The 72,089-nt window shown below is 36.9% G+C and overlaps 1 protein-coding gene across 1 annotated transcript; it reads right to left on the minus strand.

Annotated features, from left to right (window-relative positions):
* Positions 1 to 19,128: 19,128 nt before the first annotated feature.
* On the minus strand, positions 19,129 to 51,896 carry SYT10 (synaptotagmin 10). The gene is made up of 7 exons (XM_052669406.1): positions 51,622 to 51,896; positions 39,514 to 39,871; positions 34,033 to 34,597; positions 22,682 to 22,802; positions 21,594 to 21,765; positions 20,082 to 20,211; positions 19,129 to 19,792 (listed from the first exon to the last, which is right to left on the minus strand). Exons 1-7 carry the CDS (start codon positions 51,770 to 51,772, stop codon positions 19,721 to 19,723), a joined length of 1,569 nt encoding a protein of 522 aa, XP_052525366.1. The 5' UTR covers positions 51,773 to 51,896; the 3' UTR covers positions 19,129 to 19,720.
* Positions 51,897 to 72,089: the final 20,193 nt, after the last annotated feature.

The following is a 72,089-nucleotide window of genomic DNA, read 5'->3' on the forward strand; positions in this document are numbered from 1 at the left end:
AAGTTCAAAATGATCTGGCCTATGTTTTAATTTGTATGTTATACATATAGGAAGCTTACATCAAGGTTAAAAGAAAGACCACAGTAAACATCAAAGAAAATAATCCAGTCTGTCACATTTTGAAAATTCTTTACAATGCATACAATAAACAGTATTGTATGCCAGTATAGCAGTGTTTCTCAGAAGCAGGAGCTGAACAATGTTAACTTGGCCTTACTCATCACACAGGGCAACAGGATTGTTCTGGAAAGAGGATTATGCACTGTTACAACTCTTCCTTCAAATTCTTTGCAAAAAGCAAGATCAGACCTCTTCTGGGAGAAAATGGGCTTTTGTATGTAAAGAGATTTTTTTTAATATATATCCTATTTGTTTCTCTGGAAGACACAGTTACCTGAATGAAAATGTTTGCAATTTGAATGTATGGTCTAAAATCAGAAGGGAAAACAGCGGCATTACTTTACTAAATGAAAATAACACAAAACGACAGTAAACACTCACAGTGATTTGTCTAACTTCTGTCACCAAGCAATGCCACGGAAGATGGATGATAAAACTCAATGAGTTTTTCTGTTTCCTAGGTAAACAGCCAAAGGAAACATGTTTGTCTTCCTCTATTCTTGCCCTAGGGTATTTTGATTAATATTGACATCATCAAGACCTATGCTAGTGGATCAGAAGAATAACATATTCTAGTGACTAATCTAATACTGACAGCAGCAGATAGCCTGAATTCAATATAGAAAAATATTTTTAGTGGATTTCTCCTGAGTCCAAAACTGAAGGCAGCACTTGGCAAGAGTCATTACTCACCATAAAATCAACTACATAACTCTGAAAACTTTTGAACAGATGTAACAATATATTCTTACTTCAGCATCTCACCATCAGTTTTAAAGATAGCTCCATTTTAAAATTCAACTTCTTTGGGCAAACTCATTCTTCAGAAATAGCCATCTGTCTGCCATATTAATTAAACAAAATCATATTAATAAAAGCAAGCAGCAATAGCTTTGGTACACTTACAGAATCCAAATCGCATGACTTTCACAACAGGAACTGAGTTCCAGTGAAATTTCTTTCTGCCGCCTTCCCGCCTTTTTTGGGGGCAACTCCTCATTCTTCTAGTTGTAGTGGAAGAGTTGTTTTACATCAACAGATACTGATGGGATAATCAAATATTCCCCTGCAGCTGAAAATTACATTAGCAGGAAACAGCATGTTTCTGTGCTGTGCTGAAGAGGCTCTGCTTTAGCATGGGATACAGGATAGGGTCTTGCTTATGCAGTGGAGAAAGATAGCATCCCATTTTATCTTCTACAACTTCTGTGCATTGTTACTGCAATCATTCAGAGGTTTGGGTCATATTCTTCCTTTCCATGCAGGTAGGAAGGCCAAGAACATAAGAGAAGGACCAACTTTTAGCTCTTTTCAAAGTATCATTTCAAATTGAAACGATCTGCATTGAGGAAAGAATAATTTGTTGTGAGGAAAGCCACCACACATGCTTTCTGTCCTGAATCAAAAAGAAAAGCATGAACTCAGTGAAATGTCACAGATTAGATTTACCTTCCCAGGCTGATCCTGAATTTTGTAAACCTCGTTCATGGGAAGAAAGGTGAGGCTCAATCTGGTCACCTAAATATCATCATTGAAGGGTGAAGGAACAGAGCTCATTAAATGATGCAGAGGAAAGGTTTTGGAGTGAATAAGTGACATGACTGAAAGGAAAAAATACAGTAGATCCTTTCAGTAAAAATCTCACAGTTTGATGTGTTAGGGTCTCTAGCTGAAACAGAAGTTCATTGGTAAATACGAAAGAATCTGGAAGTAAGATTCCTGTCCACATCCATTGTTCCTGAATTGGGAGAAAAAAAGATAAAGACTTTAACAGAATTTTGCAGTCAGCTTTTACAGTCATTCTTATAGCATGCATTTTTAAAACACTACTTTGAGCATTTCTATTAGATTTCTGGAAGCCATGCTCGATGTCATTTCACATGAGCATGCAGCCTGTATTTGCATAATACAGCATAGATATCCGAATTCAATCAAACTTAATGTAAACATTTCAATCCAGTTATTACTACCAAAGAAGCACACACATAAATATTTCCAGACAACAGTGTCATTCAAAATTACACATAATTCATTGCACTTGGAAGAAAATCTCAGTTTATATAAGCTCGTGAGTTCTTCATGCAATAAAGTGGATATCAACATTGGCTTGTATTAGCAAACTGTAGGCAAGTTATCATAATCAGCTGGCTAAGACCCCATGTGGCCACATGGACGGGTAATGTCAGACAGATGCCATTCTCTCATTTTAGAGAATTAAAAAACAAGGTCTACTTCTATTCAGATAAATGGCTCTATCTGCTTGACTGACATTTGCTATTCTGCTGCAGATATTTATTTAAAGTCACTTTAAAACCTGGGGGACCTAAGGGAAGCCAGCTGAGAGCAACTAAATATTTTCTAATTTGACAATACATTTTGTTTATTTTCTCTTATCCATCCTAGATTTCTTCCTTCTATCTCACTTGGTGACTGCCTCTGTGCAACATCCTGAACAGTGGTTAAATCTCTAGTTATGCTGATCTCATTAAAGAGCATTTTTACCATAGTCAAAATGTGTGGATCTGTCTCTGCTGCCAACCAAAATGTTTGAGAGACAGTGAGGATCATTTCTTTTTTTATTCCAGCGGATGACCATTTTGAATACATAAGTATTCAAGTGGTTCTATGCAGCTGAGGAAGAAAAGAATGTTTTTTTCTAATGCACGTCTCTGTTGTATGGTTGTACGATATGTTCACCTCCTGGACCTCAGTGAATAAATTCTATCAGGTTTTGGGAATCTCTCCTGATCTCTCATCAGAAAAGCATTTCCCAAAATATCTACATTTACCATTTACCCAGCAGCCACAAGCTCAAATCAAAGCCCCACTACTACTACTTCTTGTGAGACACCTCCGCTTTTATGTGTAGGCATGGGCAAATCTATCTAAGCTGCCAATTTCCTGATGCTAGTGAGCTATGTAGAGGTGATGCTCTTCAGCCAGGTGCTTCCCATGTATACCTCACTAGTTAGAAGACCTGACATTTGTAGCAAAAATCCTGATATATTTAAATCAGAAGCATAGTCTGCAAAGGAAAATCAGTGAATGGTTTGATGTTGTCTCTCTGGATAGATTCTTAGGTCAGAAGATTGACAGCTCTTGCATTAAAGATCTTTGGGCACAGATAATTTTCTGTTTGGCTGTAATTTTTTAATGATGAACATTACAGGAGACAACAACACCAGTCGAAATTACTTATAATTCACTGTACTTGGATGACAATCACTTTATATGGGCTTTATATGAGGTAGTGAATGACTAGCTAAGATGATTAATTTGCTTAATTCAAATTGTCTTGGTAGAAAACAGATTTTAACAGGATATTTCATGAATTTTAATAGAGTAATGTCTGAAAGTGATGTTTGTCTCTTTGTTTTAACAAGCTACCTTTAACAAACATATCTTAAAAAAACAAGTCTAAAAAGCAGAGAATCTTATTAGACATATTTCTTTACAGACTTAACGGACACAGAGCTCAGAAATGAAGAGCTCAAATGTCAACATTTCCCAAATGCAAATTCTAAGTAACATAAAATCTCAGAATAGGAAAGCCATCCTTCTGTTTTACTACTTTCATTTATATTTAAGTACAAAAACCATTAGTACATTCTAATATTTTAAGGAAAGGGCTGCTTTTTGTTTGTTTGTTTGCTTCATTTTTGTACTGTTGGCAAAAATTAGTGTATGAGTAAGTCAGGCAACTTTGCATAAAGCACACCAACCCAATCCCATTGCAAAGGATTTACTAACAGTTTAGTTTTATACAACCGCACCTATGGTATTTAATATGTAAAGTCCCAGGTTCTGACTTGATTCTTGAATCTCAGCAAGTGCTACATGATAGCCAAATGTACAAAAAATGTTCTTCAGACACTCCTTTTTATTTATTTATTTGAAAATTGATGGAGCCAACAAGTTCTTATGCTTCTCACCTATTCCTTTGAGTTTCTAAAGAAAGGTAACTTGGGACACATGAAAATTAGCCTTTAGAAAACTCTTTTTTTTTCCAACACAACCTCAAGTCAGAATAGAGCAGTATCTTTCCTCAGTATTTTCCTTGAGAAAAATTGAAAAATTTCACAGTGAAAATAATTTACCTCAAAAAGCTATGAAAAAAAATTGGAAACTAGCTGGTCAACTTATCTAGAAATGCAGAACTCCTTGGGATGTATGTCACTGACATAAAGAGAACTCTTGTTTTTGAAGAAGGTGTGTGGTGTGAAGGCTCAATAGATTAAAAAAGCACCTAAATGGGAGTGAATGTGCTCACCAATTCAGCAGCAGAATCTAGACTGTGATTGCTACATTTTACAGTTCCAAAGCGGAGAATAATTGGGCAATTTAAGCATAGTTTGCATGCTAGGCAAAATCAGTGAAAATCGGAGTATTTGTGTTTCTCCCAAAATACTGCCTTCAGAATACGCCAAATGATAAATATTTCTGCCTTTGTAGTGCCAGAGACTTAAAGCTTTTAAAACAACCTCTTTGATTTGAGTATAAGTAGCACCGTGATCAACTGAGCTGCAAAGAAGCAGCACAGAGAATGGAGCTCATGCAGGAACTTTTGTTCCAAAAACATATACATTTGTCATTTGACTTAAACAACAGACTCTGTTGTCTACAACAGTAGCAGCAGGAGGGCTTTTTTTCAACTTTCAGAATGACATAGTATGCAATATTGTGAGAAAGCAATATGTCTGTTTCTTTATCTGAACTAATGTGCTTTAGCAGGGTAAGAGGGCAATACACTCGCATGTATGAAGGCTGCTCTGAAGGTAATGCCTCCTATTTTAGGATGCTGGCCCATGACACTAGAGGCAGCTGTTGGTGGCTTGGCCATAGAAGTTGAACCTTCCTGACAGTAATTCATTACATTTTGTTGCTGTGTTACAGTTGGCAGCAGAGGGGCTGTCTCACACAGTGGTGACCGACATAAAAGGGCAGGTGAAGCCCTTCATCCCAGGTGAAGGTGTGTGTCTATTTTTCAGTGACTTACAGAACTAGAGTGTGAACATTCACAAGAGCCATTTCTCTCTCCTTAAGTCAATAGAATGTAATTGCTTCAGTGTATTTATGAGGGAAGCTGGAGGAGTCAAAACCACCAAAAGTAGTGAGAGTTTTCTCCAATCCTTAGCGTTTGAAAATGCATGAATGCATGGAAAATTCACTGTGCACCATGATATCTTCCATTTGGATGTATAGGTGCAGTCCTGCCCTGAAAAGCTGAGGGAAAAAGAAGCCTCTCACTTTGCAGAATGGCCTAAGATTTGTGTGACCCTGTGGAGTGGGGAGAGATCTGTGACTGTCAGCAGGACAGCCCGCCCTGTGCCCACATCTGCTCAGGCACTCCAGAGAAGCTATAGCACTTGTGCATGCTTGCTTCTTGTTCCTTGAGTGAAGCAGAACTGGTAAAGGCTGAATATCTCAAGGGTTTATCTGCCATCCCATCCTCCACTTCTACCAACAAATCTGCTCCTGATTTCTTCTCTAGTTCTTCCTCTGTTTTAAGCTGCATGCTCTGTAGCACCACTGTGGGCTAGTAAATCTGGTTATTATAAGGAATGCAGAAACACTCTAGAGTGATTCAAGTGCAAGGATTAGGAATTTAAGAGGAAATTATATTGCACAGGTTACAATTAAATCTTACAGAGGGTGACTTTGCTTCTACATGAATTGCACCTGAATTTTTCAAAATAAACTATGCTACTAAGAACATCAGAATATATCTCTCCAATGAAAATGAGTACTTTATACATGAAAGAGGGAATATTAAGATTAAAGGTAATGGCAAATGAGAATGACATTACTCCTGCTAGATAACAGCAAGCAGTTCTTCAAAGAAAACCAAATCTTTCAATCACAGATGCAAACCAAGCCCCTGAATTGAAGCTGAGAACTGGATTGCATTTAGTATCATAAGCAGACATCTGAATCAGGATAGATTAATGTTCTGCCAGCAGATATCAGAAACTGGATTGGAACCTTGATACCACAAATCTAATTTCACTTCAACAGAATTACAAAAGCATGCCAATTGGCAATTACTTCTATGTTGAACTTGGATACTATTTTTCTTCAGTCTATATTCTCCATTGCTGCAGAAATAACATAATGGTGATTTTTTCCCCCCCTGCATTTTATCAGACGGTATTTAACAACAAACGAAACAGGAAAAAAAAAAAAAAAAAGATCTCACTCAACTAAATAATTGCAATTTAGATTTCCTCTTTACAGAGTACTTTAATGCTAAAAAGTAACAGAATATCTGGCAGACTTGAACCTGTCTACCCTGGATCGTCATCGCTACATAACGTTGTCATTAACACCAGTTCACTTTAAGTGCTAACTAAGCCCTGATTACACCTGTTCTTCTCCTTTGTATCATGGTAAAGAAAGTTATCATCTGTTTGATTTAAAGAATTAGGCAAGTATGTGCAAGGCAGCTGAAAATTTGGCCTGTGTTTCTAAGTGAGATACTTAAATAAACTTAATAATCTTAAATTGAGTAACTCATTACTTAAAACATGCTCTAATGACTTTAAAGATTACAGTAAATAATATCATAGCAAGATATGGGAGATAGTGTGAAAAACATTACACAAAGCATCAGTTAATATACTGGAGCTGTTTGGTTTAACTGAACCTACATTCAGACATATTCTGTCTTCAGTACTGCAGAACTGGTGGCAAAAATGTCACTTAATGTTATAGGATTTTAAACTAACTGATTCATTAGAAGAAAGCACTTTGTAATAATACTTTGGCATAAGCAGAGTTGTCAATATGGAATCAAAATGTTACAAAGGCTGCTCTTCCCTGCCATGGAAATGAAAATGAGTTGATTTTTTGGGTTTAGGGTTAATCTTAAGGTATCGAGCCCCTGGACATATATTGCAGGAACACAAGAAATTCTGGCATGGAAGAGAGAAAGAACAAATGAGAAAAGATGGTCTGTACATCTTTTTACTTATAGCTCCAATTGTAGAGCAGGCAGCAATTTTTTTCCCAGCGTAGTCCATTGTTTTCTTGTAAATTAAAATGCAATTAACAATTGTAACCCACTGAACTCTATTTACTTTTGAACAGCTTGCTTTTGTATGAAAGACAAAAGAAGAATAATTTTAATCACTTTATTTCTTGTTCAAAATACATATGAAACAATTAGAATAAAATTCTTTCAAATATGTTCTTTTTATTTTCTTTTTTTTAAATATAAAATTATCACAAACTGTACACTTCATAACATCTTTTGAGGTTTCATTGTTACATAATTTTTTCAGAACTGACAAATAATTTCACACTTTCTAGAGAATACATTGTAAAAATACTGAAATGTGTTACAGTTATTAAAGTCTAGTGCAAAAAATGACATTTACTATCAGTAGTACAATTATATGCTGTCAAGTTTCACAAGTGGCCATTTAGCGCATACAAAAAGCCAGTAACACAAGTCTGGAAAGTTGTTGTATTTTTTTTTTCTTCTTGTCTCTATAATGCAGAAGCCAAGGATATTGACTTGAACAATGGCTAAGTATCAAATCACAGACTTCATTTTAAAAGTCACATCATGAACACTGAATAAAGGGTACTAAAACAGTCAGGTATTTAATATTAGGTCTTGGTCAGCCAACATCACATAGCAAGAAGAGACAAAATCTTAGAAGAACTCTGCAGCTACATAGACTTGGCAACATTTCTGATCTAATCATAGAGATTATTTTAAAGGTAGGGAGTTCTCTTAGAGTTTGGGCCAGTTGGGACCTAATCTCAATGTACCCACAATGTCACAGCAAAGATGCTTATTTTGATGGGCATTATATTAGGTGCTTCCTTTTCATATTTTAAAATATTTAGCATTTCAATATTGAGTAATACTGAATACTTATTAACATTTCCTATGGCCAGGACTCCAATTTAACTTCCTACCTTTTGTAGCATACACTCTGGAGAATGCCTTCCCCACAAATAAGCATGTACTAGAAGAACATAATGATCTCTGCTGAAGGAAAGATGTGGCTAACTTCTGTATTCCACACCCTCCACTTTAGTTCCCATGATTAGTACACTGAAGCCAGTTGGCTTAAACACAGAGTGACCTGCAAGTTCGGGGAAGAAAACAGAGGTTACTTGGGCTTCCTTTGAAGTGATTTGAAGGGCATCTGGCTGGCAAACAGAGGAGCCAGTGCTGCATATCTTCTGTACAAGGTGATGAGGACTGGACAGGGCAGGAAAATGAGGAAATGCAACTTGGCTTTGCCCTTCCCTGTCCCACCTAGTACAGCTACTCTGGCATGGAGGGTGCAGAGATGTGCTCGTAGCACAGACTAGCCATGAAATTCCCTAATTAGTCCGTTCCTAGACAGCAAAGAATCTGAGCAGGTGCTCAGATCAGAGTGCAAGCCCAAGCCAGAGTGACTTCAGCTAGCAGCTCTCCTTCAAAAAAAAAATCCAGTTTGCTGGAAAATGGCTCTCATTGTGATCTCCGCCACAAGGGAGAGACAGCACATAAAACAATTCAGAAGTGCCTCTTCAAATCAGAACACAAACAGTGCTTACTTGTAGGGTAGAGAACTAGCTATATGCTGTCCACAGTGCATTTAAATCTAATGTACCCTATTGAGGCTACTTATGGGAATAAAGAGTTGGGAAGAATTTAGACTCACACTTTGAAGAAAAAGAAACAAGAAACAATATGAAATATATATCCATACTTTATACTTTCTTAAGAAATAGTTTTCTGTTTATTTAACAAAAGTAAATTTTGCTTTTTTTTTTTTTTTTTTTTTCCATAGAAATATAGAGCAAAAAGAATTGCTAAATGTGCAACAGGACTGTCTAAATGTTACATACTAAATATTTTTACCTATGGAGACACTCTCTAATCTTCAAAAGCACAATGGTATAATGTGGAAAACTATAAGCCACTATTAAAAAGGAAAAATTCAGTAAAAATATATCTGATCTCTGTGCCTGACTACAGAGACTAGACATTTTTATTTAGGAAATCAGGCAGCTGAGGCTCATATTTCTTACCAGTATTAGTAAAATCAGCATTTGCAATCGTAGTTCATACCCGAGGGATACACTAAAGACTTTTAGCATAATCTGAATTGTCAGCAAGCCACAAACAGCCATGGTGGATACAGGAAAATTCATTCTGCCTGTCTTGAGATTTCTAGCTGAGTTCACTTCTTTAGTTGCTATCATATATCATCACATGCAACATGAGGCAAAGGCATCTGAAATCAACAGTGGTGTTGATGCTTGATTTCAGTGGGGTACTGGGCAAGTATGTAATACTGTGCTTCAGAATGCAATGACCTACAGAATTAAAAATGCCTATAGAACAACTTTGCTGGACTTATTTACTGATCTATTGTCATAATCTGATCTATTGTAATAATATTAAAAAACAAAGGCAATCATTTAAATTAACACAAAAAACAACTGCTGTATAAAACAGCAATAATAGAACTAAAAGAAAGATAGTTTTGAAAGTATATCACACCTTGTACACTAGAAATAGATTAGTAATGAATGGGTTTGGTAAATCCTTTATTAATGCAAAATGTACAAATGTTAAAATTTGTATCGTTAAAATTGCACCTTAAGAGGCTAAACTGAATCACTTTTTGTGCTATTTATTTCAATAAATACTAAAGCTACAGTAGATACTTCTGCTACTTTTTGGGTGTTTTTTTTTTTTTTTTGGGGATAGCTCAAAGAAGGGGATGGAGTATTCTATTTTAAAAAGGAAAAAAAAATCACACACAGAAAATACTTTTTTTTTTTTCTTTTCCTCAGCATCTTTACATTTTGCTGCCACAGGTATTTTTGCTCAAAAGGCTTTTTAATTTTTTTTTTTTGCATCAATATTATTTTCAGTGCATGAGTAAATTGGTACTAAATTATCACTCTTTGCCCTGCTGAACTGTGAAGTCTTGTTTTAAGAAAAGGTTTATATTTAGCAACAGTACAGAAAACAAGGCAAACGTTTTTAGAAGATGCCTTAGAATTATTTGAATGAAATCTCTTTCCTCAGCACGGACTTCTCATTATCCAGCTCTCTTTAGGACTGCTTGCCAATTTTATGGGTTCCCCAGTTTCTGGAGGATTTGCAGAACCAAGTCCAAAATTTTAGAAGCTGATCCTCAGAGCCTGTTTGAAACCTAGCTATGTCCTACAGGTTTGTAGTTAAAGTGCAATAGTGCCAGAATTCCTTTCACAATAACATGAAATCAGGTGTTCAGATTCAGTTGCTGGCTAAGATAGCACTATATTTTGTAGTTATTGATCTTGATTCTGTGGCCCAAATTTACCTCTGTAAAAGATAAAGCATGATTTAGTGGGCCCAGAAGTGGAAAGGCTGTATATTTAAATAAATGTATTAAGTTAATGTGTTGTAAGGATAATTAAGATCATTAAGGAATGAAAGGAATAAATGTAGTGCAAACTGTCCTTTTGAGAGTCTAATAAATCTTACTTTTTCATTTTCTGTGGTAGCCAAATCTCCACTTACATAAGGAAGAAAGACACACCCACTTAGCAAGAATAATTACAACTGGCAATTTTATGTATTGTCCAGCTAGGCAGTTCTCTCCCTCTTAACTATTATTATGCAATTAAGCCTCAGAAAAGCATGATGAGGGAGGTAATGGTCATGTATTGATCACTCTGACTTTCAGCAAGAGGCAACCACTCCCAGAGTGGAGAAATCACAATGCACCCAGTACTGTGTGACAATTTAGGACAAAGGAATAAGAATTCACTATTCAACTGAACCTGCATGAAAAGAAAAAAAAGGAGGAGACGAGATTTGTCTGGAACAATTGTGCAAGTATCCTATTCATGCATAAAGACCTGTGATATATTAACTGAGAAATCCACCATAAGTACAATTTTGGTTTTGTGAGTCATCAGGGAATTAGCACCTGCAACAGCCCAGTGGCTCTTCCACTATTGTGTGACATTAGTCTAGTCCTGACTCAAAACCAAAGTCAGTACCTTTTGTACCACAGTAGCATTTTCAAAGGTGTATTGGTTTTTAATTCAAGTATTGATTGTCTGAAGCTTTGAAAATGCGAACATTATATAAAATGATTTTTTGTCTTTCAGAAATTTTCCATTGTATGTCATGTGCCAAAGAACAGGAGGCCATTATAGAGAGGAATGCGTCTGAGCACACCTTGGTGATATCTCATTTTTTGTCTCATTAATGCTGCAAGAGATGGACCAGAAATGGATTACGTGCTATGTGCCACTACCAGCAGCCTTTGCACTGTGACTCCTCTAGGATCAGAATCTGTGGGGTGGAGAGCTATTTTTATTTTAAGAACAAACCCAGTGTCTGTAACAAGGCTCCCACTACCCCTGTGAGCTCACAGGCTTTTGTATAAGAGAAAAAGTAGGGAAACTACATCAGAAATCTCTTTTTTCTTTTTCCTGTTTGCTGCATGCGTATTTTTGCCTATGGAAAATGCTCTCAATTCACCTCCTTTCTGAATTATCCACATTAACATCTTTTTTTTCTTTTCTTTTATTCTTGAAAGCTCTTGACATGCTCAACAGGAATTTTCTGCTCCTCTCTTCTCTCAAATACAACCAAAGATCATCTTGTTCAGTACTCTTCACAGTCTCAAACCATAGCATGTTAAACAAACCAGTTCCACCCTGTATCTTTTTCTTCTTGGAGACTCTATTTCTATAGGCAGATCTGCTTCATAAAGCTGGCAAATAGCTGTTTACCAGCAAACCAAAATTTATCTGCAGAATATTCCAAAATGCAGATTCCTTTTCGGTGGTGGCGGTCATGTTAAATATCTAAAATGTCTGTTACACTGGCAAGCTTCTGTTAGAACTTCACTGATGTTAAGAATTGCAAATGATTACACAAGTAGGAATTTTGCACTTACAGAAGCCTGTTTTATGCCGAGAAGTGCAGCCTTTCCCTTTAATACTAACAGATCTCCAACTATCTGGTCTGAAAACCATGCCACTTTTTTACAAAGGAAATCAACTCCAGGCACTTTCTAGAACTTAACTGATTTTTATTTTCAGTTTGATATTCTCACTCTTTTTTTTTTTTTCTTCTTCTTCTTTTTTTTTCTTTTAAAACAAATACATATTTGTTTTACTTCAAGAATTTGAATTTCCAAAGCACAAGAAGATCCCAAACCATTTTTAAAAAGTAACCTCTCCAAAACATTTTTCTGCTTGCATTTTGAGGAACAGTAAAATCGTATATACAGGGCAGGTTGCTGTCATTCTATTGCTGTGCTCTGTGTAATGAGTGAGTGGCAAATTTATGGGAGCTGTGAGGATGCCATGAAACAGCTGTATCCCCACACTTTCCTTTGTCTCCCTTCCGATATCTTTTTAAGTCAGGCTTCCTGACTTTACCTCTCCAAGGGAGAAGCAGTATTTCACAATTCTCCTTCAATTTTACTGGGCTCCGGGACACTGTCTCTATAGTAACTGTGCTAACCTGGACAGTCTGAATGGATTTGCAGCTTTTCTTTCAGAGAGGTAATGAATACTCCACTTAATTAAAAATTGAATGTTATTTAAATATTTAAGTACTCAATTTTTAATATTTCAAACAAAGGAATTTGAAAAGAATAGTCTTATGGACTGTAATCTAGCCAAATTTAACTTGAGCAATATCTTCCAACAGCCTACTCAGACATAATTTTTGACTATTCTGAAATAGATCTCTTAATTTTTCCTGTGTTCTTTTATTTGTTTGTTTGTTAATTTCTTCCTCTGCCTGCTTGAACTTCCACCATTTTATGTGAGTTGCATTTCTAGACTGAGTAGGGCATCAAATGAATCTCCCAGGCCATCACGACAGATATTAACTGTTTCAAAATCCCACATTCTTCTAAGAAGCACCCCACTGACAAATATTCTCTGTCTTTTCCTCTCTTTTTTTTTTTTTTTTTTTCCTGAATCCTACCTGATAAACTCACTTATTTGGAAACCAATAGCCAAGCCAACATACTGTATTCATAAATTATTACAGAGAACTCCACTTTCATCACAGCAGCTGTGGGATGTCCTACAGACCCAGCTTCGAGAGCACAGTTATGAATTATGCATTAGAGAATCTTTACGTCTGCCCCTCTAGACAGTGCTTTGGGGTTCTGATAACCTATTTAACCTGTATTTATATTCGTTAGTTGTATTTTGCCAGTGTTGATACTGAGGGTCATCAACTGTGCTAATATGAGTCACCAGCACAGGCTTAGGTCTACAGAGCACTCAAGGAAATGCTCTCTTGGATCAGTGAGGCACCAAAGCTTGTTGCCACTATCATCAAACCGAGTTGTCCTCGTGATGGTACAGTCTTAATTGATTTTTCATGTTTTGTAAATTTAACATGCTTTGTGATTTTCTGGAAGAATGAATCCCATTTTACAGAAGATTCGTTGTCTATTCTGGAGAAGAAAAATTTTACATGGCAATAGAAGAGGCATTCTCTTTGAGTTTCCCAGCAACAGTAACATTGTAGAGGTGCTATCAGATAAAATATAAAATCACAGACCTGAGCACTTGCTATCATCAACCATCCCCTTGCACTTAGCACAAGATTGAAGGTGTTAGTTCCATTTTCCTGGCCAGATTCCCCTGTGATATTTAAATGCCACATACAGCTTCATCCTTTCTTAGAGTTCCAGCTCCTGGATTGCTAGTTTCCAACCTGGACTATGGAAAAGTGAAATTGTGCTTGAGATATTTATTCATCTGGACTAGTAAACAAAAGACAATCTTGAAGTTAAGGTATTGTGATGCTCTGGACATCACAAATGGCTGTGATAATTCCTCATTTAATTCCTATCCTTAAAGCTAGCTCTTCTTCATGCATCTCCCTTTTCTTGCTTGCTTAACTGTACATAAAGAAAGAATAGGTTATATGAATACTGGAATAATTATCAGTTTCCAAGGGAAGATTTTCGTTTTGGAGAGTTTGCAGTTGCACTGAATAACTGCATGTCTGCTGACACATTTTCCTTTGTCTTTCTCAGCTCTTCAGTCTGCTCTCTGGCACAATCTGTTTTTTGACACCAGATAGCTCAGTTTAGACTGACAAGCCTCAGAAGCCATGTGAAAGCGAATTCTGAGCAGAGGCTTAAACTGAGTCTCAGCTGTGGTGTGAATGAGAGAGAACATTTTCTATCAAAACTTGCATCAATATTCTTGTCATACATACTGTATTTTATCTGCATTTTGGATAGTCTGACAGATATTATATGAACTTTGTCTAAAAGTTACCTCACTGTTTAATTAACACTTATGTCATATTTTAACACCTACAGATACTTCAAGCATATTCATTTGTAGAAATAAGTCATATGAACTTCTCAGATCAAGGAATTGTGTCATTACAGCTGTGACCGGTATGTATTATGAATTGAAATCCATTCTGATTAGGTGTGGGTGTTCTGTTTTGATAGAAGTGCTGAACAGTACAAATTTCACATTTTTGCAAGTGCAAATGCTTGTATGTGCAAATTAAGTTTTTGTGTTCTCTAGTAAAAGCTTTACAAATTTTGCAGGCACAATTAATGGATCTCTTAAAAATCTCTTAAAATTTTTTTTCTCAGCAGGAGAACTCTGTTACCGAGTTCTAAAATAGGTACTTCTATTTAAAACTCTTACATGCTTAAAATATAGTCAAATGGTTTCAGAAGTCAGTGTACAAATTTTGTGAGGCCACTAATCAAATTAACATGATGGCGTGCAAAAAAATCAGCACATATAAAAGTTCATTGGATGTAATCAGTTAACTGATTAAAAAAACATAGCAAAATAATCTAGTAATTAGAGCATCATGTATAATCTGTGCAACATCATGTTAAAATCTTTCAAAATGATTAAATAGAAGCCAGTAAAAACCCCTGAAAATTAGGTGAAATTGATGGATTGATTATGTGTTTTTTGGAAAATTAGTTCTCCTACTATTGCTCAAAAAATGCGTCAATAGAAAGAAGATCAGAAAAAATTGTTTTTTGTCTTTGAAAAAAATAACCTAATGAAAAAACTTTTGTGCTTGCTCAAAATAATGAAGAAGGTTGTGATTCTTTAAAGAAAAAGTTTTGTTACTTAAAAATGGTGAGTGAAAACATTTCCATATACCGAAAAAGAAATGCTCCAGGGGAAGTTTTGTCTTGACATACTAAATTTTGTTTTCTTATTGGCCCTGGCCACTTTCTTTGTACATGTCCCTGAAACATGTATATTGCCCTCAGTGCTTCCTAGAAGCCAAAAACCAGCCAGTGTTACTGATTCCATAACCTCTGGCAATCATAAAGAACTGTGGAGGAGGAAAGTTCTTTGACAGCTCTTCATAGAAAGACAATGAGAAATATAGTAATCCTACACCTTTTGGTCAGGACCCCACAGGTTTCATATTACTGCATTTTAAGTCCAGGAATCATCTTTCGGCAATGCAGACAAAATTAAGGGTCAAGAATCTACTGCTTGAACATATACAAGCCAGTCTATATTGAAGCCCAAGATAGAAAGAGAGATAATAGGAAAACAGTCAGTTAGTGCTAAGTGTGTGATGGTAAAAGTTTCATTGTCAGATGGATACTACGCAGCCAAACAAAGTTGAGAACATAGAGCGTAGTCTATCCTATGCTACTGTCTGCAGTGCCAGTGGAACTCTAAATCTACCTGTGTTCTATGGTCCTAGTTAACATTTTGCATAGACCTAATAATAATTTTATGGTTGCTCAGAGCAAATCTAATGGTCCCTGAAAACTTATTTAATATTAGGAAGGGAAGCAATTGTTTGAAAACAGTATTTACCCAAAAGACTAGAATGACTCATTAGATACATTTGTATGTGGGCTTTTTTTCACTTTACAGTGCATTATTGAAAATAAATATAAAATTTAACAGCTCTCCTGAAACCACTTAATCCATCATATACTTTCTCTGTACAGTTCTGTGGTTTACTGTTGTGAAAGCACAAAAAAAAGCTCTGCAGAGCAAAATACAATTCTTATTAACTACAGTTACTGTTTCCAGTAAAACATATTGATAAAAATATCGCAGGCTTTTGAGTTAGCTTCAGGATTATGAGTTTTTCAAACTCTTTTAAAATTACTGCTATATATTTTATACCAACCATTTGCTGAATTTGATTTCTCTCAAATCAGACCAATGTTTGTGATATAGCAGAAATGTGAAGAAGTAAAAAATGTATATTCAGTACAGGAGTAGGAAGTTTACAACACTTTTGCAAATTAAACCCTTTTATATCTCCTCATAAAGAGTTAGATAAGGCAATATATTAATTGTCTAACTGTTCTAAGCTTCTATTAAGAGGATACTTCTATGAGTGAACTCACAGAATAACTTGTGCACTGGGCTCTAAAGCCAATGGGCTGGTTCTGCTAAATATATACTCTACCTTGAGATAACTAAGAAAGCAGTAAAAAAAAAAAAAAAAAAGTAAAGTTATAATATTTTGCATTATTTATATTTATCACAGACGAGCAACTAATTAATCAGGGGATCATTTTTGAAATTAGATATTTTGATAATTTTGCAACCTGATTTTTCATAAATGCAGAGCATCCATAAATTTAGTATAGACACAGTAGTCATACAACATTGTTATTAGCCATTAGAAAACAAAACAATAACACAACAACAACGAAACAATAAAAAACTCTCTGAACCACCCTGTCTCCCTCGCCCCCCCCCCCCAAAAAAAAAAAAAACAAGCACCCAAAAGCAAGCAAACAAACAAACAAAAAAGAACAGGGAAAAAAATGGGCAATTATTCCTTTGGTGTTTGACAATAATTTAAATTTAAGGAAATGAAAATTGAAATATCTAACTACTTAGGATGAAACATACAGGATACTCATAGATAACAATGAAATACTTAAGATGTTGCTCACTGCTGAACACTTATGCTACATTTCATTGTGAAATTGTTAGCTTTTTGGATATTAGGTGCAAGAAAGTGCAAAGAATTCAGTCAACTGTTACAGTACCACATTACAAAAAGTATTTTCTAGGCCACAAAGGCCACAGCTGATATAATTTGTATTAAGATAAATGTATACACAAAATAGCTTTTCAATCTCCATATACATATCTACGTATATATATCAGCATCACAAAACCACTGGGAAAATGATCTAGGCCATAAATCTTGTATTTTAAATATTAGACATCTAGAGAGAATAGGGAAATGAAATTCTGCAAGGTAGCTCTGTATGTATGGTGATGAAAATACAACCTTGAACAGGAAGGATCAGTGTTTAGCAACCAACCCTCCCTGGGAAATGCATTTCTCTCTAGAGGACATGGATAGCAACTTTGAACAGATGTTTGAAACTTTGAAAAAACTTCAGTTGGAGCCATTATTGTCAGTGCTTTTAATAAAAATAAGGAATACCTGAAAGCTCTATTTGTTTATTTGGCTTTCTTTTTTACGTGTATGAAATCATTTTGAATTACTCCTTTTTGTTGCCTTAAAAAAATAAATCTAAAATGTTAAGAACACCCTTCTCAGCATCTCCAGAGCAGTCAAAATGTTTCAAGGCATAACTGACTGTTGTAGGGATCAGTTAAAGGAATGGAGGTAGCCGGATCTTTATTAATTCATTTTGTGTCAATCAGGTCAAACTAACCAACGCCAAGGTGTTCTTTGCTCCAAAGACCCTGCTCCCTTCATAATCAGATTAATTTCCACAAACTTTTCCATTCTCATAAAAAAATCTTTCATTTTTCTCATGTATGACAGTTCCATAAAAATGCTGATTTGCAAAAATACTATCCTCACATGTATCTCTAAATCTTACAAAGAAAAAATCACTACTCCAACATTTTTCTAGTTGCAGTTCAGCTTTCAAAATCTAAGGTCCAACCAAGCAGTCGTTTCTATGCTCTTAATAATAAATAAGCAAATAAGTAAATAAATAAATAAATATATAAGTAGACTGAAGTTAGAATGTTAAAAAAAGTTAAATCTACAAATTAATATTCAGTTCTCTTCAAGTTTTTATATCAGCTCACTCAGCTGATGACTTCATGTAGTTTCTTTCCATATGTATTCCAATAAATGAATTGCATTGTTTATGAAATTATTACATTTCAATTACTTTTTCCACATATTTATACAAAGCACAACTCAAATTCATTTTGGACATCTAATTTGAGGTAACAAGTGAGGGACCAGAGACACGAACTATGTATTCAGTTAAAAGTACTTCAAACAAATCTCACACTGTCATACTAAATCAAGAAACATAAAGAAGTTTTTTTGTAACCACAGCTTTTGTTTATGTTTTTGAATGCCTAAAATTCATAAAGTAGTTTATGTTACATCCGAGCATATATTCACACCTACAGTTTGGCCTGATTAAAGACTGAATATGGGATGCAAAATGCACACAGCAAACAGGCTCTACTGAAGTGCCAGATACATCGGCTTGGGAGACCCTTACATTTCTGTGGCGCTACAGCGACCTCCACAGAAGTCCACATAGACACATTTACTGTCCATAATGACACACCCACATCTGTTGTTCAGTGTCACGCAGAGATAGTGACACTGAAGAAAAACTGCTATCAAATACATCTGCTGGCCTTGGTGCACATGGTAGCTATGCCAGACAGTTTAATGAGTTCCTGTAGGTGCAGCAGGCATCCTGATTGCTGGAATATTATAACTGCATAGATCCAGTCACGGGACCTCTTCCATAAAGGCTGAACTAAGACCCAGTGAAGCCTGTAAGGTCCTACTCAGCCAATGTGGCTTCAGAGGATATTTGATCAGTGTTTCCACTTTGTTCAAAGAAAGAACTTCAAATAGTCAAAATGTGACAGTAATTACTGCTGTTTTCTTTTTCTTTTTCTTTTTCTTTTTCTTTTTCTTTTTCTTTTTCTTTTTCTTTTTCTTTTTCTTTTTCTTTTTCTTTTTCTTTTTCTTTTTCTTTTTCTTTTTCTTTTTCTTTTCTTTTCCTTTTCCTTTTCCTTTTTCTTTTCCTTTTTCTTTTTCCTCTTTTTCTTCTTTTTCTTCTTCTCCTTCTTCTGCTTCTTCTTCTTCTTCTGCTCCTTATTATTTCTTTGTTTCTATCTCCTTCTCTATTTCTCTCTCACTTCCTTTCTTTCTTTATTTCTTTCTTTCTCATGCAGTGTTCAGCTTGAAGTGTTATCTTGAGAAGCCATATAAAATTTAGTTCAATTTAGATGAGATTTACAAGAGCCATATATGACTATTTGCTCTCTCTCAGAAGAATTAAGCATCCAAATCTGCAGTGGTTTTGAATTGCTTTAGGGAGTGTTCTTTTTGATTTCTATATCTATTCAAATATATTGGATCTGATACTGGGTATGTACCAGAGAGAAAACAGGTGAGTGAATTTTTTGAGAAAGGATTATATTTGGCTCAAGTCAACTTCATTCACAAGGTAAGAAATTATTATAAATTGTAATATAGGACTTAGAATAGGAAAAAATGCATTTTAATACAAAAATATGGATGCAGTTCATCTGTGGAATCCAAACCTGTTTATGTAGATGTGAGTTACATGGGAGCACTGGATACTGAACCTGATGAATCCGCTCTTGTTCCCTAGGGTGTAAGTGGTGGTTTTGGTGATGAACAAGATCCCTGGCTATCAAAACTGGTTGCTCGGCCAGGTAACTGCAAGAAAAACAGTTTGCAGATGTAAGATCAAAATCTAAGGAATTTTAAAGGTTTTAATGTTACAGTGCTGTAACATGCCGTATCCTCATGAAAATGTTTGATATGGCAGATATAATAAGCAACAAACCTAAGCAACCAGACATACGTTGTGCAGAGGGTATTATAGCAGTGTGATACAACAATGATGTGCTGATCTTCATGATTCATAGAAGCACATAAATGGGAGAGAGAAAATAACCCTAAACATGCAATACACTCCGGAGGAGAAAATTGTGCTACTTCTTACCTCTACCAAAGGATGCCAGTGAGTTATTGGTTTACGTGGGTAAGCCAACATTTCGTTCCAGTGATCTCTTCCAAGCCCTTCAGCATCTATTCCTGTCCGGCATACTCCAATGACCTCATTGTGCCCTACGCTGAGAATTGTAAAGAAAGATAATTATTTTTGAATGCAGTTTTAATAACATTTGATGTATAATTCAGGTTAGTAGTTTCATGCAACATAGAATATATGTCCAAGATTTTCCTGGTATTTATTACAGATATTAGTTTTAGTGGATTTGTGGCAATAAGAAATTCTATAATACCATCCAAAACCTTCAGCCACTCCCAGACTATTTCTAGGAACTATAAAAACAGTGATGAAGACTTAACCTTTGCCATTACAATTTTACAGACCAAAACACTCAAGGAGAGCACGCTCAAGTTTTATTGTACAGGAAGGTGATGGAAGATGCCAGAGAATAAATTCTTACTCCAGATGTTTCAGATGTAATTCACACTACATATCCTAGATCTAATTAATATCATTGGAATTTCTGCTAAAAATGTGAAAGACAAGGTGTTATAGCAGTGAAGGGTTTACCTTAGTATTTCAGAATTCCCAGCAGTGTCATAGACTTGCTGAAGGAACCCAGAAAGTCCTTTTCCTTACCTCCCTACAAGTACCTGAGACTAACATTTCCTACTTTCCATTTAGTCAACGTTTTGAAGGGAGCAGATGGAGAATACTGGAGGAGCACAAGTTGCTCTACATTTCTCCCCCAGTGGTGTTGCAGTATCCCTTTCACATCTGAACCTCTTCCTAACAGAATTTATAGAAGCAGAATCAAATCTGATGGTGAGCAAAGATAATCTGACGTTTTGTATAAGTAAACTGGACTTTCACTGTTTATTTGCCCTGCAATCTCAAGAGCTCATTATTAATAGCCCTGGAAGGAAGCAGACTTGGATCAGACACAGTACTGTCAGTTACAGTCTAGTTTACTTTGCAATATTTGAGCTGCTTTGAGTAGGAGTCTCCTCAATTCTCAGTAAGGATACAGATTAGTTGAAGCTAAGATATGTAATCAGTGAGGGATGAACTAAAGGATTCATCCAAATAATTAATTGTGGCTTAATTCAATGAGGTAATTAGGTACCTAACTCTTTCTTAGGCATCTAAACTTCCATTGATTTTAGATACCTGGCATTTAAATAGAAACTGGAGGCACAAGTGTCTTTTAAACCAGGAGCCACAACTGACAAACTTTTACATTGTATAGCATCTAGACGGGGACAGAAATGCATGTCACTGCTAGAGGCAGGCAAGGAGTTCTGTCCAAGCTTCTTCCTTACCACAGACTTCATGGACTGAGTTCTAAAAGTAGTGGAAGCTTAAAACCTCTTCAGGAAAGGCACAAATTATTTTTTGTGACACTGACTTACTCGAAAGTTCAGGGAGGTAGAAATCAGTTGCTTGCAATGATCAGATAATGTCTAACTGAAGATTAACGTTTGGAGAGAAAACATTGCTTACCGATCGTAATCCATCACTGCAATTGAGAGGCTGACCTGGTCCACATTCTCTGGAGGGATATCAAAGATGATGGCCTCGTTATAAACGGGATTGAGTGTATTCTTCTTTGTGGTTGTTTTCCGCTTTTTCAGTCTTCGACCCTCACACATCAGTGACACCTTGACATATGGATCTAAGTAACAGACAATAAGTTGTGTGTACTTGGACTCAAAGCCATTCATACATGTAGCATATATACAATATTTCTGTAGGTATGTCATACTTATAAGACATAAAATGCAATATCTTTAGTGACCTTGGGAATCCATGCTTCCAATGCTCTGTCAATGCGATGGAAAGGTATAAACTTTCTGAATGGATGTGCCAAACACTACACCAAAGATAGCAGATATGAAGGCTGCCCCAAAAGTAATTTCTCCTATTTTATTATGTTGGGCCTTGATGTCAGAGACAGACGTTGGTGGTATGGCAGCAGAGATTGAACCTTCCTGACAATATCCTACTACATTTTATTGCTCTGCAACAGATAGCAGCAGAGAGGAAGGCTGGCAAAATGGCATCTGACATGGAAGTGTGTAAGAAACAACGGTGCTTTATTGTGAATTCCATGCAGAAAAAAACCACACCCATTGAAATACATCAGTACTTGCTGAACATTTACAAAGACCAAACATCAGATGTGAGAACAGCGAGGAAGTAGGAGGTGCATTTCAGCAGTGATGCTGTTACAGCAGCTATGAAACTGTGGGTAACTTCTGCTGGTGCAGATATTTATAAGCATGGAATGGAGGCTCTTTTTCATTGTTGACAAAAATGGGCAGCTAATGGTGGAGACTATATTGAAAAATAGCGTTTTGTAACTGAGAATTTGCTCTATCAAATAGTGTTATTGTGATCTTTGTAGCTGTTGTAGTTTCCATGGAAATAAATAGGAGGCTGTACTCTCAGTGTGACATACATAGGTGCTATACTCATTCTGATGCTACTTCCATTCAGAACCATGCTAAACATGCAGTAAAAGAAGAGGTTGTTTTTGTCTCTTTTCTGAGTAAGCTCTGCTATGCTGCTTAAAAAAGAAGTAGATTCACCTGATGCACCAGTTATATCCATTGCTTTGAGATTTCTGCATTTGATGACTGTTAATGTCATTCTCCCCGCAGTAGGCAAATAACAAAGGGAAAACATGATCTCACCCAAATCTATGCTTTCCTGGAAGAGAAAAGCAATTATTAGAAATCTAATCACACTGCCAACAATTCAGTTCATACCATGCTGAAATTCAGAAATATTTTTACCATGAAGAGAAACATCTTTTGATATGAATGAAGAGAACCAGAAAACAAGAATATTTGGAGCATACAGAAAGAGTACCAATAGGATAATATTTTAATGACAGGATCTAGAGTTACTAAATGGAGAATTTAAATCAAAAACATAGCCAAATTTTTCTGGAATTCCTGGCATTCATGTTGAATTCACAGTTAGAAAAGCTGCTGAATGTAGAATTTCACACTCTTCTTTTGGAAAAAACTCAGATTGCATTATACCCAGTATAAAGAAATCAAGTGGGATATTTAGATCACTTAGATTTCCTTGCATTTTAGCCACTGAAATGAATGCAGCAGTTTTATTCATTCACATATGTAGGTATCTGAAAGGTTCATCCTCACTGAGAGCTTCAAAAAAATGAATGTGCTTCTAAATATTACTAGCCTTATTGATTTTACTCTGTTTAGTGGATGACTTTGTTTCAGAAGAAGATAAAGCAAAGGAGTAGCACCTCAAACTTTCCTGCCTCAAGGACAACTTCCAGGAGGATCTTACACTAGGACAGATAGAAAAGAAAGGATCTTGATGATACTCATGGAGAAACAGTATCTATGCTGTGACAATGTGTTGTAAATTAAAAAAAAAAATGCTATATAGTTCAGATACAACAACATCTGATGAATGGGATCTAAGGAAGAGAGTTATTTTTTATTTTTTTTTCCTCAATTATATACAAGAACATATAATTTCCTAATATCATGCAAGTTTAGCTCTTCAGATATTATTTATATTCTGAATTATTCCTGTTCTTTTAAGATAGTAAATAACTTCCTACTCCTCCTCCTCAAACAAGCAAACATAATTAACCCTACTACAACATGCTAAGAACAAGTCAGGATTTTTAAATAATAGCTTGTAAAGATCTTATAAGGCTGTCAGCTCAGTAAGGCAGCAATTCTCAAGCATGCTCGTATGATCTTGAAGGATTATTTTTAACTTCACTAAAATGCTTATTTTTAATTCACAGCTTTAGTATTTTATCTGTCAGACCAGCAACTACCCTGAGATTACAAATTTGAGTTGAGCTGGATTTATGTTGCAGCTGATCTAACATCAGAAGGTGAGCATGATATATTTTTAAATGATGCATGGTGAAATAATTGCTGCTGGGTAGATGACAAACATGTTGCTTATAGCTGTGAGTCAGAGTGAGGATTTTTCACATTGTTCAGCTATATATATGAAGTCTTACTAGCTTCCCTTGGGTTAATGCTTAAACCTGAAATAGATACTTCAAATCTTTCTTGAATAAAGATGGACTTAATCACATGCATAGGTAGTTTTTATTCTTTTTTTTCCCTGCACTGTGAACTCTAGATAGAAGAATGTAATTTTAAAATAGCTTTAAAATCTCTGTTGCACTGTTAATAAAAGATTGACTTTTGTGTAGGTTGGTCAGTTCACAAGTTCAGTCATCTTGCTGTGATTCTGTTCTAAGTATTAAGAGTGCTGTGCATGTGTACCCATGCATTCTCCATGGGTAGATTTCATGCTTGTCAGGGTTTCTCAGGATTTCAAAATTATTTAGCTCATCCAGTCTACATAATGGAGTCATTTTGTACCCCCCTTTGTCCAGTTTCTTACTTAGCCACACGAACTGCACAATTTTGTACCACAGAATACCCACACAGATAGTAAACAAATTCACTTTTTTTAATTGCAAAAAAACTTGAACAAATGAAGTGTAATCCTTTTCAATTATTTATTAAAGTGATAGTTGCCCTGTGTTATACTTAACAGGTTTGTCATGTGTGGAATCCGTGTTTTAAACACAGCTTCTGTTGCTACCATTACTTTCTGAATTCAGACTGATCACTGGTCCTCATATACGTATATGAAAGACATCCCATCCTTTTCTTTGAAAAGAAAATGCACTTCCCTCACATTCAGCTATTCAAAGTGTGAAGCCTGAGTTGAGGGAGGTGACGAGGATGGGTTCGGTCATGGAGCACAGTGAGAAGATCATGAAAAAGACTAAGAGGTCATAAATTCTTCCTCCAGAGAGTTGATTTGTGTAGGTGAATAGGGAGAAAATAATTTTTTTCCAAGATGGGAGAATGTACTTGAATCTTCTATTATTACATTCTGAAGATAAATTGTATACACTCAGAAATTTGAGTGAAATTAAATGATAAACAACAGTTCATACAGGACTATTTACCATAATTTAAGTGTTTTTAAAAAATGCACTGCTTAAAACACTTGCAAAGCTCCATGTGGCGGTTAATCTATTAATGGTGATTGATCTATTAATCTATCTATTAATCTAAGACTTATGAAAACCATCAGAGCTGAACAAAATGACAATGACTTGATACTAATGCTCAGCCCTTTTTCTTTCCTTTCTAAACCTTGCGTACTGAATATATATATTATCTCAGAAAAGAACTTGTAAAATTTCCTGCAATCAAACATAGTGTTTTTGACCACAAAATGATAAGCAACATGCCTAATGCAACATAATGCCTGGATAACGAACGAAGGTGAGGTTTTCAGCCCACACATCAGGCCATGAAAAAGGGTGTATTGAAGTTACCAGAGCTCTGTTATACTCTTCAGTTTGAGGTAATAAGGGATGATTTTTTCCCAGGGAAAAGGCTCTCTACTATTCCACTATTTATTCAGGCATCCCTTGAGACCTATGGTCTATATCTGGGGAAAAGGTGGCTCACTTCACCCTGAAAAATCTGATTTTCATATGGCAGAATAATACTCATGCTACTACCTGTGCTATGAAAACAGGTAAATTCTGCAGTAAGCTAGAACACATACTATTTCAGATAAACACCCTTGTCTATGTCAAAGACATTTATCAGCATATTGTCATAAGATCAGAAAGCTAAAAATAAAATCAGTAGCTACACAGCACTGATCTGCAGACACCATGTAACTCTCCTGGTAAAGAGAACCGGCTGTGATAGACTATTACCAGCGGTTAAGAGTTCCCATGGTCCTCTGAGGTCAAATACAAATCATTTCAGAATCCTTTGAAACAATTCTGATGCTTTTCTCCTTGTGATTTGATACTAGTTGCAGCATTTGCACATTTACTTATTTATTTACTTATTAATCTATTGTAGTGTCTTTTTGATTAGCAAGGAATTGAAATTCCTAATACTTTTACTAAATTTCTGTTCTGAATATCTGTTAAGACTGGTAGTCTTTCTTCATACTTGTGTGAATTCTTATAGTTATATTTTATGGTTATAACTGTAAAAGTTATGTTAAGACCTCTAGAAATTATCAGGCAACTGAAAACTAAGATATTAAAAGTAATATAACTAAAATACATATTCTTTGGAACTCAGGGTGAAGCCCAAGAATCTTGAACTTTTAAATTTTCTTTTGAAAGGTTAAGGATAAAATTACATATATATACATAAGCACCAGAGAGTGGGCACCACATGAAATGGCTGGGATATCACACATTTTATTTTGTTTTTCATAACTTGTGTGCTAGAGGGCCATGAATTTGGAGATGAATACACAAGTTCAGACATAGGTAATGAACAAAGTAAGTCAACATATAAACTTTTTCTGAAAGCCTTTGTCTATCAAACTGACTATCATGAGTAACATTTTTGAACACCTTGGGTACTTAAGTATTATTTCTTTTAATTGAGATATAAAAATAGGATTTAAATTACTTCAGAATCCTATTGCTCTAGAAAATTTGTATTTCTCTCACTGTATAATACACTAGGTAATTAAGTTCACACAATTCATCTGACAGGAACCCTTTAGTTTGAGTAAATCTACCAAAGCTGAGGTACAGACAACATCATTAACTACATCTGCACTGCAATCCACTTCAAAAAACCATGATTCAGAGCACACAGGCCCGGAACCAGCAGCAGCATCTCATGCAAATCTGAACTATCCTTTAGACTGCTTTACATGTATCACATATTCTCCTATAACTTTTGTTATAGCAGTACCTATGTAACTCTCATGACATTTTCTCTCTTTTCTTGGCCCATTTTGATATTTTTTTCTTTTTAAACTATACTCAGATTTTGATTAACAACAGTTATGCAGATTCTTGTAATCATTATCCGCCCCATCAAATTACATTAAGAGGTACAAAACCCAATAAGCAAAGAATAAAAACTACCAGCATCAAGCACAGCTGCACTAATACAGAAAGAAGCATTTGATGGTACTGCATATCTTTTTTTTTCTTTTTTTTTTTTTCTTCCCCATTTATTTTCCTTTTGTGTATGGAAGACATAATAGACAACTAAGGAACTGGAACGGTGCTAAGCCCTACACCAGTTTCAGTTATTCTTATGGCTCCCAATCTATCTATTCAATCCATTTTCTGTTACAGCAGTGCTAGAACAAAACAGAGGAAACAGACTATAAGTATGTCTGTTAGCTACACAGATTAATTTGATTTTTTAGATACAGAATGTAAATTCTTTTTTGAATACCATAATTATCAACCACCCCATAGTGGATATGCTAACCAGTTACCAAGTATCTGTACACATTCATTATTCTATGTCTTCTTGGGATATCAGCCCAGAGGTTGGCAAAGTTGGACAAAAAATCATTCTTATTCTATTACTTTGTCATCAGACCCACCAGAGAGCAGTACTCACATCTTCACACTTAGTTCTATGCAAGCATTTCTACAGAAATGCTCCCCAGTTATGTCATAGAAAGAGTAGAGCATTGTAAAGAGAAGTTTGAAACCTTTGCAGAGGAGCACAAATTAGCCCAATCAAGTTTTTTAGTTGTTGCTGGACAAAATTCTGCTGTTGCTCATAGAATCGTAGAATAGCTCAGGTTGGAAAAGACTTTAAAGATCATCGAGTCCAACCACGATTAATCATTCTGATTAATTTGTCCAGTCTTGACATTAAATTTAATCAGAGATAACATTTAGCTAAGAATACCTACAAATCCAGTGAGAAAGTTAGGAGGAGATGATATCATGTTCAGGGTGGTTTCCTTTCACAGATTGCCACCATATCCTAAACTGAATGAGAAAAATTATTTACTAGTTATGTTGCCAATGAGAGAATCTACATAGTGTCCTGCTGATATGTGAAATAAAGTGTCTTTTTACAATAATTTTGTAATAATAATAATTGGTCATAGATGTATTCTTGCCATTTGTTTAGGTGGTGCTTGTTCCTTGCCTTTCCTTTTTCAAGTTTTGCAATTCAAATAAAATCTTAACAGCAACTCAATATAGATTATTACAAAGAACAATCTAAATGTTACTAGAACTCAAAATTGCATATACTTATATTGGTACTAGTGTGTCTTTTACTTCTCTTGTTAAAATAGCAGTGATTTGCAAAATGAATACTGCTCTAGAAATTGAATTTCCTATGAACCATCCATGTTAATTTCATGGTCATAATCTTCAATAATTAATAATTTTGATTTTTAATCTCTATGTTACTATTGAGGACTACTTTCCCAATAGTTCTAATTTAAATGGTGTTTTAATGATCACAAGAGTTGATTACAAGAGAAAATTCTTAGATTGGCATTAATTTATTTTACACCTAAAGAAATGATTTACACATTTTCTCTTTCCATTTTCCTGCACTATGTTGAGTGAGTGCCTGTACTAAGCAGTAATCACTTTCTAGTTATCATAGAAATTATTCAGACACATTTCTGAATTCTTAGCTGTTCAGACATATTAAAAACTATCTTTATGTACAATATGTAATAATAATAATAATAATAATTAATAATAATAATCAAGCAGTGGCAGAAATTAGACCTTCGGACTTTTTGAATACTGTTTTCTCATCTATACATTTTGAATTTGATGCTATTTATGCCAGCACAGACATTGTCAAAATTGCATGATGTCTGCATAGGACAGCTAATTCTACCATCTCTCAATGGGATTTCACTTTGGAAATCTTGTCCTCATGGCTAATATTTACTTCCCTCTTCTGTTATTCTTTGGATACAAAATTCAGCTCTTTTTCTTCTTCCCAGCACCACTTATTGATTGAGTGGGTCTCCTGGAAAATGAATCAATGAGATTTGTGTTTGTTCTTGCCTCTGTAGAAGATGGTATAGAGACATTGGTGTCTGTTGCTTCATAATGACTGCGTCTTCCTCTTCAGGAGGCCTAATGTTTGTTTTAGCCCGATGTCCTGATTGCTCTGGGTAGGAGTAGTTTCTGATTGTGATTCTGATCACAGAAGGAGGACTCCCTGAGACAGCAGTTAGGATCTTGCAGGCTGAATGCTCCCAACAGGAGACCAGGAAGCCTCCTGGGTGCTGGTTTTGTCAATCCTTCTGTACCTAAATATCTGCCTTATGCATGTAGAGGGTAGTTTCATCCTTCTCACCAGCAAGGAAGCTCAGAACACCTAGGAACACAGATACTTGTGCGATCTAAACGTGGTGTCCACTGGCAGGTGAATGGAACAGTAACTAAGTAACTTCAGATATATTCATCTGAAAGAGCAATGAATTGATTGCTAAGAGAAAATCAGTAGCAAGAAATTCAGAGGTCACTTGAAGCCCAGCTACCACCTGGACGCAGAAATAGTAGTTTCCTCAGGGTAAACCACCCTCTTCATTCATCTAATATCTCTTACATTTAAAGTAGATCAAAAGTAGTAGTTAGCTTTTAGAATATTCAAATGATCTGTTGTTTCAAATGAAAAGAAATATTCAACAACTGAAGCTGCTTTCAGGGGCTAGTAAGAAACCCATTCTTTCTCAATTGTCTTTTCTGGCTACGAACTGGGATGAAAGCAGTCCCAAACCTAAATAAAAAACCTAAGCACTTTTCCTATAAAGACTGACCAGAGTATTCTCTCATTAGTAGAGCAGTAGGTAATCACATGGATCTTTTATATTATCAGGATAGATTGGAAATGGCAAGTGCCAGCTATTCTTGGCTATAAAGGCACTGTTACTATTACAGAAGTAAAAAATGTTTCTGTGCTTACAAGACTTTACTCTTTCACATGCATTCAACATTATTTCACAGCTTTTATGGACATTTCCTGAAATGGTAAGGTAAAACCATTCTGATGAGGATGGCTAATTGCATGGCATAGTCCCCTACATTGCCGGTAATAAAACAGCTCCTGATAGTTCCGCTCTTTGAATGTCAATAAATAAGATAATCCAAATAATGTGGCCTAAAGGTTTGACTACATAAGAGAAATTGTTATTAGCTCTGTACCACTATTGCATTACTCAGTCCAGTATGCTACTTTTATCCACTTATAAAATTGTAAACTACAGGGAAAACTAAGGAAAGCTGCAATAGCCCTGGGTAAATGGGCTTCAATTGTGTTTGATTTACTTTCCACCTATATTTTGGGCAATGACATCAGAGGCAGATGTTTCCAAAGCAGTCCATCAATTTTCAAATAAGAATCAGAAGTTGATGAACTTTCACATCCAGAAAATATTAGATCATTTCAAGAAGTGTCCTTTTTGCCTAAATGTTTTAATGATACTAAGTACTGGCACTTAAATTCTTGTTAGCAATTCAAATTTTCTTTTTCTGTTGATTTAAAAAAAACAAAACAAAACAAACAAAAACGTACAGTATATAGGTAATAACAAACTTCAGAAATATATGCAAAGCTTGCAAGCACTTTACAAAAAAAGAAGATAGATATGTTGACTAAACAGTTCATGTGATATTGTTTGTCTTGGATGCTATGAAATAGTTTCCTACAGTGCACTAAGAATTACAGTATACCAGTATACTGCACAACCTTTGCAGGTGGTCCAAAGCTGCCTCTGGTTTGTCTTTTAATTCAATCAATCAAACGAACCAAGTAAATAATGGATTATTTATTGAAAGTTCAACCACCCATGTTGAAGCAAAACTGGGGGGTATTAATATCATCAGATATCTAGAATACTTCTTTTCCACAGCCAATTTTACACCAAATTTATTTTGGTAATTTAACATTAAAAATGAAAATGCTTTAGCACTTACAACAGGTACATGCTACATATTATACAATAGCTGCAGGTTTCCAACAGAACACATAACAGAGAAACAATGATATGAATGAAAAATTAAAGGAACAAAATACAAAATACAAATACAAAAGATGAATAAATATCAACGGTTGAAAACTATAAAACTGAGTATGTGAGGTACCAATCCTGCACTTCATTAAGTCATTTCAAATAACTACTGTGAGAGGAAAAAAAATAAGGATTCAAATTGTGGTTTACCACATAGTCATTGGTTTTACGGCCAAAAGGATTCAATGCATCCACTCAGACTCACCTTCCCCTGGTTGTGTGTTTCCTCTACCAAATAAAAACTCCTTACAGATGTGCGAGCAAAGCCTCTAAAGATGTCTGCCTGACAGCCTTTACACAGTGGAGAATCTCCTGATCTGCCGCAGCAACTTCCTTCACAGTAAAATTTTGTAGTTCATTTCTCTGGTAATTCTGTCTAGTGGATCTTCAACTCCTAGATTGTGTCATAAAAATAAGCTTTTTCCAAGTAGACAATAAGAATGTTTTTAAGTTCATTATATCTTCTGAAGAGAAAATCCTGGACTATGGAAGAGATGCAGAAGACAAAAAGCTGAAGAGAAGCCACTTCTGCTGTACTTTTTAAAGTTTTGGACCAATTATTTGATCCACCACTTCTACCATTTTCTACTACTTATCATTTAGCAAAAGTATGAGCAAACCACTGGTGCAGAAAGCATATCTGAACAGTAAATCTGCAAACTTCATACAACATACAACAAAACAGAGCAAAGGTGAGGAAGGAAAAAACATGAGGGAAATATATTTGTATGTGGGTATCTTGATTCCTCCTTACAGTGAAAGTGCTTTCCTGTTGAGAACCCCAGTTTTCTTTTTTTCTTTTTCTTTTAAATTACAAGTTTTTTATGAAAATCAAAATATGCCTGCCTTGGATATAGTTATTTTTTTACTTATTGCAAAACCATGTAGATCATGTTTTTCAAGGCTTGATCCAAGTTCCATTGACTCTGGCAAGTGTTAGTTATTTAATAGCTAGTTAGTGACTCTGGGAAACTTTAGATCTGGTACGCAGTACTGTAATTCCCCACTGACTAGCATCTTACGTGCTGTTTCTTGCTGTGCAGGATTGGCTCCCTCATCTTACAGTTTCTGAAATGTCAGAATTAGCAACCTTTATTACTAACCGAATTTTAATCTACATGAAACAGCAGAAGTAAAACACAAGCCAGCACATTGCACATATAGTAACAGGACACCTTATAGGAGGGCTCCATTTTGACAGGATTAAAAAAAAACAAAAAACAAAAAACAAAAAACAATTACACCAGTTTATTACATAATTTGCTGAGAATTAGGTGAAGTGTGTGAAAGTGCGTACAGTCACTGAATGCTTGAAAATACTTTGTGTGCATGTGTTTACTGTTAATGATGTAGGGAAAATTTATGCACTTGGAATACTATAAGCTACAGTGGCAGAAAGGCTGAAATCCAAATGCTAGATGGTTTATCGTAAACTTCATACAGATTAAAATGGGCAGAACAAACTAAGCACTGCAACTGTGTGTACTAACTCTTAGTGAAGAAGAAACTTTGATTAGAATACAGTGCCAAGATTAGCAGACTTTTTCTTCCAGATGTATATTAGTCTCTCTATAGTATATCTCTCTCTCAACAGCACCATCTGCTATGCCATTTCAATCTGCCTAAAATGATGGGACAGTCCAGGGATTCTAAATTACTGAAATCTAATTGTAAGCTAAAGACACACTCGTCTGTTGCAAAAAAACAGTAAGCATATAAATTATTACTAAAGTATTAGAGATAATACCAACACTAGAAGAAATATATATGCATATAAGTATATATATATACAAATATAAAAATATTAGTACTATATTATCTCAAGGCCTTAAACACAGATTTAACTTAAAGATTGAGAACATCATCCTTAAGTTGAAATCTGAGTTTGATCAAACAAAGCATACAGAGATGTGTTTTTCTGGAGCTGTGCCAGAGACTGTTCACAGCAATTTGGTAAACCTCATAGTTGAAATAAATAATTATTTTCCTGAATTCACTACTGAAAATTGTCCTCATTATGTTCTGCTGTCTGGTCTTCTCCTTTCTCAGGAAATATGTCACTCATGCTCAAACTAGTGAGCAAATCCAAGTCCTTCTTGTCCTCTTAGTCATGCACACCTAGATTCCACCATCCAGGTATGCACAGCATGAGAATATTTAAGAGAAGAGATATGGGAAGTCTCTGGCTCTACTGAAGAAATGGTGTGAAGATTCTACCTCTGATGCAATATTTCTTAAAAACCAGGATGACAGACTATTTTGGTTATCTCCACAGAGCAGTGGAGGGGAAAATTTCTATAAAAATAGCATTTTAGTTGAAAATACCAACCAATTCATCAAAACAACCAAACCATCTAAAAACAGTGTTTTGCCATTTCTTCTCAAATTCTAACCAGGGAAGATTTTTAAGTTGATAATGGTTGGGGACTGGTGAGTTTTCTGATGATAGTTTCTCACCAATTCTATGCGTGAATTGTGCGGGCCTTCTTCTCTTGCTTGTAAAAATAAACGACAAATAATTCATATTTCCTAACTCTCCTTGCTTGTGTCTCTTGAGTTTTGCTAGTAACCAACAGCAACAGAGACACATCTACTGGGGGACTCTAAGCTAAGGGCAGCAAGCAAAGAATTTCAAGCATTTTTAGCCTCTCTTGTCTCACAAGTTTCACAAGTATTGAAAATCTGCTAAAAAGAGGAGAATGGGTTCTGTTTCTTAACAGATGATCACTTGGAAGGACAAGGTATTTTCCTACCAAAAAAATATTAATAGTTATTCTTGAACGGTGATTTTTTTGTGACATATTATTTAATTGATAAATCTAATTTACATTTGCACAGTGAGCTATAAGAATGACGATATGTTCCCAGAAGATTATTTCAGTAATTAAATTTTATAGCTTCCTAAGCATCTTTTTCTCTATGCTTAAAGGGAAATATTGACAAGAGTTTAGTTATTCATATATTTATTTATTCCTTCTAGCATCTGCTGATAAGCAGGATGCTCTGCCATGAACTACAAAACGGAAATGAAAATATCACATTAATAGGTTTGGAACACATTACTTACGGTGGTTGCACAGTGGATGTCTTTCCATACATTGGCTTCCCTGGAGAGATCTGAGACTTCAAAAAGGTTATCAAGAATTACTTCCCCAATCATGTCATGTCTAGAAAATCTGTCAAAATCATAAACACTGAAATGCAATTTTCTGTTGCTGAGTTGATCATAGGCTACAGGAAACTGAAAGGTTTCATCAAAGACAGGATTTAATGTCTTTCTGTGAACTCGTGTCTGAAACTTCTTTTTCCTATCTGGAAGCAGATAAATCTTAACGTAGGGGTCAGATGTTCCTGTGAAGTCTTTAGCAGGCAGATCTAAGGCTTTGACAATTGTGACAGCCAAAAGTTCGTTCTCATAATCATACCGGAGAGTGAAATTAAGTTTTCCACATGTTTTCACATCTTCTTGTTGCCCATCGGAATCCACAGACTTCTGTTTGTAGAGTTCTGGTTTTATTCTCCCAATGCTGGTTGTTGTCTCTCCCCTTTGTAAAATTGGATCTGTCCCCATGTTAAAATCAACACTGGACACTTGCATCTGCCTTGGCAAGTGCCTCCTGAAAGAATTGTGCCTGCACACATACACACACAAAATGAGCCATGGTTATCTCCAGGAAAAGACCTGGCTATTACTAAGTAGAAAATACAAGAAGACAAAATTAGTAAGGCTTCCACTCTTCAAAGCAACCAAAAACAAGCCTCAAATGTTTTATAAGTGCTAAAACAACTTTAAGAGGAAATGATTATTCAGAATGAACTTGGCCTGAGAAATGCTCAGTGTCCTGGCATTATATATATTTCTTACCTTGTTTTCAAGCTATGCAGCTGAAAATGAGCTCAGGTTCTTTCATAGAATTCCAGCATTATTTGATCCTACTCTGCTAGGACATGAACAAAATATAGTCATGCAGAAAAAAGCATCACTTACAGACAACAGACCTCCTGTTGTTTGAAGGCACTTTTTGTCTGCTTTCCAATTAAATGTTTACCATGCTTAACAATGACCACTGTGAAAGCCTCAAGGAAGCCATGGAAAGGTATAGACGTTTTCAGCATAGTATTTACCAACCTGAAACACTTTATGTGTACCTACTGGGTATCTGGTGCACTGAGATACAGGTCACTTTATCCTGTAACATTGTTTTGGCTGCAACACATTTCATTTTCAGACAATATTTTACTGTGGCATATTTTTTTTCCTTCTGTTCTCACACTCCTCTGTGTAGCGTATTAGCAAACAGAATCATGTACTACAACCAAAAACTTTAAATCCTCACAAAATGTGTTTAAATCCTCGCAATTCTGAATACTATGTAGTGTATCTGTACTTATTTATGAGATTATCTTGGTGGATGAACACTAGTGGAACTTTCTGCCTTTCCTACAAAGAGTGAAATCAAATCTCTGGTATATCATACATCTTTAAAATAGTATAAAAACATTCGTCAAAAAGCTTCATAGACATAATCATCAGCAGATGCCATTATGACTACATTGTTCAGTTTATTTTTTGGACATTTTCACTTTTCCTTGGTACTTCACTACCCTTACAATCTGCACTGGAAAAGCTCACTACCTCCTCCTGTGAGCATACTCAGTTGCCATTAAAAAACAATTTAATTGTCAGAATTTCCTCTGCTTTTTGCAATCAATTGCTTATTAATGCCAAATGCAGCCTTGCCTTATTGCTTGGTTTCCCTGTGGTGTTGTGTTCTGAAAACAAGAGGTGTCACAGCTGTGTGTTTCTTTCTTTAAATCAGAAATGCAAATTGTCTATTTGGAAGCAACTAGGACTCATTTCATAGATATTATTTGTATTTTTGCTTAAGTGAAGTGGTTGCAGAAGGCACCCAGCACAAAACTACTGCAATTTAGCTGAGCAGAGATACAAGAGGGTAATCTGCAGCCATTAAATAATAGACAAGAATGTTTCCCATTTTGGTTGCTTCAGTACTGCTAGACGTAGTGTGCAGCAAAATTGTGACAGAAGAATAGGGGAGGGAGAACTTCGTAGTTCAAGTTTGAAGTAACTCCAGAAAACACAGATGTTTTGATTTCCAATTTAGATGAACAGTAATACACCTCTCATAATACATTGCAACTTTTCCATATACACACATTATTTATCTGTTACAAGCAGATAAGTTCAAAGACTTCCTCTTCTCTTAAAAGATAAAGCTCCTCAAATTCAAAGTATATGATATTCATGATGGAATGGGAAGGCTCTAACTAGTCATAAAAGCCCAACTATGTTCTTCATGGGGTCCATAAATGCCACTGAGCTTTCATCCACTGGGAATTCTGGTCTCATGGATATGCTAAACACAGGGAAGGAACTCTCCATCCAAAACGTAGTGGCAGTAAATTTTTAGCATGCAGTTGGTTAGGAGAAATGAAAATTGCCCGCATGTCATTTCAAGTTTAAATGAAATTTGATATATGACAAACTCTCTTTTCCTATAGTTTCTTGCATTTATGAAGACCTGAGTTAATCCTTGCAAAAGTAGCATGTAAAAACATGACTCTATGATTTCTAAGGTACCAACCTCCTTTCAAACTGTCAAACGCTATATACATAAGATCCTCTGGTGAAGACAGTCATTGCTGCATGGCGTCACTAAGTAGAACAGTGCAGCTGTATGGCTGTGCCTCATGGGAACCAACAGAACTTTTGCTCCAGTAAGCCAATGCCCTAATTACATAGCGCCTTGTATCTGCTCTGAGTCACAGCATTTCACCAAGACAGCTAATTGGTCTGTTAATTATTAAGATGCTTCATTGTTGTCATGGCAACATATTTATCATCCTTTGTTCTGCAATAACAAAGGAATTAATGACTGTTAAAATGAAGTACAAGGATGTCAAGCAACCAGGATAAAAAGGTGTAGGGAAGCTACTGACGTGTAACTCCAGGTACATCCACTATTACTGGCTTTCACTTAGCAATCCTACAGACACACCTTCCGTAACTTTGAACAAATACATTTTGAGTGACAAAGCCTGGACAAAAATCTATAGTATAAAACAAGTTTTCATTGGAATAATGATAGTATGAAGCTGAGTTCTAAACAGCAAGAGTAGCATATGTAAGACAAAAGAGAAGGATAGGATGGTGATGTACAATATGATTTGAGATTAACAACATGTGGCTCTGATCTATCTTCAAGAGATGATATTCAGGTGATGTTTTAGACCATATCCAGGAATGGACACCAGCATTTGAATCACATTTTGCCAGGACTGAGCTTACTATTTCCATCACCAAATTCAATTGACCTGTTTGCTTTTCTTTAATCTTAACATTCCCACACACCTCACTTTTGCCTTTGTGCCTCATGGGAGCTGACTTACTCTTCTAGAGCTGAATGACAAGCTCCTCTCCTACTTAATGCTAAAGAGCTCAAAGCTCTTTGAAAATACAAGTGAACATTTGAAGGAAGAAATATTAGTGAATCTATAAACTACACTGCAGCATACCTTCACGAAGTACAGGGAAAAATGGCCCTCTCTAACACTGAGCAAAAATGCATTTAAATGAACACCACTGCAGGAATTCTACTGCAGTTTACTGCACCTACTATTAGTTACTTACACCTACTATTAGTTACTTAAGGTGAGACAAGCAGGGCTACTCAGGGGAAATGAACTGTCCCTCTAGGAAAGATTTAAAACTTATAATTTAGACAAGATAGAAAGAAAAAGCTTCCCTACAGTAGATACTGAAAGAGCAGGACAGATGACAGACTTTAATTTTGTAAAACTGTGCTGGATTTCACTTTTATTTTATGTATTCATATCCCAGTCCAAATCACTCTGGAGATCTGTGGAAATATTTTGACAGCTTGAAGTAGCTCTGGATTACTCCTTGGAACTTCTTTCTTCCCCTGTGTTGCCATAGAGAGTTTTCAAGCCTATCTGCCAGCTAGTTATTTCTTCTGTCTGTTTAGGAAGTCAGACAGTCTGATCACCTACAGATTTACCTGTTGGCACATAATGCATAAAACCGTTCCAATTAATATCCAATTAGATAGATAGCAGCATAGCAGTTGCAGATAGCAGTTGCATGAGATCCTTGTCATGCGACGGAGTATCATTTTTTGTCCCTCTGCCTGTCCCTCTTGTAGCAGCTACAATGTCAAAGCCGCCTTCCCAGTACTCTGGAAAGTTCCTCAGAGCAGTTTGGACACCATGCTCCCTATCTCATAGGTGGATATAGTAGCTGCAATCAGGCACATGCAGGGCAACATGGCTTAAATGCAGCTATACAGTCTTATCATTCAGGACATGGTTCAGCTGCTGTAGTCAGCTAGACCTTGGCTGGAGTGCTCTACTTTTTGGTTGCCTGTTGTCTGTTCCTTGTTTTTGCAAAAGTGGGAAAAAAAATCACTTCTACACTCACCAGTTCTAAGAATGCACTGAGCTGGCAGAGTACTGGTCTTAGGGACTCTCAGAAAGCCAGCAAAAAATGTGTCCACTAAATGTAAAACACGTCTCCTACAATCTTGTGTGTCAATGAAAATGGAGTGGATGTTTTTTTATTATTATTATTTGGCTTTTGCTTGTTGATTTGTTTCACTCGGTAGCATGCATCCATTTAGCAAAAGGTCCACTGAGTTAAAGCCACTTCCTATACAGGATTTCTACTCTTATAGTGTTACACAGTACTTCAAATGCCTCTTTTAACCTCCTATTTTGTGTTAAGAAAACATTCATTTAAAAAAAAATTATTATTATTTATTCTTATATAGGAAGTGTTCTTTTTAACTTGCTACCTGCTTCCCATGCATTAAATTTGCTGACAGTATTTGAAGAAAATCATGTTAGGTACTACAGATCACTGCACATCTTTTCTTCAGAACTTTTCAAAATAACTCAGTATCAGCAACAAAATCAAAGTTTCTGTCCTTCAATTTAATACAAAAGAAATCATTGCTGCAATAGTACATGCTTGACATATATTCCAAAATACAGAATCTGTATTGCTTTGAAATCAATCTGTAAGGACTACGTTCTTAGACTGGGATTTTAATTCCTTTATAAGAGGCATACATGTCATGAATAAATGCCATCAACAATAAATCTTTAATCTTTTTCTTTAATGAAGAGGAAAACTTTCATCTGTAAAAGCAACTGCTAGGACTATAAAAATACATCTGTGAAAAGACAGACTTGCAGTACTTTGAAAAATCACACGAGGATGGATTTTCCTATACACACACAAAAAAAGGAAGTGTTGTAAATACGTATATGTAAATACATATGTATTTACAAAGTAGTAGAAGATAGATTTAATCTTCATAAAACAGTGAGGTAGCTGAAGATCTGCCATCTTTTTTGGGATATTCAGTTAACGATACAGATGCTTTACCTTCACACGGCTGCTGTTTTGCCCGTAACTGCTAAGAACTCACAAGTACCCTAGGATCTTGGAAATTTTATGGCTGTACCTTTTCCCAGGAAACATGCCACAGATACAAGTATCCCTTACCTTGATGATGACGTGGGCTCTGTGATCTGTCTCTGCATGCGTGCATGTCTGATCAGATGTTCTTTCAGTGCGTTCTGGACCTCTGCTGGTATATCGGGTGAAGTGTGGCTAATTTTCAATGCAGCTTCAAGTACCTTTGTTGTAGGTTTCCCATTTTCTTTAACTTCCTTTTTCTCACTGGTCTCCAAAACCTCTGTAGGAGCACTGGAAGTGCTCTGCGGGACATTACTGGCATTGGAAGTTAGAGGTTTGCTTCTCCAGCAGGGCCAGCACAACTTCCAAAAGACAAAAAGTGAGACTACCAGCAAGGCGAGCCCACAGAAGCTGACGACTACTGCTAACAAACTGACTGAGATGTCTGCAAGGAATTAGAAACAGAGATCATAATGACAGACAAACATGAAGAGAAAAGAATATGAAAAAAGTGAGAAGATAGAAGCATTGCAATCATTGTCCCATGATGAGTTTTGAAGCCTCATTCAAAGACATTTTTCTTTTTGATATCTAAGCCTATGCCTTTAAAATGCTACCATTCTCCACTACCTCTTTTCCAAATTCCCCATTCATTGTTGCAAAGGCTCAGGGCCAGTACTGAAACCACCGGCAACAGACAGACAGTCAAACTTCTTAGGAAGTAAGGGACTACCCAAACAGTCCCAAATCCACCTATCTATAGTGATCAAATGGTGTTTGCTTGGAATACATCTTGTGGAAAAAAAATTAAACAGCAATCAACATTTTCTGTAAGCATCTATGAAGACAGGTCAGTTACAAACACCCAGGCTGATAGAGAAATTCCTTAGGACTTGTCAAACTTTTGACTTTGTGTGCTAACTTGTTCATAAGCATGTTAAAACAGGATAAACAGGAACAAGTTACAGTCTGCCATGAACAATAAGTTGTAATGGTTAAATCTCAAACACTGTCGATCATGACATGAAGTTGCCTTCATACTACACTATTCAATGCCCTTGGTTGTACGAAGACCATACCATACACTTAGCTACCCCTGCTGCCCTGCATTTGACTTTCTCTGCCATGGTGCATTAACATATCCAATAAAACTGCCAAAGTAAAAAGAACAGATTTCGTACTGACTGAATTCTGCAAACAGACTTGTATTTTAGGAGATGGTGGATCACCAGAAATGCTGATTGGAGCTTAATTAAGACTTTTATTCTGTGTGACACATTTCAGTTTGATTTTTCCAGAATCATGTAATCTTCTAAAATATAACTAAAATAACCCTTTCCTTTTGAAAAGAGGCTGCTGTATGCTTTTTAAAAAAATCAATGAGCCCTACTTAAATGCCCCTCAAGCAAAGGCTGCTGCTGCTTGTGACAACAAGGTTTGACAGTTTAACAGCTAATATTTTGTATCCATAGCTGGAGGCTACAGGCTACTAAACTGAACCAGTGGAAAAGTGCAACCAGGGTATGAGCATACTTTTTTCTAAAAGATCACAGGATAAAAAAGTAGTCCTCTAGATGTGTGTTGGCTCCACAAAACAGTTTGCAGCTCATGAGTCCTCCTGGGAGATTAAGTTTCCGGAAGATAATTTCAGAAGGTTTTCTTTATTAATATTTAATCTCCAAATACAACTTTCAGTAAGAAATAATGAGCTTAAGGCCCATTCAACATGAAAATGGATGAGCATAGTCAATGTAAATAGGTGTTTATAGTCTGAAGACACACTTCAGCTCAACCCTACTTCATGTATGTCCTGGCCAGCTTCATGGAAGAATTGGCAGTAGATGTGCTTTTGTATTTGAAGAGTTTAGCACTAACTGCTTCCCTGCCTTGAACAGAAGTATGCCTCCATAAACACTTTTGACAGGCCTGGGCATCTTTTTCTGCCTGTTGTTAAATGTCAAAATGTAGCCCTTGGAATATTCACGTCAGCTTAATGAGAAATTCATACAGCAAATTTCGATTTAAGATGCGCCCATAAAATGAATGGATGCATAATTATACCTACTAGCAATGTAACACAAGAAGCAAGCAATACTTTTGCATACAGTTTTTCTAGAGAATGAATCCTCAGTAGGGGTTATTAGGCTATTTGGTTTGACCTACTATTTACCCTGCTATGTTTTCTGAGTCTCATAATTTCTAATGGGCTTGTCCATGTTTTGCAGCAGTGTCTAATCTTGACGGCAAGAGAAGACATTAAGGGATGCTGATGGAGTTTACAGCTTGGTTCAGTGATCAATCGCTTTGTTGCAAATTTGTATTTCTGATTTGTATTTTTGTAGTACTAATTTACAGCCATTGATTCTTTCACACCTTTGTATGAGAGACTGAAAGATATAATATGCCTCATAAGACATGTCTATGCAAAACACAAGTAAGCTAAAAGTGCTAGAAACAAACCAGAGCTTGAAACTCAGTTACCAAGGCCAGTCTCTGGAATGTTTTTAATCATTTAATGTCTCCCAGCCAATTCCTGGGCCTGGGTCATTAGGGAAGGCTAACAATCATTCATCATAGGCACTTGGATGTCCTTCTATTTCAGTAGATGATGGATGGAGACTGTGACATGTCAGTTGGCCTCAGTGCCAGAGAATGGTCACACATTAATTTTATACATGAATACAGAGGTATGCCCCCACTGAAAGAACTTTTTTGATAAACTAAGCCAGCTGAATTTTCGATCAAGCTAGACAGAATATTTTCCCATTCTCAAAGTCTGACAAAATGTAGAACTCTTGCAAAAGGTTGATGGTATCTCAGAAAACAACAAAAAAGAAAGCCAAAAAGAAATTCAATTTGGGGTCATTTGCAAGATTTCCAGCTCAGAGTAGGTGTTATTAGCATAATTAGCTTATATTTTGAGTTGAAGGCTTCTAGAACTGAAAAGTTACAATTACTCATTTAGAAAATGGTGAAACAGATGACATTATTTCAAAAACAGATATATAAATATCCAACAGAGCTTCAATTTAATGAAGGCACTATCAATTGATTCTATCAAAGCTTTTCTAGTCAGTCTTATTTTAAGCTTTTCACTGCAAGACATTTTTCAAGTCTTCTAATAACTTGGTGTGTCTTTTCAATATCTACTTCAGTTCTTCAACTTCCTCTAAATTTTCTTTCTTTATTTCCATTAAACTATTTCAAATGCTCTCTAATCCAGTCTCAAAATCTTTACAGAAAAACTAAGTTCTGCAGCCCTAAAACATAGCATGAAAGTAATTAAGTTTTATGAGTAATGAAAATATTTGAGAGCTAATTCTGGAATCATACAGATTACAGTCTTCACGTCTGCTATTTTAGTAGTTTGCTCAACAGCCTCACATATTGTACTTGATAGTGCAACAAATACTTAAACAAAATAATGAAATACAGTAATTGCTAAGGAATTGAACAACAACAAAAAAATAGTTCATTTCAATAAAAATTGTATTTATTTCATTACATTTACTTCCATAATTACTAGAAAGCAATCAGTATTCCATATCAATTAAGGCAAAAATCATTTTGTTTGATTTTCTCACTTTCGAAAGTCACTCTATTCAACAATTGTTATGCAAGATTTGCTGTTATGAGAAGATTAGAATCATTTGTAGAACAGCAGACAAATGAAGCTTCCTCGACACTTTACATATTACACTAGATATGTTTAATATATTAGCCTTTCATAGCAATTTAAGAATAAAAAACACTAGGAGATGGTTCAGCAGAAGGAGTTTCTTCACATACTCATCGAGGAAATCTGGATAGAGAGGAAAATGGTTACCAAAAGAAGGATGTGTCTTTAGGCATGGATTACGCTTCAGTTATGCAAATATTCTTCAGATGGTGACAAGTTCAAAGACTGCCTTAAGTTTTTAGAGTCAGAAGGAGATACACTCACTGGTCTGGGACAATGCTAACTGTCAACATTGTAAACAATATTCTCACCCTTCTCTGCTGTGAAGGAACAAAAAAATCATTTTCAGCCTCAGGCAAGCTTTTGACAACTCTTTTTCCAAACTGATAATTGCAACTTGTCTTCAATGCTATACATTTGCACAGAATAGATATATTTTTGAATACCTGTCTGGGCATGCTGCACAATGGTTTTGCCATTCCTGTTCACATGATGACTAATCTTAAGAACACGAAGAAAAACCCTTTCTCACAGTGCCCCTCCTGAAAAAGTGGGAAATCTTCCACTCATTTCACTGAAATTAACATTTCACTCCTGGTGATATTTCTTTACTGACTTCTCCTTAATGTCATCTTCATAGTTTTGACAGAATTTCATGACTGAAAGAAAGTGGCCTGTTTCTTCATGTTTTCCTACTTAAAATAGCTCAATGAAGATGTCCACTATTGGTCAGTTTAATACTTCTCATTTCAGAAAGGCATATCTACTTGGGAGATCTTGAGCTATATTTACTTCAACATCTTTCTGCACTTTTTATAAACATTTCTGGAGAGACATCCAGCCATCCAGCATAAGAGGCTTCTTGACAGCCGGTGTTTCATATTAGGCAAGTCTGTAGAAACATCCCCACCTTTTTTCTGGATGCTAGGCAACATTTTGAACATTTTGAACCATAGTTTCTGTACTGTGGTTTCCAACAATTTATTGCTTTTAACTTGCCTCAGAAAAGTTCTGCACATGAACCTATTCTCAAATATGCATACTGGCAGACGTCCATGTCCAAAGCAAATTAAATTCATTTCCATTACAGTTAGTTCTCTGAAAGCATGCGGCCCTTGAGGCTTAGCTTGGGAAAAAAAGGTACTCCTCAGCCCTTACTGAATTTATATTGAGGAGATCACTCAGTGTGTTAATATAGCTGCCCATTTGTGTAAGCAGCAGGCAGGGCAAGGAGGGACCAGTCAGCTACAATTGTGTGAAATCGTATTATGTGGTCTCTCTTGCGCATCACACCACATGACAGCAGGTATACAGAGGTATGTACTGACACATTGCTCCTGCTGGGGCTAGAGGATGGAGACAAGCCTGCAGTACAAAGTTCTACCACAGACTCCTACTTCAGGAATGTTACAGAGCCCAGCAGCTCTTTTCAGCCATTATAAGAGTGCTGTGAATGTCCCTGGCAGGCAGGAATTGAGCTATGTACATGCAGTAGGCTGAAGAGAACCTACTTTTGCTAGCAAAGCAACAGAAGGAAAGGACCTTATGTAAAAAAAGGAGTAGAGTTCTCTTTTGACCCCTTTCTTGGTATGCAGTTGATACTGAATCTCTTAAATATTTGAAGTTCAACATCCAATAACTTTTTTCATAACTATTTTTCTTTAACTGTTTTTTTTTCCTTTTTTTTTTTTCTTTCTACCATTAATCGTCCATAAGCAACTCTACTATTTCCATAGGAACCACTCTGAAGGGAGCTCTGGAATATCAGCAGTCAGCTCTTACAGATTAATTAATACATCTCTGATTTTCTAGAATTTGAAGGATGCAGGAGCTTTATCAATTTTAAAACATGTAGGTCCAACAGATCTCCTTTATCCCTATGCATAGGACGTTGCTGGTCCAACCAAACACTCCTGCTGTTCTGTTTTTTGGGGGGAATTCGAAGAATCAAAAGTTGCTGGTATTCATTTCTACTTGGCATCAGCAGATCTTCCACAAATCCCTCTCTGCCAGGTAAATCCCCAAGGATGGGGATATAATGCTTTGGTATTCCTCAGACAGCAGCAGGTGTAGTCTCTTGTATTTTCTCTCTTAACCTCACTTGGTCACAGCACCTGACTTACCTTTCAAACTACAAAAATAACCTTCACCTTGGAAGTCTGCATATGGTCTCTTCTGTTCTTCCCAAAGTGAAACACACTTTGAAGATCTTCCTCAAATCTTTTGACTCCAGCCCTATTGTGAATGTGTTCTCTCCTACGTTGTTAATTCAGTCTGATGTCTGAAATTGTACAAAATAGCCATCAGCCATCACTATCTCCTGCTGGTATATTGCTTCTTAGTGCTAACAGAACTCAAGGGTAGCATTTTTCTTGCTGGTAAGGGAATCCAATGAAGTCAGGTATCACTGTGATTTGTTACATCTTTACTGCACATAAAATTAGTAATCTCTTGTCAAAATCATTTTATCTAAGTTACACCAATTATCAATGTATCTGATAACCTCTATCTGTCCAGCCTCTAATGGAACATCTTCTTTCACCATTTCAGATCCCATGTATGAGCCTTTCTATTATGTCATGTATATTAGACATAGGGTATTTGCCAGAAGCTTGTTAACCTTTACCTAGTCCACATCATCTTTGGTTTTACAGAAATCTGAAGGAATTTGTCAAAGTAGATGAATATAAATGAATTTTGGTACATGTTGTATGTAATGAGAAAAGATGGCTCTCACTTTGCCTGTCTGGGTCATTGTGTTTTGCCTACACTGCAGGAAGCAAAAGATGCTGGATTGAACACTGGCTTTTCCATTCTAGTTTACTCTAGCAAATGCAAACTGTTTTCCTGCATTTCCAAACTCCTGCCTACCTACTTTCTTACCTCTTAGGTCTCCCTTAGTTTCAGAAGGAGGTAAGCTCCCATTTCTGCATAGCCCACACTTCCCATTCACCTTCCATTAAACAAAAACACAGCTTTGGGTTTTGTCCCATGCTACTCTGACATTTGCAAGTATGTCTCCAAACATAGAAACACTGGGGTTATAAAACATCTGCAAGAATATATCGCTCTCTTCTTTGAGACAAGAAAAAACTGCAAATACGGCACAGGCCCTTTGGACAGCCAGCAATCACAAGCATGCCTCACCTACAACCAAGTTCATGCAGCTCAAGTACCATTCTTGAATTGTCATGGTTATGTTTACTCATACTCAGCAGTATATAACAAACATGTCACACACAGGATAAGACCCAGCTAAACACTTGTCTCTTTATGATCATTATAACTGATTTGTCCCTGAGCTGCTCTAAACATTCTTGTATTTTTCACTTCTTTGCAAAACATGTGAGGGAGGAAGATTCTTCTATAAAATGCTTTTACAGTACATCACTGCTGCCTGCATGTTGAAGACTTCTGCACTGTTATGATTGCCTTCACATCTACTGTAAAGAAATCTGGTTTCTGTGGCATGTTTATCCGCCTGTTATACCTTTATATTGCTGAATTACCTGCTTTTCTGTTTGTTCTTTTTTCTTCACTGCTTGCTAATAAACATTCCAGAAAATACAGTTTTCATAACCCTGCACTTTTTTTTTTCCCCCCAAATCTTATTTTTCTCTGATAATAGTTTTGCTCTGATCAGGTGACAAGTAACATCACAAATAATTTGGCCTATCTTTTAAGTTTATTATTTAATTTTATCATTTTTCTCTGCAATAAAATGCTTAATTGTTTCAAATAGCTGTTACTTCCTAATGAAGAAGTATTTTCCTTTCATGTTTACTTGCAGCCTATGTTGTGTTTTGTGCAGTGTTTTCTTACTCCTATACTTTTGTAGCAAATTTTCAGAGATTTTCTGGGATAGGGTTAGAAGCTTATTAGGTTAAAGTAAATAATAATAATGATAATAAAAATAAAATAATTGTGATTAGAATATTTAGGTGAATAACAAACAGACCTGTACAAGCTGATGCTCTTTGCATGGTCAGTTTAAAACAAATTCACTGCAAGAGCAAACAACACCCCCTAGAGCTCTCCAACCATCTTCTAGCTGGCTAAAATATGACCTCCTGGCAGGGAAACGATTGACTTCCCATCTCTGTTAAAAACACTGTTTTCCCATGAGAACTGATAATGAGATTCTTGAGTTTGCAGGCATACCAGGCCTAGCAAAGCAAAGACAGCAGTAAGTGGCCAGCATCTGCAGAGGATGTGGGATGGCAGCGAGTTTTAAACATGTCCCCAGAGCAGGATGCCTATCTTCCTCTTAGTACAGTTCTTGTAACTGCCTTAAGCTTCAGAAATGCTCCCAACTGGGATTTTGAAGTGCTTGGCTCCTTAAAATGAGGAGATGCTTAACTGGCAAGAAAATGAACTAGAGTTCCTTATTGCTCAGACAACCTGAGTGTAAATACAGGTAAAACCAAGCAGCACATATGAATTTTGGACATTTCTAGAAAATAATTTGCATTAAATTTTGTTGGATGCAATCCTGCACATGTGTGTAGTTCCCAAACTCTTCCCATTATTTGAAAAATACTTTTGCCCAAAGCTGTTAGATGTAAAGGTGTAAAAATAAATCAGTTGCACCTCTAATTCAGCATTTTGCAAAAAACATTATACTCTTCTGAAGAATGCTCACACAGTCATCTAACTATATAAAGGCACCATCAATGTAAATAGCTTCCTAATCTTTTTTTCTTGAGTACACCCCTTGGGACAAGATAATTAATAGTCCTTGTAATTACCAGGGTAGAAAATATAACGGCAGATGTTGTATCTTCACTAATTGTCCAAAGCTCTGGGAAATTTACAAAATGATTTCTCTCCATAAGATTCGTTACTACGAGTTCCATAGATTAATTATCCATTACATGAAATATGATTACCTTTCTTGACCCAAGTCGTGAGCAGTAACTCAGGGTCCTACTGTTTTGTTGTTGCCACTAAGAGGAAAAGACACTGAAGAATCAGCTTTCTCTTTGATGTAGTCCTGTTTGTCTGCAAAGAATGTTCAAATCTTCATTTCTTTGAGAACACAGGGCGTCAAATGCCTGGAGGTTATCATTATTATTGTCATTATTATTATTATTGTTGTTGCTGTTGTTGTTAGCATTAAACCAGAGCGGCTCTCCTTCCTGCTTTGTTGTTTCTTTTTGTATCCTGTCTTTCAAAGCAATACTCTCCTTTATTTTCTTTGGTCTGACCATGTCTCTGGTTTCCTCTTCTTGTTCATGTTTGATTCTGTTACCCATGCTGTGCTTCTAGACATCTATACTGTCAAAACAATAACAACAATAAAGCAGTTCCCAAGCTCTCCACTTGCCAGCGAAACTTGTTGGGTCACAAAGTCAATGTTGTCTCATATTTTTGTTTGAGTCTGGGTTGTGGTTGTGATTCCTCTGAGAAGGTCAAATGCTTTATTCAGCTGAACAGAAAGCAGTGATCACACCCTCCAACACAGCCAGATCACAGCAGCTCTAATCACCAATTTTAATGTTCTAAGTTCCAGAACATCACTGCATCTTTGTATTAAATAGAAAAGGTTTGCTTTCCTTTTTACCATCCACTCTTTTGCCTTCTGAAATGTTTCTGTACTATTCTATTCTTTCCTTTCCAAACATAGGTCTCCTCATCTTTTAGCCTTCTTTTCTGCGCTGAAATCTCATCAGTGATTTTCATATGTACTACATTTATGACACTTTCAGGTAACTCGATTTTTAAGTGAAGAAAACTGAATGATCACAGAGGGAAAATAGGCTGTTCCTATATAGGTAACTATTTTATTTCCTTTTTGCATTTCTTTCTAAGCTGCCTTCCACACTATTTGCTGTTCGAATTTTCAATGAATTTTTAGTTGTGATTATATAATAACATAGTATAATAAACCATTATTCTGTAGTCACACTCTCACAGCCTCCAGAACTCCTTCTAACAGCTCAACTATCTTCTTATTCTGACTACAGTAGTTTCTTCGCTGCACTCCTCCGTGCTTGCTACAGGGACTAATGTCCAGTGTGCTGTACAGAGCTCCAAACCACAAATAACTGTGAAAGAGCTTTCCACCTCAGGTTGCTGGAGAAGCTAATGCAAAATAGGGCTAAATTAGCCCATGCTCCTCTTTACCATACAACTAGTGTTGCATGACACCAGACCTGTGCAGAATTTACTAAGCTACAGGAGGATATGTCTACTGGATATAGGCTCACAACAACTGCTACCATTCCGGACACCAGTGTTTCAATACTACACATTTATGACTTCAGTCTCAGAACAGAGAACACTTTAGGTTTCCATCTTTAACTAACTGCAGATGGGGATGTTGAGGACTGTGGACAGCACTTACGTCAATCACAGTGTTGGAAAGATACTCTATGTGCGTTTGAAGAGCAGAAGATAAACCTTTCTGTGACATGACTGGCCTTTCCATAACCAGATTTCTCTCAACCTAAACACTGCATTGACAACCTTTCACTTTCAGAAAACTCGAGTAATATTTACATCTTGTCTACTCAAGTGTTTACATACAAAAATACTGTCAGTTATCAACAACTGTGTGCCTGCTCTTCCTCTGGAGTCATAAAATATTAAAATGTGATTGCTAGCGTTCTTTTTAATTAATGAGATGATGTTTACTTTAACACATATGCTAGTAAAGTTGATACCTTTACTATTTTCCTTTTAAGGAGGAAAAAGTGAGATTTAGGAATTCAGTTGAGATGTGGCACCCAGTGGTTCAAGTCCAGTATCTGTTAATCATCATTTAGTTTCCAATCTAACAATTCTGTTACTTAGAGTTTTCAAATGTAAAACATTAAGTAGATTGCTGACTTTGAAGAAACACAGACAATTGTACAAAAATGTAGACAACTTCAAAAGCACTGTATACAGTCCAATATGAAAGCACTTCATATTGGAGATTTAAATTTTCTAAACAGCAAGTCTTGGTCTACACTGCGGGACATTTTTGTATCCTACCTATGTATGCAAATATACACTTTCCTACTACATGACATATAATAGTGACTCCCTGTGCAGTATTCTCTGCAAATCAGAAAAAGAAGCTAATCTTTTAATAGCCCAATTTTCAAAGACTCATCATGCTGTTTCAGGCAACATTCTATGATTCGCACCAAGACAACTCACAGAGTGTATGGCAGGACTGTACACTGTAGTTTGTATTTCCAAATCACAGCAAACCCACTATCTGGAAGCACGCTACCCCCCACACTCTACTGCCCTGATGGGTTGGCCCCAGAGCCCTGCAACCCTCACCAGCTGCAAACACAAGCACAAAATCCTGGAAGGAACACACAGGTACTGGAGTCTGAAAGAAGAACTGCTCCTTTGTAAAGAAGGCTGCAGCAACAGGTGTTTTTTTATTTTTTGGGGGGAAGGGAGGAGAGGAGTTTGCAGAACAAATCTGTGGGCACTAGAAGAAAAAAAAATGCAATATCAACAGCTTCCGTGGTAGCAACAGCACGGCTAGGGCACATGCTCAGTACCTGCTGCCTTTCATGACTTGGTGTTCAATTTATTCAATTTGCACTGTACACTTGGTATTTGTTGGCTACAATGCAAGTTGTCCTGCTCCATTTGTGCACTGATGGAATAGATTATGATCACTTCTGACAGAAATAGAGAACTTGGTCTTATTTCCAAGCCCTCACCACAAAATACACATGATGGCCAACAACGGGTCTGGAGTGCACTATGTGGAGAAAAAGAGCGGAGCTGCTTTCAGAAGACCCAGACAGTGGCCAAATCAATGACCAAACAACGCTAGGAGTTGAAGTCGAGCCCGGTTTCAACCCCGACATTTTGTTCTGGTTTCGGAACATTTCAATTAACCCGAACTCGCTCCTCTCTCCCCCCACATTTCCCAGACGAGTCCTAGACCGGCGCTCTGCCCCGACCTTATGGCACCCTGCCGGCAGGCAGAACTCTCGCTCAGCCCTAAGCCCTTACCGGGTGGATACGGCCATCCCGCACGGCGCTCTCCCGGCTCTCAGCGCACGGGGCGCGGAGCTCGGCGGCTACCCCACGCGTGCCGCGTCCCACCCGTGATAGCAGTGGTGAGCACAGCCCCTGCCCCACCGCCGTCCCCGCCGCACGGAAAACCTGGGGCTGGTAACGGAGCCGCCAGGGGCAGCGAGTGAGTGGCTGCGGTGTGGCTCCAGCTCATCGCGGTGCTCGCACGTCGGAGAGGATCTCACCCTCTTCGATTCCTCTCTGTGCTCCCCACTCCCGCACCCGTCCCCGTCCCTGCGGCGGTGAGCCCACCCTAGGTGCGAGGTGCCCGGCGGCTCTTTCCTCGCTGCGCTCCGGACGCAAGCCTCCAGGTCGAGAGGATTTTAAAGCAGGCTGCGTGCCTGCAACCCCCGCCCCCCCACCCCCCCTCCATCGTCGTCCGCCCCCTCGACACGCAGGGAAGGCAAAGCAAAAAGTTGCGCTCTCCGGCCACCCACGCGGCGGCTGCAGGACGGGAGCGGCGGGGCCGGGGCCAGTAGCGGTACCTGTGCCGCCGATGCCCTGTCGGGCGGTCTCCAGTGGGAAGATGCCTGCGCACTTCTCCCGCTCCACCTGCCCGCCCAGGCACAGCTCGGAGATTATTTGAAGCGCTTTGTGGCAGAGGCTGCCCACGCTGTCCTCCGCGGAGAAACTCATTTTCGGGCCGGCCTGTCGCTAAGTCATGGCTGGAGAGGGGCGGCTCCGCGCCGGACCCGAACAGTCTCCCGCGGGGAGCGGTGCGGAACGGACTGGAGCGGAGCGGCGGGCGGGCGCGGCGCGAGTGAAACCGCGCTCACATCCGAAGAAGTAGTGAAGGTTGAGGGGGGAGGAAGGGGGGAGGGAGAGGGAAAAAAAAGGGGGGGGCAGGGGGGGAATAAAAACGGGGGGGGGGGGAAAAAAAAGCATCCACTTAGCAACGCCTTTTGTGCCTAGCGGGCTTCGGTAGGCGGCTCGGCCAATGGCAGCAGGGCGAGGGGGGAGCAGGTGGCGGGGGGTCTCTGCGCATCCCTCGGGGAAAGTTTTCCGTCCCCGCCCCGCGGTCCCGAGAGCGGCGGAGCAGCGCTGTTTGGCGCGGCGCGGTACAGTGCGATGCGGAGGCACTGCTGGTTGAGGCGGGTGGAGCCCCCAGCACAGCCCCGCGGGACCCCTAAGCCCCTACGGAGCTTCCCTGATCCCCCGCTCCTCCGCGGGGCTCCTCGCACGCTCATCGCGGCGGGAGGATGGAGGGTTTATCCTGCATCGGTCCGGTCGGTTATCCCGCGACATCATTTCGTAGATGACCAGGAGGAGTGCAGTCTTCGGCATAGTCTAGAAAGCAACGTCAGATCATTTCATTAACAACAACAAAAGTCTCCACGACGCAGTTGGAAAGTAGTTTACTTTGGTTATTTCTCTGATTTGTAAACAAGCTGGCAAGTGTCTGGTCTGTTTCCTCAAAGAGATTTGTGTTTGTTTGTTTGTTTGTTTTTAATAAATTATTATTATTTTTAATAATCATAAGTTTATTTACAGATTCGAAGTTCCATTTACTGTGAGTTCTTGAACATGTAATGAGAAATGAGTGCAGGACAGAATGCAGGTGGTTATTCCTGCTACTGGCTGCATAGCAGAACAGCATTTCATGCTATCAATTGCATGATATACTTCCTGACATTCTGATATATTTTTGTGTTGTGAAGAAAAAAGCTTCTACTTTGATGGCATGTGTATCTTTCAATACTTAACAATTCTGTTTAGGTGTAGAGGAAAAGAAGTCTGCCAGCAGCTTGCTGAACAGAGCTGTCTGTAGTGTCCTCTGCGCTGGTTTCATAAGCATGAGAAGTTCATTTGTGTACCAATGTGCTTTTTCCTCTCATTTCAATGTTATGTGAATATCATAATAACTCTCTCTAAGCAAATGCAAAGTTTAATGTCTGATGTCTGAAAACTTTATAATCACCAGTAGCTGTAAATTATGAAAGATTAAAGAAATGTTTATTCTAGTGTAAATCTGAAGTTATGTACTTCATATAGCATAAATGCTTGTAAAAATACAAACAGTGTTTCTACAAATGAGCTGTTTGGCATTTTGAAGGCTCATACATTTATGCATATTAATTCATATCCAAGTATTTTTCAAGTCTGGAGAAGGCTGCAGGGAGACATCATTACAGCCTTCCAATATTTAAAGGGAGATTGTAAACAGGAGAGAAATCAACTTTTTAAACAGGTGGGTAAGGATAGCACAAGGTGGAATGTATTTAAATTGAAGGAGGAAAGGTTTAGATTAGGTGCTGGGGAAGTTTTTCACTCAGAGGGTGGTGAGGCATTGCCCAGAGAAGCTGTGGGTGCCCTGATCCTGGAGGTGCTGAAGGCCATGCTAGATGATCTAGTATTTGATCTAGCAGTTGGCAACCCTGCCTGTGGCAGGAGGGTTGGAATGTGATGATCCTTGTGGTCCCTTCAAACCAAGGCATTCTATGACTCTATGAAATGGACTGTGCAGTACAAAAACCATAACAACTACAGAAATTGTGTTCTTCAAAGCTTTTTTCATATGTATAGCAGGTATTTCAGAAACATCAGGTGCTAGTGAATGTGTTTTTCACTGCTCAGTGCATTTCCTGAGACTAGCACTGTCAAAACTTGGTTACCGCAAAATGTTCTGGCAATTCCTAGAATGTTTAGACTCTCGTTACAACAGCTGAGGACACAGCACCGAGTACTATTTGAACACTCATTTAGCTTTCATAGGGACCTAAATTAGTATGATTATCTCATGAATATAGGCTTGCTAGCAAAATAAATAAATAAATATGTACATCTTTTCATTGTAATGAAGGCTACTGGTCCCTACTTCCAAACTTCACGATGCGAGCATATTTACTGTTCTTGTGACATTAACAACTCTGTTCCCAAAATTCTGTCATGCACCACCAACTAATAATTAAGCAGTCTGTTTATCTTTGAGACATATTCATAACTCTGACAGAAGCTAACAGGAGATAAATATGCAGAAGGATGAAGGAAGTGCCTTGACCAGAAATTGGCTGTGAAGAGAATGAGTACTGCATTGAAAGCCTGAGACCTAAACTGTTCTATTTCTGAACTCTTCTACAGACTCTCTTTGCACACAAGGATGTATCACACAGTTCATGAGTGAAATCTTTAAGGTTACTGTCAGTGTTGCCATTGAAGACAGTACAATCAACATTTCACACATGGATCAGCTTGCAACTCACTGACTTATATAGTGTGAATTTTGTACATTCTTACATTATTTGCCTTTTGTACTCAAGAACTTTGTTTTAGTGGAGAGCGTACTGTCTTACTGCAGTTACCACTGTAGTACTGATACAAATATAAGGGAAAGCTCAAAGAGATACTCTACAGTGAAAACCATGTATTCCATATGTGAAAAATTTGTGAGGACTGAGGTTTTCAGATAGATGTCTGAAGACAAGTACCCAGCTGATGTGGTGCCTCTCATACATATGAATTATAAACAAAACATAAGATATCTGAATACATAACCAGACATGGAAGGCTACCGAGACACTGGAGCATATACACAGCAGAGAGAACTGAAGCTGATGAAGGGAATAAAATAAGAGTTATGAGGGGCAGCTGTGGGCACTGGGTTGTTTAAACTGGAGAAGAGGAGGCTGAAGGGAGACCTCACTGCGCTCTACAACTACCTAAAAGGAGGATGCAGTGTGGAGTGTGTCAGTCTCTTATCTCAGATGACATGGTCAAATGGTCTCAAGTTGCGACAGGGGAAAATATACTGGATACTGTGAGGAATTTTTTCATTAAGAAAGTGGCCAAGGTCTTTTCCAACATAGATAATCCTGTGATTCCATAATAGCTGTTCTAAGTACTTTTAAAAATACTTTGATGTGCATGGAAAGTACCGGTCACAGTCTGCAGTATTACTGTATATTCATCAAATACATCACCATTCTAGATCCTGTTGAGTAAAAAGTGCTCTCTTTGCTGTGTCTGAAGTTTAGCTAGAGAGGCAATGCATAATGCCAAAGATGTCTGCAATAGAAAGTAGACTCTGCACTTGTAGGTCTGCTTGCAAACAGAGATTGGCCCTGAGAGTACTGCTGGCCATTTGAACTGGAGGCTCTGTAGATACATTCAGTGAGAGCTACGCTTTGCTTTTGTGCAGATTTCACCATCTGTCCTCTGTGATTCTTGTACAACTTCTTTTTAACATCTTTTCATGAGAACTACATAATGGAACATGACAAAATGGAACCCTGATCTTACCTCATACCTTCAAGTATTTCTGTCTTTTTACCTCATCTGAGAATTTGGCCTTGGTTCCTTGATTTTAGATTCAGTGATGATACTAAAAAGCAACAGAATTGGTGGAAAATAAACATTTTACCTTATAGCCCGGAGGAAACTGTAAGTAGAAGAAGAAAGTGAAAACACAGTTTACAACTAGCGTTTTTATTTGTAACTTAAATAGAAAAAATAAATGTTAAAGATTGCTTTACTTTGGCTGAATATTTTTAACCCCCTAATTTTGTGTAACAAGTGCCTTTCACTGCTAATGTGAACAAAAAAAAAAAAAAAAGAAAGAAAACAGATGACAGGCATTATTACAGTTATACCGCAATCCAGGAGACAGTCAAAGAGGAATGTTCCTAGCCTGCAAATTAGAACATAAGCTATGTAGAAGTGCCTGTAATAATAGACTGAAACATTATGTCAGCTGGATGTGGGAATGCTGCTGTTCTTCGTCCTTTGTCATACTAACTGAACGAAGATCTGATCATTTTTGTCATAACTCGGCCTCCACTCATAAGGTGAAAGGCTGGCACATGAATCCAACCCATTGTAGTGCTTTTCTGTACTGCTACAAAAAGGTTGCTGCTTGGCATTGTTTTGTCAGAGCAAATGCTGAACAGGTTGGGTGAGAGCTTCCAGCTTTTTGAATATTCAGAACTGTCTGCTTGGAAGAAAACCAAGGCCTGATGGCTACCGCTTTGAAGGGCATTGGATGTAAGTTCCCATTTCCAGCAGTCTTCAGGCTGTCACTGCAAATGCAAGAGTGACTTAAATTTCTCTTAGTTATGAACTAAGACATGAGGACTCTATTATCCTTTATTTTTCTTGCCTTCTTAGTGTTTGAGTATTTATAAACATGCACCCTATCACAGTTTGAGAAGTACTAAAAAATATACTAAATTTCCAGTGTTCTATCATTCTCCTCAATTTACTATTCTCATGTATACTTTCATAGTACCTCATGCAATGGAGCTCCTATATGTGATACTTTTCAACTTCTAATTCCCTACAAATAATAAAAAAAAAATAATACCCACCACCCCACACACCCCACCATCCTACCACTCCAGTTGGTCCAAACATGGGCTTCCTCAATTTTCAGAAATGCTGAACAGACACTACGTTGTTTTCTGTTTGTTTGTTTTCCATGTAATTTGTTGTAGTTGATATTTAAGACTACAAGGCTGAATAAAGAGAGTCCCACTGGACGTATACAGGATGCATACAGAACGTTGCTGATGCAACTTCTGAGAGCAGCAAATGCTTGCAGTTCTGTGAAAGTGTTTTTCTGCAAAGTCATGGGCATCTAGTGTGGTATTTCATGTTGCTATTTGAATGGATGGAATAGCAAAGCAGTTGGTCTGGAAACTAGCAGATTCAAGAGGTCAGTCTGGCTATCTCAGAATATGACTGAGTGGCTTGCATGCCCTTTGCTGCATGCAAAGATATTAAGACCTATCTACCCAACAGTGTACAAAGGAGCTGTGAAAATTCACTGCTTAATAACCACAAAATGAACAAACAAGTTGATATCAGGTTACAGGGAGGGCAAGCAGCTGAGATTTTAGTGTAGGGAGAAATGGGGGCTCTCTGCATCCCTGCATGCAGGGGGCTCCAAATGGGGCCACAAGTGCAGGGTCTGATTGCCAGAAATTATTGCATTGCCTAAGCCTGAAACAGGGCAGCCCCTGCCCTAAGCTGGACCGTGGGGCTGTGGAGCCATGGGGAGTGGAAAGCAATTTGGTGCTGGAGGCTGGGTTGTAGTGAGTCCCTACAGCAGCCTCATTGGTCAGGGCCTGATGGTCATGGACTGACATGGGGGTCTAGGGCTCAGGATGTGTGAAGAAGCCCTGGGACATCTGGGCAGGGAATGTCCAAACTGACTGTGCCCTCAAGGCCCTGTCTGTTAATAGATAAAAGGTTATAATAATAAATGGAAGCATGGAGTGCTAAGAAAACCACATTTGGCTAATCTTCAGTCATAAATCAGTTGAGACTGTTTGAAGGTACGGTGCTCCGTGAAGAGGAAGCTCCAGACAGGCGACAGATACCAGCGCAAGGCAACAGTGACACCTGTTACATGATGTTACATGATGGCTAATTATGTGTTGGAAGAGGTGAAAAGAGTGATCTTGAGACAGTGCTCTCCTCTGATAATATGGTGGGGTTCTTTTATCATGTGAAGTCATCTTGAAGCAAAGAAATCTTTTATGACTGGTATTTCTTGGTTGAAAGTTTTCCTTATATGTGACAGCTGACTGGGTCATCTTCATCATACAACCTCTCTTCTTTAATTTTTCAGCTATTTTTTAAAACAGAAGAAAGGCAAAGTCACATGAAATCAACATTTCTGAGAATGCGCGTAAGATGCGGTGCCTTAAAAAGGACATATTCTTTCAACAGGTAGCCTGTTAACAATCTTTGTTGACTTTTTTCCTCCTTCCTTTCCTTCCTTCCTTTCTCTTTGTTTCACTTATTGAATAATGAGGTTGTGACTGACACTAGAGAGCCATGGTTATCAGCTGTAGATAAGAAGTCATGCTGAAATAATGGTGTTACTTGGGAAGTAGATTGGATCAAATAATTCTACACAGGATAACAGATTTTTTCCTTCTTGCAGAGTTTTCAAACGTTTTCCTTAAAGCCAGCTTTCTCAAAATATACTGCTTCTGATAAAACAAGCCAGTCATAGGCCTTGGTGAAATAAAGTATGGTTTACTACTGGAGTGGTTCAAAGCAACATGATTTTACTGATGAATTTGAGCCATTCATCTGCATCCAATGAATTTGTGCCTGTATGTGGCTTCTAGTGAGATAGCTATGAGCATGTTCCTTATTGATTTCCAAAAGCTGGATCCAGCCAAACGATGTTTGTATAGTGATTATCATTTTTTATTCTGCTTTCATTTCTCTTTGCTTTTTTGTTTCATGGCAGAGTTCCTTCTATAAGAGCTCCAAAGTTTGTTTCTAAAATATTTCATTAAAAAGCCTAATAAATTAAGGGTTTTGTGGCATGCTGTTTTCTGTCTTCCTCTCACTGTAATATAATGCAGCCTTAGTGGAACACAGTGCAAAACTCCCTGAAATAATTTGAGTGGTTGTACAATAACAGGAAAAAAGCACTTTTTTTTTTTTTTTTTTTTAATTTTTTTTAGGGCTATACTCTTTATCTACAACACAATACAAGATATTTCCTGTCTCAGCTAATTAGAATAAAATAGGTCAACTATTTATGAAATGAAAACCTGTTCATCTACACTGTCAATAGCCACTGAACAAAATTATTACATCTATATCAATTAGCTCCACATAATAGAAACAAATAATTACTACTGCGCTTTGTCAGAAGAGTAAAGACATCAACTCTGCCTTGACATTCATACATGATAAATGAGCCTCATTTTAGCATTTGTTGAGCAGCAGAAGACCTTTATCCTGTGACACCGTTCTATTCCACTGTCATTATTTCTTAATTATCATCACTAGTTTGGAGCTCGGTATATGCTACTGGACAAATTTAGCTTTGACTTAAGTGGGTACAATGACATTTATTCCCAACAGAAATTATGTCCATTTGTGTAAGGACTGAGCTTATTTCTCAGCTCTTAAACAGTGGATCATGTTTTATCTCTTATGTTCACAACAGGTTCTGGAAAATGAAATCCAAAAATTTTTACAATGAGAAGATGCCATTCAACAGGCACAGACCTGTGAATTAGTTTCACATTTCTGTCTTCATCACCTTCTTTTTCTCCTTACCATCTGCTCTCATTCTGTGTGGGAAAAAAAAGAGCTGCCCTCAAAGGGTGTTTGATGTCTACCAACTAGGTTTACATGGTGAGATATGCTCTTTGAAGTAGTGATGGAGGCAGTTGGATTGCAATACTCCTTGGCCATCCTCAACTAAACCTGTCCCTTTAGGTATTTGAAAACTAATCAGCTCCTAGATTCTCCCTGCTGTGCTCCAGTCTTTTGTACTTCAGCAACTGCTGCATAATACTTTGGCTAGACCATGCAACTCTAATAATGTGTCCAGTTGTAAAGAGATATATCATATGCTGATTCCGAGAGAGCTTCAGTTTCTCAGATGAATTATGGTAACTAAATTTTGTTAGGCTTAGAAGGATGCTTTCAATTCTCTAATGTTGTTTCCTTTTTTTCCTTTTTTCTTTTTTTTTTTTTTTTAATATGAGAGAAAGGAACTAATCTCTAGTAATTCTAATTGACACTTCAGTTTTATGTAATCACTCATTCTTGAGATTTCTTCCTAGCTCTTGATCAGTGCTCTCACTTTAGTTTACAGTCAGTGGAATAACCCGGAAACAGTGCCCTAATAAAAGGTGTCAGCACCGTGCAAAGATCTATCTTCAGCATCTTTCATATATTTTTCCATTAACAATCAAAGCACAGTTGCTAATTGCTGAAGGATTTTATGGAAATGGAAGCAGGAAGTTGTCATGATTTCCTAGAAGGGATAGGAAGGGAGCAGATAGAGCAATGGCATCAATTTGTTTTCCCCAGTATTAGATTACAAAATGGGCAGGCTTGTTGTACCGGGAGAAGTGTGCTGCATGTCTTTGAACAGTTATTTTTTCCTTTCATATACAACTTGAAGATATCAGATTTCACTGTGGGCTCCTCCTTTTACAATGGTTGTGGTTTTGCAAATGGCTTAAATAAATGCCTGGAAAACTAATTCCTTCCATCTCACCTCAAATTCTGATTATTCATCATGGATTAATTACCATATCACAATGTAGAATATTTACGTATATCTTGATTCAGTCCGCGAACATTGGAGAAACTTGCAGCAGCAGAATTTGCTTCAAGGTCACAGCTATTAATGATTGTGAAAGCTATATCAGGGATATTTTATTTCACGTGCACTATATTTTTTCGTGTTTAAAAATAGTTTTTCAGCTTGTTTGAATATGCTGTCATGTTGGCCCACTACACTGATGGGAGTCCTGTGATGTTTATACAGATGTAGGAATGGATTGGGTTATATGCAAGTATATGCATATTAATAAGCCAAGTATGTAAACCAATGTATTTCAAACGTGGCTGAATCATGAATATTCTTATCAGCTTTCTTTATCAAAATTTCTAACTTGCCATTCAATCATTGTGTATATGTGAGTAGTGTTTGCATAAGTCTAGTGAGGCACAAATAAAGTTTAAGAGGTGTGAGCAGTGCCAAACTCTTGCTAGCACATCAGAATCTAAAATGTGAGATTCACTAAATTTAAAAGACAGCTTCTCTTAATATCTAGTTCCTGTATCCTTACAAGCTAGTGTCGTAATATATATTTCATTCACAAAATTCTTGTCTGAGAATGTGACAGAGCTGTAGAGGATATTTTACTAATTCAAAGTCCCCTAAGAAAATCCATACTTGCAAAATAACACTGCTACTTTTTTAAAAAAATTACTTTTTTCTGAAATATGTGAATTTTTTCAAAAATGCTTACAATATGCATATTCCAATGAAAAAAAGTAGCCATTAAATATCATGGCAAAATAATATATTGATGATGATTTGAATTAATCTTGTATTAGCTGACTGAAAACAATCCTCTGGAGCACTCTTATTAGTGCATCCTCCCATTATCTGTGCAATTCAGGAATTGAGATAAAGGTCTTTTTTTTTCTTTCTTTTCTTTTTTTTTTTTTTTTTGTAGAATCACTGCCAAATAATTGTGAAGGCTGAGATTTTAGCATTCCCTTCTTAAACAGTGAATGTGGTCCTTAGGGAGAATACATAGAGATGATAAATTTTAAAGACATACGTTTTAAAGGAAAAAGAGAAAAAGGAGCCAAAGTTAAAAGCAAGCCTTTTGGTAAGCTTAAAGCTTTCAAACTAATTCTGAGTATTGCCCTGTAGACATCAATTTATACTCCTCATAAAGATAAAAATGTGACCAAACTCTTCACTATAGCTAAACATCATTCAGCGTAACAAGAAGAAACCTGCAGATAATCCATCTGTAGATCTGGTTATGAGATGGGTTCTGTACTCAGCTTTTGATTAGGTTTGAGAGTATTGCTCTGTTTTAGGACAGGAAAAAAGCCTTTTTAAAATACAGAAGAGCAAACAACAACAACAACAAAATCACCCTGAACCATAAATAGATTATACCCATCTGTTAGCCAAAGTTCAACTAGAAATCATAGCTCACAAATGCTTAAGACAAAGCTGTATAAAATAAGATTTTAGAAGAATTTATGGCTAGGATTCATCTCACCTACATTTAGATATCCACATGGTAGATATATCTGATCATTCATTTATATCTCATCGACAGAAATGGGTAGTGAACTGTGCTTTATCTGAGCCATCTTACTTTTTCACTTTAATATGAGATAAATTACTCTCTTGGAATACCTATTTGTCTCCATGGAAGAGATGATCAGCTCAGATGAGCATATGAATCCCACTGCTGGATGCCAAGTCCAGTGCAGTTACTCGGAATTTCATCTTCTAAGATAATGATACATGTAGAAAGTATTAAGATGTTGCAGTGTACCATGAAACCACAGAACCAAGGATTTCTGTGAAAAGGCAATTCATTTTTCACCAACCTCCTGCTTCCCCACTGAATCTGATCTCATGGGGATGCTTAGATTTGTTTCTTGATGAACATCATCCGTGATGAAAGCCACGTGCCAAGATAGTTCTGAATTCCCCTTGCACAACCTCCTTCCTTTCTGGGAAGTCAGTCCTTCCACTGATGTTCTGCACGTGGTGTCCATTTGGGCACATTGCCATGAAAAGGCAAGAGAATAGCTGCTAGGGCTGAAAATAGGACAGGCCTGTGAGAAAAGACACATTAGTGTCTTCCCTGCCTGACTTTCATTCCTCTGCAGCTGACATTCCTCCATTACAGAGGGCATGACTGGGACTGGAAAGAATTGAGGCTCCACTGTGGATCATAAGTTAGTTCTGGAACTGTATTGTTAAATACAGTTATAGTATTTGCATATTGCTTGTCTCCACCAGGAAGCAGACACTTTGCTTTCTAAGTCACTAAAGTGATCTAATGTAGAAGTAAACATACTCTGATGGATCTGTCATAAAGAAGCAGGATTTTGTCTCTTACATAACACAATTGACATCACCTATTTTCTAAAGCTCCCTGGCAATGACCAGTTGTCCATGCAATGAGTGCTTGATTCATGCAAGTCTCATGAGCCTAATAACCAAAAAACAATAGATTTTCTGCACGTTAAAATTTGCAGCCCTGGGGTGTTCAGAGAACCCACTTTGTCTAATGACTTGACAGTTACAGCACTTTGGTGGTCTGTTCATTTCCCTAAATATGTTCTAGGTACTGCATGACAGTGTCAGACCAATAGGGAAGAAACAGTCATTCCTTTGTCTCACAAACTACCTGAATGAAAGAAGAGTTTGGACTGCAGATGAGAATCTGACTGACAAGGCACATCCAGGGATGCAACTTACGATTGTTGTGTGGTTTGTGAAACTATTGGTAACACATGCAGGTGTCCCTTTAAGAAGCTGTAAATCTTTTCAAAGAGCAAACGGCAAAAAAACATAACCAAACAAAAAACCCACACCAAAATAAGCTACAAAGATTTCTTAAAAAGGTAAGTTTAAGATGAGAAATAAAATAAAAAGGCAGGCTAGAATAGGAGGGCAAGACTGACACAAGTAGGTTAGTGAAGCGTATATCAAGCAGAAAGAGAATTTTGAAAGCTGATTTGGGCTGGTGACACTATTTATTCCAGAATTATGGTGAGAATTTGGTGCTGCATTCTTTTGGCAGGGAATCTTTAGCTCATTTATTGCTTGGTAACACTAGGTAGATTTCACTCTTATTCACACAGCAGTATGCTGAGGAGACATCATGATTTGCTGTTTCTATCAATCTCAACTAAAGGATCTGCATCTCCTTTGTCTGGGTGCAATGTCAGGGATGAGTCGGGTCCTTTGAAACACAGGCAAGGGATGCATGTATAGACTATCTTATCTACCAATAATAATAATAATAAAAAGTTTATGTCTGATTTTATTGGGCAAGTTTTTATACTAAGTAAAATACTATACATAATGATACATTCAACACTGAAAATATATAAAATAATATGACAGTTAAATTAATCGTTTTATTCAATCTCAATTTAGTTGACAGTTCAGAGTTAACTGGAAGCTTGTTGAACAGTAAGAATTCAATTCCCATTCAAGATGTTCATCTTACTTTAACTGTTGTAAATAAATATACATGCACTTATATATATAGATGCTCGATGGTACACCTATATGCATCAATAATTGTTTCTTTGTTTCAAATTTCAACCACTCTCTGCTCTTGCTTTCTCTAATTGTTGTCTTATAGCAGCACAACAGTTCTGAAGTTGTGTGTGTAACTGATTAATACTATACAATACCTGCTTAGGATCAATCCAAAGCCATTTGAACTAATAATAATATTCTTATTGACTTCCAGGGGCTTTTGTGCAAGCTTTCCAGAGGTGCTTCTTACTGAACAAATGGATGGATGATTTCTGCCGTTATATAATTCTAGATCAACAGACATTTTTCCCCCCAGAAAATCTGAATATGAAAAGATGAAGGCAACATTTCGAAAGAAATATATATGTAAAAATATGCATAATATTGTTGAAATATTAGAATTGTTTTAAGGCTTTTCATATGTCTATACATGTATTGTTTAATAATAGTCAACTATCTAAAAGTGTTTTTCAGATATTATATCTTTGGGTACTAAATAATTAATCACTTCATCTTACTTTTCAGTAGAGGGCACTCAGAACAAATCATAGATCAGAGTAAAGTCTAAAAGACACTAAACTGATGCGGAATATTTATTAGAAACACCACTGTGTCTCAAGCAAGGCTAGTATATATTTACATCTGTTTTAAGTGTAAAGCAGCTATATTAAAAGACAAAACTTAGCAAAACTTGAGCTGTATCTTGTGAACATTCTTAGGTATTTCACAGTATGATGTAAGTAAGCTATCAAAGTTTGAGAAAAAGCGGTTTGTTCATTTTTATGGATTAACTACCTGAGTCTTATAAAATATTTAACAACTTTTTAATGAACTAAGCCTGTCCTCTCTTTCAAGACATAATGAATAGAGTGTATAGGTCTTGGCAGTAGAAATTATTGTCTTTTTTGTTACAAATAATTTAAAATATGCAAAGTAGAAAACACTTGGGCTTTGTTTCCAGCTAAAACTGAAGTGCTAATAAAGAGAAAGGCCCCAATTTCTCTCTTTTTTCATTTATCTTTTATATCAGTATAACTCTAATGAATGCAGCTATCACACCATTATAAGAAAAGCAATGCGGTATGGATAAGCAATTTGATTATATTACATTTCACAAGGAGATACTGCAGATTCAAATTAGCTTTTATAAAAGTGCCAGTATTTTAAATAAAATTCAAGGAAAGAATAAACTTTTGCCACTTAGAAGACATTTCCAAATGAAAGTGAATTGTAATATATTTATGGCATGAAAGATTTTGATGTCTTTCATACAGTTGTTAGTTTGTTCCATAAGTAGAAAAGCAATGTTTATTTTTTTATTTGATAATATAATATTCACTTTACCTTACAAATATCTGAAACTTACAAAAAGTAGGCATTGCTATTTAATAAAATGAGTGCTTTGTGAATTAATTTTTATTAGCCTGAGCCCACAGTCTTTGTACACACACAAGAATTCCAACATAAACATGTGATTCAGGCAGTTTTTTGGGGCGGAAAAGTCTTCCTTTCTTACTTGGAGACTAACTTCTATCATCTGTTATGAATGGGTTAAGTTAAGTTTAGACAACAATATGTAGGTGTACTTGTTTGTGCCTACACAGAAGTAAACATCACTTGCCAACTTCTAGTTATGTCTTCAAATGATTATTTCATATATTCTTATATGTTTTCCATCCTTATGGAAAGATGAAACTGCTGCAGTTTACCTACGGAAGAAGTACATTAAGAAAGTAAACTTTCTTATATGTTTCAAAAAATGTGACTCAAGTTTGACCTGCTGGAAGAGCAGGAAATTCTGTCTGCATGTTCCGTCTTTACTAAGAAGGACTTCTTCAAATATATCCAAGCTAAGGCAAATCTTTCAATATTTTCAAAACCCAGTGGATGAAAGTAATGACTTTAGCTTTAGAAGGTTTGAATTTATTTTGGCGTGTAATGCACCTCACTAACACCGCACTGCTTCTGCTATTCCAGTGATAAGTTTCTATTAAACCATCGCTGTTAATCACCTGGAACCAGGCACCAGTTCTTTGGGACTAACCACTGGGTATTAGCACGAAAACTGCAAACTCATTTTATTTCTGTACTAAACTGCCACCAGAATATGAAGCTACTCATGGAGAGGTGAAAGCTAGAAAGCTAATCTACCGTACTGCTAACGCGAAAGGTTTAGCTGAACAGTGCTGTACCACTGTGTGACATAAATCAAGGTTTTATTTTTTGAAATATGTAGCCCTGGTGGTTTATTGACTTTAAAGATCTTCCTAGAAGAAAGTTTGTTATATTATCTCTCCTCCTCGTCAGAAAAGTACAGACTGTGAAATTAAAGTAACACACCATTTCTCAAAAAAGGGAAGCTAGTCTGTGCTTTAGCTGTATTGGGGTAAAATTCTTCATCAAAAATCTGTTTTATAAATGCATGTGTTATGTTTGATGGAGACTAAGCCCCCCCCCCTCAAAAAAAAAATAAATATATATATATACTTGGTTATACTCTTACTCTTATACTTGTGTGTCTATAGAAATATCATACAGTATATTTCATGAACAGCATACTGCTACATTTCAGACTCCCACAGTGGTATTTGAAAGTGGTTCAGAAATTCATAGATTTAATTTTTTTAGGAACATTAAATATTCGCAGTTCAATTTTGCTTAAAAGTACCTTACATTATAAAGGTGAACAAGCAATGCCCACATAGGGTTCTGTTCAGATCTGGAGTGCATTTGCAGCTGTCTCCTTTTTGTGCTCTGCAGTTCACATCTCGGGGTGGTCTCGTATCTATGAGTAGGATTTCTTTCCAAAGAAACAAACCTGGAAGAAAAGATCCAGAAGTGTGCTCAACATGCTCCAACTACTAATAAGTACTCATTAGTCATTCGCTCATCAGGGGGCCAGATTAAACCTCCTGAAAAATTTGATGTGGATGTTGCATTCTCAGCATCAATATCTTCACCCCATTGGTTTCTCCTGATGTGTTGCTCTTCTTGCTAATATAGGCACAGTCAAAACAACCCCAAATCTACATACCTTGGCCATCCTAAAAATTCTCACTTTTATTTCTTGGTCCATAAAATATGCAGAGGCAGTTTATCACAAGCATGTGAAAGCTGAAATGTGGGCTGTGTTGGTTGGTATAAATATGTACTCAGATAAGATGGTAAGCTTCATACCCTGATTAACTGAGGAGGGACTGGAATATTTATGTTTATAAATTCACAGTTTGTTTTCTACTCATATTCTCCAGTGGTCACTTAACATTCAGTGTTTTATATATTTCTGCCAAAAAGCAAGTTTGCTGTAATAGCCAAGCAAAGAAATTCTCATGATTATAAGAACTGTGATAGCAAATTAATCTTCCTAGAAATGGTTTTATACTCTTTGCCCACGAATAATTTGGTCTGCTTGCCTTTTCAGCAACAGGGAATATAGGTTTTGACTGTTTCAATAAACGTTTATAACGTTGAAGTACTTATAACCATAGGGAAAGTATTTTTACTTGCAAAATAAAAAGTTAATGATGACTAGAGGAATCATTGCCCTTTTGCGTAATAACACGCACTGTAACCACACAATAAAATACCAAATGAGACATCCTTTATCCTTTTTTTTCCTAACATTATTATACAGTGTTGAAAATACTATTTTTAAAAACATCTGTACTTTTGTATGTCATTGCTTGTGTCCAATCACAGCTGCTAACTTTCTTACGTGTACTTTTCTTAGAATCCATACTTGCTTAGATTAATGAATAGAAGCATGAATGCAGGAGAAATGACAACTGTCTATTTGTGTATTTCCGTGTGTGCAAAGCCTTGTTGGATGCCGCAAAACCCTGGGTTACTCATACCTCACAATGAGTTATAAAAGTTGCACATCATATTTGCTATGTGGAGATGTTTCATTTTAGTATTAAAATTGAATTAAATTTAACTGGACCAAGAAAAATGTGAAGACTGTCCTGCAAACATACCTAAGTGATGCTTTGTGGCTGGGTTTCTGAGCAGGTACACCTGCTTGCCAGCAAAATGTCTTTCCACTTCAAAAGAAAAAAACCAAATTCATCTTTTTATACAATCTGTATTTCTCACTGTTCAGGTGATTTTTCGTAACATGATCTTTTTGCTGATATATACTTCAAGAAGATGCATGCCTGAAGTTCTTGTGTAACAAGCATGTCCATTATTCATGCAAATATTTTAATGCATTTGAGATCATATATATGCCAACAAATACTTTTAGCATGAGGTCTCTCTGACAGTTAAATGCAAATCTAGTTGTTCTGTTTCATATTTTTTCATAAAGAAATTTATAAAACACTGGTCCTAGAAGATCTTATAATTTTTCCAAGCTCAGGTGAATAGCAAATGGACTTCAGCTTATCTTTGCACTATCTTCAGAGCAGATATTAGGCTTTTGTAGTCTTTCCTATATTTAAATTATATCTGACTCCACTGTAACATTATGCATCCCTTTATTGCTTTAAATCACTGCAAACATTTTAACAAGGAAAAAAAAATATTATTTTTGCTTACTGTAATGATGCTGGCATGATAAGAATATAAAATGAATACAGTAACAAAGCAATCACGTTGCTTAATACCAGTGCCCATATGGCTCCATATCAACTTTCTGACAGTAGGCAATATTTGATCTTTGAGAAATAGTATGGGAAACATAATGAGAGCAGAATGATCATTCCTTAGGTGCCAGCTTCTTATCACCTCTCTGTTTTAATGTTTGCACCCAATTCATTTTGCTATAGCCAGCAAAGGACTCCCTGTATTTTTCTAATTCATCCTTGATGTCAGAACTCTTCCAATCAGTAAATCTATGCTTGAGATTTGCGATCTTTTTTTCCTCGAGAAGATCATATTTTAGGTATCTAATCAGAATCTTTAGTATGTTCGTGTTTTCAAATATGATCTTGATGAAGCTTTAGACCTGAGTAGTGAATCAATCTGATCCATCTTGGTATGGCAGTAGGGGTTGAGCCTTCCATCAATATTCTGGTACATTTTGTTATTGTGTGACAGGTGGCAGCAGAGGGGCAGACTGACAGAACTGTGTCTGACATGGAAGTATGCATAAAGCAAAGGTTTATCATTGAATTCCTCCAGGCTGAAAAAATGGCACCTATTGACATTCATTGATGATTACTGAATGTTTATGGAGACCAGACAGTGGATGTGAGCACTGGTGGGAGGTGCATTTCAGCACTAGTGACAGAAAGTGTGGGCTGCCTTCAGTGGTACAGATATTTACAAACGCAGCAGCATGCAGGCTTTTGTTCATTGTTGATGAAAATGAATAGATAGTGGTGGTGACTATGTTGAAAAATACTGCTTTGTGGCTGAGAATTTGCTGCATCATATATTGTTATTGCCTTTGTATCTGTTGTATCTTCCATGGAATAAGTAGGAGGCATTACTTTTGAAGTGACTTATGAGTGAAGTTCAAGCTGTCAGCATTTTTCTTTCCACTCCTGAGTTCTCCTTGACAAACACAGCAGCATCATGCTGAATTACTCCTGAGCAGTATGGCTAGGACCAGTGGAGGTAAATTTTAAATCAAATCAGTGTAGAATCTAAATTAAGATTGGATTTTGGCTAGATTCGCTTACACACTCCATTACAAAGCATGTCTTTCAAACACGTAGAGAGCAATTGCGTATTCAAGGTTGATGAATTACCAGGCAAGACAAATAGTGTACAGGTTGAGCCATAATAGGCATTATAGAAAGACAAGCAAACGCCATTCCTCCAATATTCTGCCCTTTTATCTACCAAATAACATTTTCTGGGAATGTTTTTCAGAATTTCAATAGGCTGAAGTTTATATAAGGTCAATTTGTTCTGCTTTCCCCCTTAAATTCCTGGCAATGCTTTGTTCTGCTGGAGGCACAATTAAGGCCCTTATTATTCCCCTGACAGATAATTTTCATGCAGAGGAACAGAAATTATGACTTTGAACTGATGTTGTTTTTTCTCATTTCTCTATTGGAGAATATTCCATAAAACAGGCAAAGAACTCATGACTGTAGACACAAATTGTAAGATCCAGAGAGGTCAAGGCATAGAACAAGGCCCCTTTTGCTACAATGGCTGTCCACCTCTGCTTCTCCAGTTATTTGATATCTTTTGTAGTAACTGCCCAAACGCTAGTCCTAAAAGCCGCTTAAACACAGAGGGATAATAGCAGTTATTCTCCTATTCTACCACAGAGAGGAGGTGAGGGAATCTTTGGAGCACTTAGCTCCCTAAAATGCTTTGAAAACACTTTCCATTTGCTGAAGCAAGTCCCTTTCACGCTGCAGCTCCTTCCTGTGGATGTGGGTGACTCAACGGTTTACAACACTCTAGGGTGCCTGCTATCTCCTTAGATTCATCAGTTGTTCATGACACGCAGCAGATTACGCATTATCACAGTGACCCTCTATGTTTTTTTGCTTTCTCTTAAATAAAATGAAATATTCAATTACCACTTATTTTATGGTTGACAGGGAGAGAGAGTTCTTGGAAAAATGAGAACAGATGATCAGAATGTGGGTTGCAGATACATCATTTTTGTTTTCAAATTTACAGTAACTTTTTAGAGCTTGGACTTCGAATGGAAACATGTCAAACTGTCATTTATGAGTGATATTACAGAAATATACTTCAGGATTTTGCCAAATATAACGATCAAATGTATTCTGTGATAAAGCTTTTTAGACTATGATTTCTGAACTCTCTGAGTTTGTAGTAGAAACAACGTGTTAATCTCAGCTCCAATATAGAATTATGACTATTGCCATGCTTTTAAACATGCACTTTTACAGAAATATTTGGAGTGAATAATTAATTTCATAATACTCATGTTAAATTCAATGATCACTCACGGAATATTCTGAAACTCTTAAGAACTTTCCTACGAATGTTGTTAGGAAGAATGTTTTGCAAAATGTTTGAATGATCTCACTGTATAGTTACACTTCAAAAATCCTTGGAAAGGAAAAATCCAGCTACACAGTTGTGGGAAGCCAAGGTTCAAGAAGATTTTAGAGAGAGTTATATCTGAAGTACTGCCAAAGAAGCAGCATTGCTTTGCAACTGTGGAAGATTGGCCTTGGGCAGTGATTACTTTCAGTGGAAATGTTGACTTAGCCTCTCTAGGTAACTTAATCAGAGAGAGAACAGAATATAAATTACTCTTCTAATCTAATATGTTATCTAAATACATGTGCTTTCTTACTTAACATCTATAAGGAACTAAAATGTTCTCTTATTAAGTGTACACTTTGTATGAATAAGGTAAGCAGCACTCTTTAATATCTAAATTAGCTTAAATATCAGTGTCCTTCTCCAGAAGGTAAAAAAAATATACTTAATTGAAAAAACTTCCTACAAAAGAAATTATTTTATGCTCAGACTGTGCTTATACACATATATAATACAGGTACAAGCTTATACTTGCTTATATCTGCAAGTTCCAAAGCATTACAAGCACCTGGTCAGAATCAGCTCTGTCCTTCAAAGCAGACATTTTTCCTTCAAAGCATAAGTTGTCTTGTGATACAGACTCATTCAACAAGTAGGATTGGAATAAGTTTTAAAAAGAAAAAAAATAAAAGTGTAGTCCAGCAGCACCTCTTTGACAGTAACTCTGTTGATATGGTGCCCGAAAACAAATTTCAGATTTTGTTGGATTTAATGGAATCCCAGAAACAATGCTATCATGGCCGGGGCAGTGGAAGTGCTGATGAATGTCAGGGTAATGGGACAAATTTAGCCTTCAGACATATCTACTGCACATTAACTCTGAAACCTCTTTAGATCATATAAAGAAGACAATTTCAGGGACTGCAGGATGTGCTCAAATCTCTTAAATCAATATGCTGCATATTGAGCTATTGGAGCTTTGCTGATTTAGATGAAGGACAGGTCTACTTCTATATTAGCTGTGTGTCCTCAAGTGCAAAGTTTTGCCAAGAAAGACTTGAGCCTGGAACTTTATAAAAATCCTCAAAGTGCAGATGAATTGACTGAGAAAGATGTGAGGTGAGAATCATTCAAAGTGTTCACAGATCAGGAAGTTGTACAGAAGAAAAATCTCAGAGTCTTTATTCATGCACATTTCATTTCTAAGTAGAGATTAATATCAGTGTGTTTATCTCATAAAAGCACAAATGATTTTGAGTCCTGGCTGCATGAAAAAGAAAAAAAAAAAAGAAAAACAACAAGAAAAATCAAATGTCCATTTTTCTTGAGCAAAATTGTTTGAAATGATCATGAAAAGAATTGCTATAATTAATGGCTTCTTAGATCAAAAGGTTAGAGGAGCTAAAGACATATAAATTACTTCCTGCTGATATGCAGAATAGTGTTGTAAACAGCATTTTAGAAGATAGACTGGGAGTGTCACATGACTGGCAGATGTTCATCATGATTTCT

The sequence above is a fragment of the Tympanuchus pallidicinctus genome, unplaced genomic scaffold, assembly GCF_026119805.1.
Source record: "Tympanuchus pallidicinctus isolate F22 unplaced genomic scaffold, pur_lepc_1.0 scaffold8, whole genome shotgun sequence".
NCBI classification, from domain to species: Eukaryota; Metazoa; Chordata; class Aves; order Galliformes; family Phasianidae; genus Tympanuchus; species Tympanuchus pallidicinctus.

What these genes read in the sequence shown, in the direction of transcription:
- SYT10 (XM_052669406.1), bottom strand. Translation starts at nt 51,772, where the DNA reads ATGAGTTTCTCCGCGGAGGACAGCGTGGGCAGCCTCTGCCACAAAGCG. An exon ending in ACATCCACTGTGCAACCACC is followed by an intron (nt 22,803 to 34,032) that starts GTAAGTAATGTG and finishes TTTCTCTTCCAG; the next exon opens with GAAAGCATAGATTTGGGTGA. An exon ending in ACTGGCATCCTTTGGTAGAG is followed by an intron (nt 19,793 to 20,081) that starts GTAAGAAGTAGC and finishes TTTTTCTTGCAG; the next exon opens with TTACCTGGCCGAGCAACCAG.